Source organism: Aegilops tauschii, chromosome 4 (assembly GCF_002575655.3).
Source record: "Aegilops tauschii subsp. strangulata cultivar AL8/78 chromosome 4, Aet v6.0, whole genome shotgun sequence".
In the NCBI taxonomy this organism is placed as follows: domain Eukaryota; kingdom Viridiplantae; phylum Streptophyta; class Magnoliopsida; order Poales; family Poaceae; genus Aegilops; species Aegilops tauschii.
Genome location: NC_053038.3, coordinates 487,253,154 through 487,325,242, shown reverse-complemented (window position 1 = coordinate 487,325,242; position 72,089 = coordinate 487,253,154). Strand labels below are relative to the sequence as shown.

The 72,089-nt window shown below is 44.7% G+C and overlaps 2 protein-coding genes across 22 annotated transcripts; one reads left to right on the top strand and one right to left on the bottom strand.

Annotated features, from left to right (window-relative positions):
• Nucleotides 1-51,324: 51,324 nt before the first annotated feature.
• LOC109738149 (uncharacterized) lies at nt 51,325-58,292 on the bottom strand. 21 transcript variants are annotated; one of them, XM_073497107.1, is made up of 7 exons: nt 57,545-58,278; nt 54,845-55,632; nt 54,194-54,254; nt 52,918-52,994; nt 52,625-52,809; nt 51,945-52,170; nt 51,363-51,813 (listed from the first exon to the last, which is right to left on the bottom strand). In XM_073497107.1, the coding sequence occupies exons 5-7, from the start codon at nt 52,767-52,769 to the stop codon at nt 51,711-51,713; spliced, it is 474 nt and encodes a 157-aa protein (XP_073353208.1). In that variant the 5' UTR covers nt 52,770-52,809; nt 52,918-52,994; nt 54,194-54,254; nt 54,845-55,632; nt 57,545-58,278; the 3' UTR covers nt 51,363-51,710. The 21 variants fall into 21 exon arrangements, 18 of the variants coding, with proteins under 18 accessions (XP_073353208.1, XP_073353209.1, XP_073353212.1 ...); XM_073497108.1 differs by having other exon boundaries at nt 55,372-55,632; XM_073497111.1 differs by having other exon boundaries at nt 55,480-55,632.
• A 2,294-nt stretch (nt 58,293-60,586) lies between these two features.
• LOC109738150 (uncharacterized) lies at nt 60,587-65,885 on the top strand. Its single transcript, XM_020297247.4, has 6 exons — nt 60,587-61,835; nt 62,234-62,320; nt 62,442-63,464; nt 63,841-63,942; nt 64,220-64,510; nt 64,592-65,885. The coding sequence occupies exons 1-6, from the start codon at nt 61,050-61,052 to the stop codon at nt 64,889-64,891; spliced, it is 2,589 nt and encodes an 862-aa protein (XP_020152836.1). The 5' UTR covers nt 60,587-61,049; the 3' UTR covers nt 64,892-65,885.
• The last annotated feature ends 6,204 nt before the right edge of the window (nt 65,886-72,089 follow it).

Below are 72,089 nucleotides of genomic sequence, written 5' to 3'. Positions count from 1 at the left end.
GTATGCACCGTTGCGACAGTTCTTCGTGCTGAGACACCACGTGATGATCGAGTGTGTTAAAATCTACGTTCACATACAATGGGTGCAAGCCAGTTTTGCACATGCAGAATACTCGGGTTAAACTTGACGAGCCTAGCATATGCAGATATGGCCTCGGAACACTGAGACCGAAAGGTCGAGCGTGAATCATATAGTAGATATGATCAACATAGTGATGTTCACCATTGAAAACTTCTCCATCTCACGTGATGATCGGACATGGTTTATTTTATATGGATCACGTGATCACTTAGATGATTAGAGGGATGTCTATCTAAGTGGCAGTTCTTAAGTAATATGATTAATTGAACTTTAATTTATCATGAACTTAGTCCTGGTAGCATTTGGATAACTATGTTGTAGATCAATAGCTCGCGATATAGCTCCCCGTTTACTTTTGATATGTTCCTAGAGAAAAACTATGTTGAAAGATGATAGTAGCAATGATGCAGACTAGATCTGTGATCTGAGGATTATCCTCATTGCTGCACAGAAGAATTATGTCCTTGATGCACCGCTAGGTGACGGACCTATTGCAGGAGTAGATGCAGACGTTATGAACGTTTGGCAAGCTCGGTATGATAACTACTTGATAGTTTAGTGCGCCATGCTTTACGGCTTAGAACTGGGATTTCAAAAATGTTTTGAACGCCACAGAGCATATAAGGTGTCTAAGAGTTGAAATTGGTATTTCATACTCATGCCCGTGTCGAGAGGTACGATACCTCTGACAGTACTTTGCCTACAAGATGGAGGAGAATAGCTCAACCAGTGAGCATGTGCTCAGATTGTCTAGGTACTACAATTGCTTGAATCAAGTGGGAGTTGATCTTCCAGATAAGATAGTAATTGACAAAGTTCTCTAGTCACTATCACCAAGTTACTAGAACTTAGTGATGAACTATAATATGCAAGGGATGACGAAAGTAATTCCCAAGCTCTTCGCGATACTGAAATCGGTGAAGGTAGAAATCAAGAAATAGCATCAAGTGTTGATGGTTTACAAGACCACTAGTTTCAAGAAAAGGGCAAAGAAAAAGGGGAACTTCAAGAAGAATGGCAACCAAGTTGCCACTCCCATGAAGAAACCCAAAGCTAGACCCAAGCCTGAAACTGAGTGCTTCTACTGCAAAGGAAATGGTCGCTGGAAGTGGAACTACCCTAGGTACTTGGTGGATAAGAAGGATGGCAAAGTGAACAAAGCTATATTTGATATACATGTTATTGATGTGTACTTTACTAGTGTTTATAGCAACCCCTAGGTATTTGATACTGGTTCAGTTGCTAAGAGTAGTAACTCGAAACGGGAGTTGCAAAATAAACAGAGACTAGTTAAGGGCGAGGTGATATGTGTGTTGGAAGTGATTCCAAGGTTGATAAGATCACCATCGCAAACTCCCTTTACCTTCGGGATTAGTGTTGAACCTAAAATAAATATTTGGTGTTTGCGTTCAGCATGAATGTGATTGGATCATGTTTATTGCTATACGGTTATTCATAAAGTCAAAGAATAATTGTTGTTCTATTTACATGAATAAAACCTTCTATGGTCATACACTCAATATAAATGGTTTATTGAATCTCGATCGTAGTGATACACATATTGAAGCCAAAAGATGCAAAGTTAATAATGATAGTGCAATTTATTTGTGGCACTGCCGTTTAGGTCATATTGGTGTAAAGCGCATGAAGAAACTCCATGCTGATGGACTTTTGGAATCACTTGATTATGAATCACTTGATGCTTGCGAACCATGCCTCATGGGCAAGATGACTAAGACTCGGTTCTCTGGAACAATGGAGCGAGCAACTGAATTATTGGAAATAATACATACTGATGTATGCGGTCCGATGAGTGTTGAGGCTCGCGGCGGGTATCGTTATTTTCTGACCTTCATAGATGATTTGAGCATATATGGGTATAGCTACTTGATGAAACATAAGTCTGAAACATTTGAAAAGTTCAAAGAATTTCAGAGTGAAGTGGAGAATCATGGTAACGAGAAAATAAAGTTTCTACGATCTGATCGCGGAGGCGAATGTTTGAGTTATGAGTTTGGCCTTTAATTAAAACAATGTGGAATAGTTTCACAAACTCATGCCACCTGGAACACCACAGCGTAATGGTGTGTCCGAACGTCATAACAGTACTTTTATTAGGATATGGTACAATCTATGATGTCTCTTACCGATTTACCACTATCGTTTTGGGGTTATGCATTAGAGACAACTGCATTCACGTTAAATAGGGCACCATCAAAATCCATTGAGACGACACCGTATGAACTGTGGTTTGGCAAGAAACCTAAGCTGTCGTTTCTTAAAGTTTGGGGCTGCGATGCTTATGTGAAAAAACTTCAACTGATAAGCTCGAACCCAAATCGGAGAAATGTGTTTTCATAGGATACCCAAAGGAGACTGTTGGGTACACCTTCTATCACAAATCCGAAGGCAAGATATTCGTTGCTAAGAATGGATCCTTTCTAGAGAAGGAGTTTCTCTCGAAAGAAGTGAGTGGGAGGAAAGTAGAACTTGATGAGGTAATTGTACCTGCTCCCGAATTGGAAAGTAGTTCATTACAGAAATCAGTTCCAGTGATTCCTACACCAATTAGTGAGGAAGCTAATGATAGTGAACATGAAACTTCATATCAAGTTACTACTGAACCTCGTAGGTCTACCAGAGTAAGATCCGCACCAGAGTGGTACGGTAATCCTGTTCTGGATGTCATGTTACTAGACCATAACGAACCTACGAACTATAAGGAAGCGATGATGAGCCCAGATTCCGCGAAATGGCTTGAGGTCATGAAATCTGAGATGGGATCCATGTATGAGAACAAAGCGTGGACTTTGGTTGACTTGCCCATTGATCGGCAAGCCATCGAGAATAAATGGATCTTCAAGAAGAAGACTAACGCTGATGGTAATGTTACTGTTTACAAAGCTCGACTTGTTGCGAAAGGTTTTCGACAAGTTCAAGGAGTTGACTATGATGAGACTTTCTCGCCCGTAGCGATGCTTAAGTCTGTCCAAATCATGTTAGCAATTGCTGCATTTTATGATTATGAAATTTGGCAAATGGATGTCAAAACTGCATTCCTAAATGGATTTCTAGAAGAAGAGTTGTATATGATGCAACCAAAAGGTTTTGTTGATCCAAAGGATGCTAACAAAGTGTGCAAGCTCCAGCGATCCATTTATGGACTGGTGCAAGCCTCTCGGAGTTGGAATAAATGTTTTGATAGTGTGATCAAAGCATATGGTTTTATACAAACTTTTGGAGAAGCCTGTATTTACAAGAAAGTGAGTGGGAGCACTAGAGCCTTTCTGATAAGTATATGTGAATGACATATTGTTGATCATAAATAATGTAGAATTTTTCTGGAAAGCATAAACGAGTGTTTGAAAGGAGTTTTTCAAAGAAAGACCTTGGTAAAGCTGCTTACATATTGAGCACCAAGATCTATAGAGATAGATCAAGACGCTTGATAAGATTTTTTCAATGAGTACATACCTTGACAAGATTTTGAAGTAAGTTCAAAATGGAACAGTCAAAGAAGGAGTTCTTGCCTGTGTTGCAAGGTGTGAAGTTGAGTAAGACTCAAAACACGACCAAGGCAGAAAATAGAGAGAGAATGAAAAGTCATTCCCTATGCCTCAGTCATAGGTTCTATAAAGTATGCCATGTTGTGTACCAGACCTATTATGTACCTCGCCATGAGTTTGGCAAGAGGGTACAATAGTGATCCAGGAGTGGATCATTGGACAACGGTCAAAATTATCCTTAGTTGAATAAGGACATGTTTCTCGGTTATGGAAGTGATAAAGAGTTCGTCGCAAAGAGCTACGTCGATGCAAGCTTTGACACCTATCTGGATGACTCTGAGTCTCGATCTAGATACATATTGAAAGTGGGAGCAATTTGCTAGAGTAGCTCCATGCAGAGCATTGTAGACATAGAAATTTGCAAAATACATACGGGTCTGAATGTGGCAGACCCGTTGACTAAACTTCTCTCACAAGCAAAACACGATCACACCTTAGTACTCTTTGGGCGTTAATCACATGGCGATGTGATCTAGATTATTGACTCTAGTGCAAGTGGGAGACTGAAGGAAATATACCCTAGAGGCAATAATAAAGTTATTATTTATTTCCTCATTTCATGATAAATGTTTATTATTCATGCTAGAATTGTATTAACCGGAAACTTAGTACATGTGTGAATACATAGACAAAACAAAGTGTCCCTAGTATGCCTCTACTTGACTAGCTTGTTTATCAAAGATGGTTATGTTTCCTAACCATAGACATGTGTTGTCATTTGATGAATGGGATCACATCATTAGGAGAATGATGTGATGGACAAGACCCATTCGTTAGCTTAGCATTATGATCATTACAGTTTCATTGCTACTGCTTTCTTCATGACTTATACATGTTCCTCAGACTATGAGATTATGCAACTCCCAAATACCGGAGGAACACCTGGTGTGCTATCAAACGTCACAACGTAACTGGGTGATTATAAAGATGTTCTAAAGGTGTCTCCGAAGGTGTTTGTTGGGTTGGCATAGACCAAGATTAGGATTTGCCAATCCGTGTATCAGAGAGGTATCTCTGGGCCCTCTCGGTAATGCACATCACTATAAGCCTTGCAAGCAATGTGACTAATGAGTTAGTTGTGGGATGATGTGTTACGGAACGAGTAAAGAGACTTTTCGGTAATGAGATTGAACTAGGTATTGAGATACCGACGATCGAATCTCGCGCAAGTAACATACCGATGACAAAGGGAACAACGTATGTTGTTATGCGATTTTACCGATAAAGATCTTCGTAGAATATGTAGGAGCCAATATGAGCATCCAGGTTCCGCTATTGGTTATTGACCGGAGATGTGTCTCGGTCATGTCTACATAGTTCTCGAACCCGTAGGGTCCGCACGCTTAACGTTCGATGACGATCAGTATTATGAGTTTATGTGTTTTGATGTACCGAAGGTAGTTTGGAGTCCTGGATGTGATCACGGGCATGACGAGGAGTCTCGAAATGGTCGAGACATGAAGATTGATATATTGGACGACTATATTCGGACACCGGAAGTGTTCCGGGAGGTTTCGGATAAAACCGGAGTGCCGGAGGGTTACCGGAAACCCCCCGGGAAGTTATTGGGCCCTTAGTGGGCTTTAGGAGAGAGAGAGGGCAGCAGCCAGGAGGTGGCGCCCCCCCCCTCGAGGGAGGGGGGCGCGACCCCTCTTTCCCTCTCCCTCCCCCTCTCCTTCCTTCCCCCTCCTAGTAGGACTAGGAAAGGAGGAATCCTACTCCTACTAGGAGGAGGATTCCTCCCCTCCTTGCGCGCCTATAGGGCCGGCCGGCCTCCCCCTTGCTCCTTTATATACGGGGGCCAGGGGGCACCCTAGAACACACAAGCTGAAAATTGTTTTAACCGTGTGCGGTGCCCCCTCCACAGATTTCCACCTCGGTCATATCGTGGTAGTGCTTAGGCGAAGCCCTGCGCCGGTAACTTCATCATCACCGTCATCACGCCGTCGTGCTGACGAAACTCTCCCTCGACCTCAGCTGGATCTAGATTTTGTGGGACGTCACCGAGATAACGTGTGCAGATCACGGAGGTGCCGTACCTTCCGTGCTAGGATCGGTCGGATCGTGAAGACGTACGAGTACATCAACCGCGTTGTCATAACGCTTCCGCTTTCGGTCTAGGAGGGTACGTAGACAACACTCTCCCCTCTCGTTGCTATGCATCACCTAGATGGATCTTGCGTGTGCGTAGGAAAATTTTGAAATTACTGCGTTCCCGAACAGCCACCCCGATCCACTCCAAGCTGTTGAGACTACGTTCTAGCTCTGCTCTCTATCAAGTAAGCTGTCCCGCCGAGCATTAGTTTAGTAATGAAAACAAGATTAAATTGTTTATTTCCCTTGGCTAAATTAAGTCATTGTGATCTGCAAATGGCACAGTCGATCCTATAGTGTGCGCGGTGGGTGCTCTTTATCCACCCTACTTAAAAACCTAAAAGTGAGACCACACAACTTGAGTTTTGGGTGCATATAACTAACTATGTCCGTATTTTTTCAGCGGACCCCCTAAGCTTTTGGGGTATATTATTAAAAAATGATGGGAACATCCGTCAACAAGGTGTTAGATGAAATAACGAGTGGTACACACAACAAAAATTGAACTCTGGTCAAGACTTTGCCCACAAGCACTCGCTACAACGCGGCTTTTGAAGAGGCGGTGCATGCAACCGTAAATTGGAAAATGTCGCATCGATGTGTGGCAACACAGTGCTGAAGGATGGTTCTAGGCCATGACAACAACGGGCCATAGCGGCCAAGCCCAGGAGGGCCTCCCTCCCAGGTATGTTACATGTACTACTAGGGCCCATTGTGTAGTATCAAAAAATGAAGGCCCCCAAAAACCCGTACAAGCACAGACCCAAACGATATATATTGCCCATTACAACCATTAGTATCACGCCCTGACTTTCATGCCACAACACTTAAGCTAATAAATCGTGATAAAATATGGCTTGACAAAAACTTTTGAGTGTTTTGGACTTTACTTGATTGGATTTTTGTCTGCTGTTTGCAAGTGCTCTAAAAATCAAATAAATCCTCCAACTCTTATACTTCTTCTCCTTGCTCCAAAACCTTGCCCAATGAGCATTCCATGTGTATAGGACATAAAATATTTGCTTGCAAAAATTATTTGGTCAAAATTTATTTTCTAAATTAGGTTTTCCAAAACCCCCTGAATTGAGACTTGAACTACAAGTACTTAATCTAGGGTGTGAAAAATCTTCCAAAAGGTATATTTGACTCCTATTAGATATAGGACTTCCATAAACCACAAAAATATTATTTTAAAATTTATTTTGCTATTTTATTTAAAGGCTTTTTCTTAAGGCCAGAAATGGCCTTTAATAGGTTAAAACTATTTTAATGTTTCAAAAATATTTGAGAAAATTTAGGGAAACTCAATGGACATATAGTTTCCATATATATGAGTTTAAACACATGGTCATGTTCAAAATATTGGACAAAACCCTCCAAAACCATTTCTGCATAATTCAAGTATTTGAAATATTTCTATAAGAAATATTGTCAAATAAATCCAGGAAAATTTTAGAAAGTCACATCTGCCTAAAGTGATGATCTTGCAAAGTTTCATTCCAATCAAAATATTTTTGGTTCACAAAAGTACCCCAAAACCATTCCTGTCCAGATCCAAATTTGCGAACTCTACATTACCAACTGTCTCCTTTTGATCCCAAATTTTGTGGACATGCTCAAATCTCCAAATGATGACACTACACCAAGTGGTGCATCAAGGAGAATAGACTTGCATAGCTAGATATAGGAAAACCCATTTATGTTGATTTCTAGGGTTTGGAAAAGTTACATTGGAAACTTTCTCCAAATTATCTCAAAATTATACCTCATTGTCACATGATCATGGCCATCACCTTTATCAAGTGTAAGAAGAAGGAAATTAGTGCAACTATCCCTAATGACCATCAAACACCTTCTGTCATTTTTCCAAAATCACCATTTTGACCACTTACACTATTCTCTTTGAGCTCAAATTTTTAGCAGGGCTTCCCATAACCCTAACCTATCCCCAGTAGCTCCCACTCCTCCATAGCTCAATGATTGAGGGGTGAAAACCCTAATTTTCACCCCTGGACAACACTGTTTGTTCTCTCTTTCACCCCCCTCCTCACACCAGAGCCCCTCCAACGCATCCAAAGCTCCACCCCACTTGTTTACTCCTCCCTAGAGCCCCTAGAAGCGAGTGGGCTGATGCGGCTTGAACTACGTCGGTATTTCCCCAAAGAGGAAGGGATGATGCAGCACAACTACGTAGGTATTTCCCTCAATGATGAGACCAAGGTTATCGAACTAGTAGGAGTACCACGCAACACCACGTAAACGGCTCCTGCACACAAAGAACAAATACTTGCAACACGACGTAAGAGAGGGGTTGTCAATCCCTCATGGGTAAAAACATAGGTAAAATTGTAGTAGATTGGATAAATAGATCTCGCGGGAACACAAGATAAAATAAACAAATAAAAATTGCAGCAAGGTATTTTTGGGTTTTTGGATTAATAGATCTGAAAATAAAAGCAAATTAAAATAGATCGCAAAGGCAAATATAATAATGAAGAGACCCAGGGGCCGTAGATTTCACTAGTGGCTTCTCTCGAGAAAAATAGCATACGGCGGGTAAACAAATTACTGTTGGGCAATTGATAGAACTTAAAACAATCATGACGATATCCATGCAATGATCATTATATAGGCATCACGTCCAAGATTAGTAGACCGACTCCTGCCTGCATCTACTACTATTACTCCACAAATTGACCGCTATCCAGCATGCATCTAGTGTATAAATTCATGGAGAAACGGACTAATGCAATAAGGACGATCACATGATGTAGACAAGATTTTATGTATAAATAGACCCCATCTTGTTATCCTTAATAGCAATGATACATACATGTCGGTTCCCTTTCTGTCACTGGATCAAGCACCGTAAGATTAAACCCATCACAAAGCACCTCTTCCCATGGCAAGAAAAATCGATCTAGTTGGCCTACTAAACCAAAGATTCGAAGAAGAAATACGAGGCTATAAGTAATCACGCATCATCGGAGAGGCACCAATGAGGATGATGAACCCCTCCGTGATGGTGTCTAGATTGGGTCTGGTGGTTCTGGAACTTGCGGCGGCTGGAATTTATTTTCGTCGACTCCCTTAGGGTTTCTGGAATATTGGGGTATTTATAGAGCAAAGAGGCGGTGTGGGAGGCCACCGAGGTGGGCACCCACCAAGGCGCGCCTGGGCCCCCAGGCGCGCCCATGTGGGTTGTGCCCCGCTCGGGGTACCCTTCTGGTACTTCTTCGGCCCATCTTGTGTCTTCTGGTCCAGAAAAATTCTCCAAAAAGTTTCGCTGTATTTGGACTCCGTTTGGTATTGATTTTCTGTGAAGTAAAAAACAACAACTCGCACTGGACACTATGTTAATAGGTTATTCCCAATAAATGATATAAAGTTGCTATAAAATGACTGTAAAACATCCAAGAATGATAATATAACAACATGGAACAATCAAAAATTATAGATACGTACGTTGGAGATGTATCAGCATCCCCAAGCTTAATTCATGCTCGTCCTCGAGTAGGTAAATGATAAAAACAGAATTTTTGATGTGGAATGCTGCATAACATGTTCATCACACTTTTCTTTATAGCATGGACATTTGGACTTTTATATGATTCAAAGCAATAGTCTAGTTTTGACATAAAGACTTCAATACTCAAGCATATCAACAAGCAACCAAGTCTTTCCAAATATCAATACTAAAGCAAGTTATCCCTAGCCCATTATGCTCAACCATTGACCCATTCATGAAACACACTCACATATTAGCTACACCCAATGCTCAAGTACGATCATAGTGCCCCTTAGTTGGTGCTTTATAAGAAAAGATGGAGATTCAAAATACAAATTGCATAAAGTAAATAGAAAGGCCCTTCACGGAGGGAAGTAGGGATTTGTAGAGGTGCCAGAGCTCAAAGCGAAAAAGATAGAGATAAAAAAAATTTGGGTGGCATGCTTTTCCTATCAACGAAAACAATCGAGTAGTTCCCAATACTTTCCATGTTAGATGTATCATAGGCGATTCCCAAACAGAAAATAAAGTTTATTCCTTTTTCAACCATACTTTCACTTTCCATGGTAGCCGTATTCACGGGTGCCTTCCATACCAACACTTTCCAAGGAATTTATTATTTGACAACATAAAGTAAATTCATTTTACATTTCGGGAATGGGCATCCCTAATACGTTTGTCGTACTCTCATGCAATGACAAGTGATAAACACTCATCTTGAGAATAACACATCCAGCATGGAAAAATATCAGCCCCCCCTACCGTTTCATGAGCGGTACGAGCACACAAAAGAGAAATTTATTTTGAAAATTAGATATGACACATACAAATTTGCTTAGAACGGCAAAAGAATACCACATATAGGTACGTATAGTGGACTCATGTGCAAAACTAGTTTAAGGATTTTGGATGCACAAGTAGTGATCATACTTAGTGCAAATGAAGGCTAGCAAAAGATTGAGAAGCATCCAACCAAGAAACGAAAAATCTCATAAGCGAGCATTAAGCAAACTAACAGCGAATGATGCACCACAAGTAGGATGTAATTTCATTGCATAACTGTTGACTTTTGTGCTTGCATAGGGAATCACAAACCTTGACACCAATATTCTTAATAAAGCAAAATTACTCACCAACATGACTCACATATTATATCATCATATCGCAAACTATTACAAGGAATCAAGTTTATTTTGTCCAATGATCTTCATGAAAGTTTTGATTATATCCCTCTTGAATATCTATCACTTTGGAACTAGTTTCATATGTTGCTTTTGATAGCTCAAGCAAATATAAGTGAAGAACATGAGCATAAAATTTTTCTTCTCTCAAAATAATTTAAGTGAAGCGAGAGAGAATTTCTTAAAAAATTTACTAACTCTCAAATAAATCTAAGTGAAGTATGAGAGCATTTCTTCAAAAATACTAAAGCACACCGTGCTAAAAAATATATAAGTGAAGCACTAGAGCAATTCCATAGCTCAAGAAGATTTAATTGAAGCATAGAGAGCAATTCTAACAAGTCATAGCATAATTTTGGCTCTCTCAAATAGGTGTGTCCAGCAAGGATTCATGACACAAAATAAAAAGCAAAACAAGCAAAGACTCATATCATACAAGACGCTCCAAGCAAAACTCATGATATGTGACGAATAAAAATATAGCTCCAAGTAAAATACCGATGGTTGTTAGAAGAAAGAGGGGATGCCACTCGGGCATCCCCAAGTTTAGTTGCTTGCTTCTCTTTGGATAATAACTTGGGGTGCCATGGGCATCCCCAAGCTTAGGCTCTTCTTACTCCTTATTCCTTCATCCATCGTGATCTCACCCAAAACTTGAAAACTTCAATCACACAAAACTCAACAAAACCTTCGTGAGATCCGTTAGTATAACAAAGCAAATCACTACTCTAAGTACTGTTGCAAACCCATTCGTATTTTATTTTTGCATTATATCTACTGTATTCCAACTTTGTTATGGCTCAAACCCCTCAAAAGAGTCCATAGACCAATCAAAATAAGCACACAACGCAAACAAAACAAAATCTATCAAAAACAGAACAGTCTATAGCAATCTGAAAACTTCGTATACTTCTGTAACTCGAAAAAATCTAATAAATTAGGAAGATGTAGGCAACTTGTATATAAATCTTGTGCAAACAATTCAAAAGCATTTTTCAATTCTGTGATTTTATAAAATTGTTTTTCTGGACGCAAAAGTTTTTGTTTTCCAACATGATCAAATCAACTATCACCCAACATAATCCCAAAGGCTTTACTTGGCACAAAATTAAAACATAAAAACACAATCATAACAGTAGCATAATTGTGCAAACACTCAAGAACAGAAAGAAAAAGACAAAAATAAATTTTATTCATTGGGTTGCCTCCCAACAAGCTCTTTCTTTATAGCCATTAAGATAGGCTTGAGATTTCAATGATGCTCATATGAAAGATAGTAATTGGAATACGAAGAGAGCACCATGTACCATGTGAAAAACACATTTAAGTCTAACATATTTCCTATGCATAGGAATCTTATAATAAAACAAATTATCGAGATAAGAAACATCTAGCATATGCAAAGGAGAGGAATAAAACATTGACAATCTCAACATAACGAGAGGTAATTTAGTAACATGAAAATTTCTACAACCATATTTCCCTCTCTCATAATAATTACATGTGGGATCATATTCAAATTCAACAATATAACTATCACGTAAAATATTCTCTTCATGATCCACATGCATGCAAAGTTGACACTCTTCCAAAATAGTGGGATTATCATCAAATAAAGTCATGACCTCTCCGAACCCACTTTTGTCAAAAAATTCATAAGACTGAACACTCTCCAAATATGTGGGATTATTTTTACCTAGAGTTTACACTCTTCCAATCCCACTTTCAATATTATTGCAAACATTATTATCAATATCGTATTCATCATCAGGCTTAAATAAATTTTCAAGATCATAAGAAGAATCACCCCAATCATGATCGTTACAATAAGTAGTGGACATATCAAAATTAGCATCCTCAAGCTTGGGATTTGCATATAATTAACACAATTGACATTAATAGAATTTATAATAACATCATTGCAATCATGCTTTTCATTCAAGGAGGTATCATGAATCACTTTATAAATTTCTTCGTTTAACACTTCATCACAATTTTCAGATTCATAGATCTCAAGCAAATCTTCATAAAGATAATCTAGTGAACTCAATTCACTAGCAATTGGTTCATCATAATTGGATCTTTTGAAAAGATTAGCAAGTGGATGAAGATCCATATCAATAGATTATTAGCAAGTAAATAGAAGGCACATGGTAACACAAGTAGAGATAGCAAACAAGTGATCTGACGAGAAAAAGGCGAACGAGAAAGAGGGCGAATAAAACGACAATTTTTGTGAAGTGGGGGAGATGAAAACGAGAGGAAAATGGCAAATAATGTAAATTGCAAGGAGATGAGATTTGTGATTAGGAACCTGGTAGATGTTGATGATGTCTCCCCGGCAACGGCGCCAGAAATTCCTTTTGATGCGGCTTGAACTATGTCGGTATTTCCCCAAAGAGGAAGGGATGATGCAGCACAGCTACGGTAGGTATTTCTCTCAGTGATGAGACCAAGGTTATCGAACCAGTAGGAGAACCACGCAACACCACGTAAATGGCTCCTACACACAAAGAACAAATACTTGCAACCCGCCGTAAGAGAGGGGTTGTCAATCCCTCACGGGTAAAAAGATAGGTAAAATTGTAGTAGATTGGATAAATAGATCTCACGGGGACGCGAGATAAAATAAACAATTAAAAATTGCAACAAGGTATTTTTGGGTTTTTGGATTAATATATCTAAAAATAAAAGCAAATAAAAATATATCGCAAAGGCAAATATAATAAAGAAGAGACCCAGAGGACGTAGATTTCACTAGTGGCTTCTCTCGAAAAAAATAGCATACGGCGGGTAAACAAATTGCTGTTGGGCAATTCATAGAACTTCAAATAATCATGACGATATCCAGGCAATGATCATTATATAGGCATCACGTCCAAGATTAGTAGACCGACTCCTGCCTGCATCTACTACTATTACTCCACAGATCAACCGCTATCCAACATGCATCTAGTGTATTAAGTTCATGGAGAAACGGAGTAATGCAATAAGAATGATGACATGATGTAGATATATTTATGTAGAAATAGACCCCATCTTGTTATCCTTAATAGCAACTATACATATATGTCGGTTCCCTTTCTGTCACTGGGATCAAGCACCGTAAGATCGAACCCATCACAAAGCACCTCTTCCCATGGCAAGAAAAATCGATCTAGTTGGCCTAACAAAACCAAAGATTTGAAGAAGAAATATGAGGCTATAAGTAATCATGCATATAATAGATCAAAAGAAACTCAAACAACTTTCATGGATAAAAACATAGATCTGATCATAAACTCAAAGTTCATCGGATCCCAACAAACACACCGCAAAAAGAGTTACATCAAATAAATCCCCAAGAGACCATTGTATTGAGAATCAAAAGAGAGAGAGGAAGCCATCTAGCTACTAACTACGGACCCGTAGGTCTACAATGAACTACTCACGCATCATCGGAGAGGCACCAATGAGGATGATGAACCCGTCCGTGATGGTGTCTAGATTGGATCTGGTGGTTCTTGAACTTGCCGCGGTTGGAATTGATTTTTGTCGACTCCCCTAGGGTTTCTGGAATATTGGGGTATTTATAGAGCAAAGAGGCGGTGCGGGAGGCCACCGAGGTGGGTACAACCCACCAGGGCGCGCTTGGGCCCCCAGGCGCACCCAGGTGGGTTGTGCCCCCCTCGGGGCACCCCTCTCGTACTTCTTTGGCCCATCTTGTGTCTTCTGGTCCAGAAAAATTATCCAAAAAGTTTCGATGTGTTTGGACTCCGTTTGGTATTGATTTTCTGTGAAGTAAAAAACAAGCAAAAAACGGCAACTAGCACTGGGCACTATGTCAATAGGTTAGTCCCAAAAAATGATATAAAGTTGCTATAAAATGATTGTAAAACATCCAAGAATGATAATATAAGAGCGTGGAACAATAAAAAATTATAGATACGTTGGAGACGTATCGTGGGCACGCCCCTGCCCCTTAAACAATGCCAAGGCATGCCAATGGCATGCTCTGGAGCAAGCTACAGTGCACCAAGGAAATGTAGCCTCCCTCTGCCTGATGCGTCCGGCCACCTCGGACCTCCTTTGTGCGCCTGCCGAGGCCCCTCAGCGTCTGCAAGATGCTACATGGTCGGCCCCCTCCTTCCCCTCTCCCACCTACCTGTCCCACGCGTGAACAGAGCATCGCCCAGCTCCGCCACACCCCGTGCTCGCTCGGGCCCCGCCACTGTCTCGCTCCGCTCCTCCTCTCACTTCCCAGCACCATGCACAAGCCCTATGAGCGCCGCAGAGCCCTCCTTGCTCGCTCCCTTGGCCACCAAAGCCGTTCCCGTGGACGGCCGTGAGCTCCGTCCATGGTGCACCTCGGGCCCGGATATTTAAAGCCTCCCCGAGCCTCTCCATCGCCACCACTCGCTCCCTCTCCCTCCCAATCGACCACCCAGGCCAACCATTCGCCTCCAGGAGCTCCCGAGCTCGAGCTCCGCTGCCTCGGGTCGCCGTCGATCCTGATACGTCTCTGTCGTATCTATAATTTTTGATTGTTTCATGCTAATGTTTTACAACTTTCATATACTTTTGGCAACTATTTATATTATTTTTGGGACTAACATATTGATCCAGTGCCGAGTGCGAGTTCCTGTTTGTTGCATGTTTATTGTTTCGCAGAAAATCCATATCAAACAAAGTCCAAACGCGATAAAAACTTACAGAGATTTTTTTGGTATATATGTGATTTTTGGGAAGCGAAATCAACGCGAGATGATGCCTGAGGGGCCCACAAGGGCGCCCCCTACCCAGGACGCGCCTGGCAGGCTTGTGGCCACCCCGTAGGTCGGTTGGAGGTGTCCTTCGGCCGCAAGGAAGCTTATATCCAGATAAAAATCGTGTTAAAATTTCTGCCCAATCGGAGTTAAGGATCTCCGGGAATTTAAGAAACGGTGAAAGGCCAGAATCTAGGAACGCAAAACAGAAGAGAAACAGAGAGACAGATCCAATCTCGGAGGGGCTCTCGCCCCTCCGCCGCCATGGAGGCCATGGACCAGAGGGGAAACCCTCCTCCCATCTAGGGGGAGTTCAAGGAGGAATAAGGAGGGGGGTTCTGCCCCCCTCTCTCCCGGTGGCGCCGGAACACCGCCGGGGCAATCATCTTGTGATGGCGATCTACACCAACACCTCCGTCATCTTCCCCAACATCTTCATCACCTTCCCCCATCTATATTCAGCGGTCCACTCTACCGCAACTCGCTGTACCCTCTACTTGAACATGGTGCTTTATACTTCATATTATTATCCAATGATGTGTTGCCATCCTATGATGCTTGAGTGGATTTTTGTTGTCTTATCGGTGATTGGTGAATTGCTATGATTGGTTTAATTTGCTTGTGGTTATGTTGCTGTCCTTTGGTGCCATCATATGAGCGCGCGTGTGGATCACACCATAGGGTTAGTTTTATGTTGATAGGACTATGTATTGAAGGGCAAGGGTGACGGTAGCTTTAGCCTGGCATAGAAATTGATGCATACGGGATTTAAGGGGGACCAATATATCTTAATGCTATGGTTGGGTTTTACCTTAATGAATGCTAGTAGTTGCAGATGCTTGCTAATAGTTCCAACCATAAGTGCATAGAATTCCAACTAAGGGATGACATGCTAGCAGTGGCCTCTCCCACATAAAACTTGCTATCGGTCTAGTAATGTAGTCAATTGCTTAGGGACAATTCCGCAACTCCTACCACCACTTTTCCACAGTCGCTATACTAAGTTATTTTTTTACTTATCTAAACAGCTCCTAGTTTTTATTTACATGCTCTTTATTATCTTGCAACCCTATCCCACAACACCTAAGAAGAACTTCTAGTTTCATACTTGTTCTAGGTAAAGGGAACGTTAAACGTGCGTAGAGTTGTATCAGTGGTCTATAGAACTAGAGGGAATATTTGTTCTACCTTTAGCTCCTCGTTGGGTTTGACACTCTTACTTATCGAAAGAGGCTACAACTGATCCCCTATAATTGTGGGTTATCAAGACCTTTTTCTGGCGCCGTTGCCAGGGAGCAATAGCATGGGGTGAATATTCTCGTGTGTGCTTGTTTGCTTTATCACTAAGTAATTTTTGTTCTAAGTTGTTCTCTATCTTTAGTTATGGATATGGAACACGGAATACAAAAAAAATTAGGTGTAATTGCTACTCATGGAGATGGGGAACCTCCTAAAACCCTCGATGCTCGCTATGTAGGAAATATTAAACACTACTTTGATAATCCTGAGGAAACCCCATTCAACTTGATAATGGGAGACATGTTGGATCAATGTGAATACTTTAGGGATTATCGCTTGACTCTAAAACGGAAACTATTGCGGGATCAAATTCATATGTTGCATTGGTATGCTTGGAATTTATGTCGGAGATATGATTATACTTGTTGCTCTAGGATGAAGGCTCCACACCTTCCCTTTTCATGTAAATTTAATGATAATGAAACCTTGGCTTCTTATGCTAATGGTATATATGATTACTATGATGTGGAACGAATAGAAGAATTCATTGCTTAGGATGCTTATGAAATTGAATCTTTGTTTGAAAAGTGTGAAAATCTTGATGATGCTGTTTACAGACCTGAAAATTATGCTATACTTAAATACCGCTATGAGAATTATGAATATAATACCGATATTAATGAGTTTATTGATGACACTGTGTGCTCATTAGATGAAAAAGATGAGGAGGAGAGCGAAGAACAAACGGAGGAAGAGTGGATTGATCACCCGTGCCCAACTTCTAATGAGAGTAACTCTTTATCCCATGCATTGTTTAATTTCCCTTCATGCTTACCGAAGGATGATTGCTATGATAATTGCTAGGATCCCTTGGATTCGTTTGAATTATCCCTTTTTGATGAAATTGATGCTTGCTATGCTTGTGGCCATGATGCCAATATGAATTATGCTTATGGAGATGAACTTGCTATAGTTCCTTATGTTAAGAATGAAATTATTGCTATTGCACCCACACATGATAGTCCTATTATCTTTTTGAATTCTCCCAACTACACTATATCAGAGAAGTTTGTGCTTAATAAGGATTATATTGATGGGTTGTGTTATACCACTACACATGATGATTTTGATAGATATAATATGCATGTGCTTGCTGCTCCTACTTGCAATTATTATGAGAGAGGAACTACATCTCCAACTCTTTATGTTTTCAATATGATAAAATTGCAAGAAACTGTTTACGCAATGTGTCGGCCTTTACTATGTGTGCATGAATTATTCTTTTATGACATGCCGATGCATAGGAAGAGAGTTAGACTTCGTTGTTGCATGATATATGTTACTTTGTGCTCACTACTAAATCGCAAATCATTGTTAATTAAAATTGGCTTTGATATACCTTGGGATCTGGGTGGATCCATTACTTGAGCACTATATGCCTAGCTTAATGGCTTTAAAGAAAGCGCTGCTAGGGAGACAACCCGAAAGTTTTAGAGAATCATTTATTTCTGTTGAGTGCTTTTAAAAAGTTTTAAAATAAAAAATATAGCGGGGAACCTAAAACTTTTCAAAAGAAAAGTGAAAGTGAGAAAGACGAACACTGTTGAAGTGGGGGACGTCCTTGAACTTTGTTCAAGCCCATGGGAACTTTGTGAATCTCGATTACAGAAACTTTTCAACAAAAATAATTATCCCCTTGTATAAATCCATTATATTATAAAAATAATGTGCCAAGATTTGCCTTTAGGATGATTAGATTGCTTGTTTGGTGTGTGCAGTGCAAAAACGGAAACTTTGGCTGTAGTGCATGAATTTACATTTTTTACTGGAATTTCAAAAGTTTCTAAACTTTTTACATTGTATTGCTATGCAATTTTTTTATTTTTTTCCTATTTTCAGAATTTTGGAGTTACAGAAGTATGGTGAATGTTCAGATTGCTACAGACTGTTCTATTTTTGACAGATTCTGTTTTTGATGCATTGTTTTGCTTGTTTTGATGGAACTGTGGATTGTATCATTTGTATAAGCCATGGATAAGTTAGAGTACAGTAGTTATAAAGCAAAAATAAAATTTGAATGGGTTTACAATAGTACTTAAAGTGGTGATTTGCTTTATCATACTAACGGATCTAACGAGGGTTTTGTTAAGTTTTGTGTGATTGAAGTTTTCAAGTTTTGGGTGAGATCACGATGGATGAAGGAATAAGGAGTGGCAAGAGCATAAGCTTGGGGATGCCCGAGGCACCCCAAGGTAATATTTAAGGACTACCAAGCAACTAAGCTTGGGGATGCCCCGGAAGGCATCTCCTCTTTCTTCTAACGACCATCGGTAATTTTACTTGGAGCTATATTTTTATTCGTCACATGATATGTGTAAATCTTGGAGCGTCGTGTGCTTTTTATTTTTATTTTAATAATGCACCATGCTGGTATGAGATAGTCCTTGGTTGATTTATAGAATTCACTTTGCACTTCACTTATATCTTTTGAGTATGGATTTATAGAATGCTTCATGTGCTTCACTTATAACTTTTGAAGTTTGGATTGCTTGTTTCTCTACACATAGAAAACCACCATTTGTAGAATGCTCTTTTGCTTCACTTATATTTGTTAGAGCGTGGTCATATCTTTTGTAGAAAGAATTGAACTCTCATGCTTCACTTATATCTATTTAGAGAGTTGACAGGAATTGTCATTCACATGGTTAGTCATTAAATCCTACATAAAACTTGTAGATCACTGAATATGATATGCCTGATTCCTTGCAATAGTTTTGCGATATAGAGATGGTAATATGTGGGAGGTACTAGTGAATGATTGTAGTTTAGTAAGAATATTGGTGTTAAGGTTTGTGATTCCCGAAGCATGCACGTATGGTGAACCATTATGTGTGATGGAAGTCAGAGCATGATTTATTTTTTATTGTCTTCCTTATGAGTGGCAGTCGGGGATGAGCGATGGTCTTTTCCTACCAATCTACCCCCCTAGGAGCATGCGTATTAGTACTTTGCTTTGATGGCTAATAAATTTTTGCAATAAGTATGTGAGTTCTTTATGACTAATGTTGAGTCCATGGATTATACGCACTCTCACCCTTCCACCATTGCTAGTCTCTCTAGAACCGTGCAACTTTCTCCGGTGCATAAACTCTCCTTATACCTTCCTCAAAATAGCCACCATAGCCACCTATCATAGCATTTCCATAGCCATTCCGGGATATATTGCCATGCAACTTCCATCATCATCATATACATGACTTGAGCATTCATTGTCATGTTGCTTTGCATGATCGTAAGATAGCTAGCATGATATTTTCATGGCTTGTCCGTTTTTTGATATCTTTGCTATGCTATATTATTGCACATCCTGGTACACCGCCAGAGGCATTCATATAGAGTCATATTTTGTTCTAGTATCGAGTTGTAAGTAAATAAAAGTGTGATGATCATCATTATTAGAGCATTGTCCCATGTGAGGAAAGGATGATGGAGACTATGATTCCCCCACAAGTCGGGATGAGACTCCGGACTTAAAATAAAAAAGAGGCCAAAGAGCCCAAAATAAAAATAAATAAAAAAGAGAGGCCAAAGAGCCCAAAAAGAAAAAAAATAAAAAATAAAAAAAGAGAGAAAAAGAGAGCAGGGACAATGTTACTATCCTTTTCCACACTTGTGCTTCAAATTAGCACCATGTTCTTCATATAGAGAGTCTCTTGAGTTATCACTTTCAGATACTAGTGGGAATTTTTCATTATAGAACTTGGCTTGTATATTCCGATGACGGGCTTCCTCAAATGCCCGAGGTCTTCATGAGCAAGCAAGTTGGATGCACACCCACTTAGTTTTCAGTTTGAGCTTTCATACACTTATAGCTCTAGTGCATCCGTTGCATGGCAATCCCTACTCACTTGCATCGATATCGATTGATGGGCATCTCCATAGCCCATTAATTTGCCTAGTTGATGTGAGACTTTCTCCTTTTTTTGTCTCCTCCTCATAACCACCTTCTAGTCCACGTATAGTGCTATATCCATGGCTCGCATTCATGTATTGCGTGAAAATTGAAAAGGCTAACATTAAAAGTACGAAACAATTGCTTGGCTTGTCATCGGGGTTGTGCAAATATTCTGTGTGATGAAGATGAAGCATTGCCAGACTATATGATTTTGTAGGGATAACATTCTTTAGCATTGTTATTTTGAAAGACATGATTATTTGTTGGGATGCCTGGATATTGATGTCTTTATGTCAAATTATAGACTATTGCTTTGAATCACTCGTATCTTAATTTTCATGCCATGATTAGATTACATGATCAAGATTATGCTAGGTAGCACTACACATAAAAAATTATCTTTTTTAATCATTTACCTACTCGAGGACGAGCAGGAATTAAGCTTGGGAAGGCTGATACGTCTCCGTCGTATCTATGATTTTTGATTATTTCATGCCAATGTTTTACAACTTTCATATACTTTTGACAACTATTTATATTATTTTTGGGACTAACATATTGATCCAGTGCCTAGTGCCAGTTCCTGTTTGTTGCATGTTTTTTGTTTCGCAGAAAATCCATATCAAACGAAGTCCAAACGCGATAAAAATTTACGGAGATTTTTTTAGAATATATGTGATTTTTGGGAAGGGGAATCAATGCGAGACGATGCCCGAGGGCCCCACAAGCCCTAGGGGCGCACCCCCTACCCAGGGCGCGCCTGGCAGGCTTGTGGCCACCCCGTAGGTCGGTTGGAGGTGTCCTTCTACCACAAGGAAGCTTATATCCAGATAAAAATCGTGTTAAAATTCCAACCCAATCGGAGTTACGGAATTTAAGAAACGGTGAAAGGCCAGAATCTCGGAACTCGAAACAGAATAGAAACAAAGAGACATATCCAATCTCGGAAGGGCTCTCGCCCCTCCGCCACCATGGAGGCCATGGACCAGAGGGGAAACCCTCCTCCCATCTAGAGGGAGGTCAAGGAAGAAGAGGGAGGGGGATCTCTCCCCTCTCTCCCGGTGGCGCCGGAACGCCGACGGGGCAATCATCGTGTGACAGTGATCTACACCAACACCTCCGTCATCTTCCCCAACATCTTCATCACCTTCCCCCATCTATATTCAGCGGTCCACTCTCCCGCAACCCGCCGTACCCTCTACTTGAACATGGTGCTTTATACTTCATATTATTATCCAATGATGTGTTTCCATCCTATGATGCTTGAGTAGATTTTTGTTGTCCTATCGGTGATTGGTGAATTGCTATGATTGGTTTAATTTGCTTGTGGTTATGTTGTTGTCCTTTGGTGCCCATCATATGAGCGCGCGTGTGGATCACACCATAGGGTTAGTTGTATGTTGATAGGACTATGTATTGAAGGGCAAGGGTGATAGCAGCTTCAGCCTAGCATAGAAATTGATGCATACGGGATTGAAGGGGGACCAATATATCTTAATGCTATGGTTGGGTTTTACCTTAATGAACGTTAGTAGTTGCGGATGCTTGCTAATAGTTCCAATCATAAGTGCATAGAATTCCAAGTAAGGGATGACATGCTAGCAGTGGCCTCTCCCACATAAAACTTGCTATCGGTCTAGTAACGTAGTCAATTGCTTAGGGACAATTCCGCAACTCCTACCACCACTTTTCCACACTCGCTATACTAACTTATTTTTTACTTATCTAAACAGCTCCTAGTTTTTATTACGTGCTCTTTATTATCTTGTAAACCTATCCCACAACACCTATGATACGTCTCCAACGTATCTATATTTTTTTATTGTTCCATGCTGTTATATTATCATTCTTGGATGTTTTACAATCATTTTATAGCAAATTTATATCATTTTTTGGGACTAACCTATTGACATAGTGCCCAGTGCCAGTTGCTATTTTTTACTTCACAGGAAATCAATACCAAACGGAGTCCAAACACAACGAAACTTTTTGGTGATTTTTTCTGGACCAGAAGACACAACATTGGCCGAAGAAGTACCAGAGGGGTGCCCCGAGGGGGGCCCACCCCGCCTGGGCACGCCTGGGGGTCCAGGCGCGCCCTGGTGGGTTGTGCCCACCTCGGTGGCCTCCCGCACCGCCTCTTTGCTCTATAAATACCCCCAATATTCTAGAAACCCTAGGGGAGTCGACGAAAATCAATTCCAGCCACCGCAAGTTCCAAAACCACTAGATCCAATCTAGACACCATCATGGAGGGGTTCATCATCCTCATTGGTGCCTCTCCGATGATGCGTGAGTAGTTCATTGTAGACCTACGGGTCCGTAGTTAGTAGCTAGATGGCTTCCTCTCTCTCTTTTGATTCTCAATACAATAGTCTCTTAGAGATCTATTTGATGTAACTCTTTTTGCGGTGTGTTTGTTGGGATCCAATGAACTTTGAGTTTATGATCAGATCTATGTTTTTATCCATGAAAGTTATTTGAGTTTCTTTGATCTCTTATATGCATGATTACTTATAGCCTCGTATTTCTTCTTCGAATCTTTGGTTTTTCTTGCCATGGGAAGAGGTGCTTTGTGATGGGTTCGATCTTACGGTGCTTGATCCCAGTGACAGAAGGGGAACCGACATGTATGTATCATTGCTATTAAGGATAACAACATGGGGTCTATTTCTACATAAATAGATCTTGTCTACATCATGTCATCGTTCTTATTGCAATACTCCGTTTCTCCATGAACTTAATACACCAGATGCATGCTGGATAGCGGTCGATTTGTGGAGTAATAGTAGTAGATGCAGGCAGGAGTCGGTTTACTAATCTTGAACGTGATGCCTATATAATGATCATTGCCTGGATATCGTCATAATTGCCCAACAGTTATTTGTTTACCCACCGCATGCTATGTTTCTCGAGAGAAGACACCAGTGAAATCTACGGCCCCCAGGTCTCTTCTTTATTATATTTGCCTTCGTGATCTATTTTTGTTTGCTTTTATTTTCAGATCTATTAATCCAAAAACACAAAAATACCTTGCTGCAATTTTATTTATTTATTTTATCTTGCGTTCCCGCGAGATCTAGTTATCCAATCTACTACAATTTTACCTATCCTTTTACCCGTGAGGGATTGACAACCCCTCTCTTACGTTGGGTTGCAAGTATTTGTTCTTTGTGTGCAGGAGCTGTTTACATGGTGTTGCGTGGTTCTCCTACTGGTTTGATAACCTTGGTCTCATCACTGAGGAAAATACCTATCGTAGCTGTGCTGCATCATCCCTTCCTCTTTGGGGAAATACTGACGTAGTTCAAGCCGCATCAACCTACAAAGTACTTCTAGTTTCATACTTGTTCTAGGTAAAGCGAACGTTAAACGTACGTAGACTTGTATCGGTTGTCGATAGAACTTGAAGGAATATTTGTTCTACCTTTAGCTCCTTGTTGGGTTCGACACTCTTACTTATCGAAAGAGGCTACAACTGACCCCCTATACTTGTGGGTTATCAGATCCCGCGGTACAGGCCTCCCTCGGCCCTCTTTCTTATTCCTCCGAATCACCCGCAGCGTGCTGACCCTTTCATCCCTCTATCTCCCGCGTCTTTTGCAGCCTGGTGCGAGTGGATCAACCTCGAGCCGAAGCTCCGTCGCGCTGTTCCTCGTCGCTGGCGAACCGGGCCTTCCCGGCGACCAACTCCGGCACCCCCCGAACAACGACTCTCTCCTGAGTCTAACGGTCTCATCCACTCGCCTCGTCGTGGTCCACGTCGCCGCCAGTGAGCACGGGATGGTCGCACGCCGCCCCCCTGTTGCGAGGTTGGAGATGATAGGCGGGCCCCTCCTGTCATACTCACCTCTCTCTCACTCACTGACAGGTGGGATCCACCCGGTAGGTTTAAACATGCCCGCCGCGCGCGCATCGTGTCAACTGAAGGCGTATTTCTCCTTTACGCCTTCGACGTGGCAGCCGTGCAGGCTGGAACCCCCTCTGGGCATGTTGCACTGTGGCTGAATAGGCCCAGTTGCACAGTGTTGTTTCTTCTTTTTCTTTTTCCAGCAACTTACAAATATTCCACAGATCAAAATATATGTCCAAATGAAATAATTCGAACTCCTAAATTCCTCTAAAAATCCCACCTATTTAATGGTGTAACTTTCATACAAATCCGTCACTCTTTTCTGTACTGTTCAAAACTAAATTCAAATTTGAGCAATTAAAACCATCTCTGAAAATCCATCTCTTAGTTTTAACTCCATTATTTAACAGAAATGAGTGAACATTTTTAAGAGCACTTTTATATTTCGGTTTTGCTATTTGCCTTATTTTCCGTTATTCCTCTGCGACAATTAGATTATGTGTCTGACGAAGTTATTGGAGAGGAGTTGGAGAAGGACTTGAAGACTTTGACGATCAAGCCAACCAAGGCAAGCAACCTTTTGACCATGATACCCCTCTCTTGTTCATCGGTATCTTTCCGTATGCATGATGATGATGTTGATGATGAGCTTGTTATGACCGTTGCATTGATGCATACCTATTGACACTTGCATGCTCGTAGCTCTACCTTGTGCTCAGAGATACGATGACAAAATACACGATATTGACGCATGATGTTGCATCTATGCCATGATCATCTCTCGTTTACAATCATTCGAAAACCCCATTGGGTGCCCCAAATGCCCCTGGGAAATGATAATGAGCTAGGTCACTACTTGTTGGAGAATTAGTGTACCGAGGCATGATGAATGTGTTGTTTCCAGAAATGGATTAGATTTAAGATTTGTCGACCATCCCAACCATACATGTGCAACTACTCTACCCCTTATGGAACGGGGCGCTATTGATTACCTAGTCCGATACTAGCATGGTGCCCACATTACTAGTGACGGGTGTGATGTGTGTTCACTCTCGGGACGGGGTCGTGCTTGGATAGGCGGCCATGACTGTGTTTACAGGGCACCGGACACACAGTTGGTCCCTTCGTGTAAATGTGACGTTGAAATGGACCAAGTCCCAAGATCTCTTATGATAATGACACAAAGGTTGTGTACCAACGAGTGGACTCGATGTTAGTGTCGCCTAGGGAAAGATAGTGACTGGGTGCTTACCTCGGGTACATCATGTACGGCGAGTTGTGGATGACACAAAATCTCCCCGGATCTTGTGGGTAAAGTGTACAACCTCTGCAGAGTGTAAAACTATTCGAATAGTCGTGTCCACAGTCAAGGACAGTTGGGTGGTGCTGCTTAGACTAAGTTCATATGTTTCTGAAAAACAACACGATATGAAAATGATGATGTAAATCGTGGGGAGGTCACGATAAGTTGGACATTGAGTTGCGTAAAACTACTTCTCAATGTTGACATCTGTAACCTCTTGACACATATGCTTGAGTATTGATCATACTTGCATAATAAAATCTTTCTTACCACAGATATACCAACATAGTGATATTGTCATGCATACTTTACTCTGTTCCATTCATGGGTTGCTTGCGAGTACATTCAAACATATTCACTGGCTTGTCCCTGGCTATTTACTTGGCCAGACATGGAAGAGCGTGAATACAAAGAAGAGTTCTTTGGTGACGACCATGTGAACTAGGATGCTTTTCCAGTCAGAATGCATGTAGGGTTAAGGCAGATGGCATGGGTTCACGCTATCATTGAAGATTTCCACTGCGAGTTTATGAAGGCATGGCCATAAAGGTCATATTTGAGTAAAACGGTATGTACAAGATGTAAGACTCTTGTTATTCAGTTTCTGTGTGTTCAGTGAGCATTGATCTCTGGGATCACTGTACACGTGCATTCGGTGATCACGACTTATGAGTCGACGTCCTCACAATTAGCCTAGCGGTCGCTTACAGATTTCTCATCCGGGTCGGCCAGTTAGTAGCGGGAGCACGACAAAAATTGTTTTTATTTTGAGGAAGTGATATGCTTCGACAGGAACCACCCACTAGCGCTATCTCTTCGGACAGACCCATAAGCGGAGGCCGTCGTTCGCTAGGAGGAGTTTTAGCCAGTTCTTAGAGGCTTCTAGAACCTTCTACACGGTTTTGCAAAGGTTGCGAAAGTTTTTTTGACAGCTTCCTTATTTTATTTCTGTATTTCTATTTTCCTTTTCCCTTTTTAATTTATTTGTAATTCATGGACCTTTTTAAAATTCATGAACACTTTTATTTTTTAATTTGCAAATAATTATAAAATATTGTGAACATTTTTTCAGTTCACGAACATTTTCTGAATACCAAAAGAAAAATCTTTGATGTAATATAAAACGGACCAACATAAGAAAACAAGGTGAAAACATTGAAAAAAGAGAGTAGGCGCTTCTCGGAGACGTGCGATCGCACTCGGCCTGGCCCTTTAGGCCTCCTTTGGTTCATATGATAGGAATGTTATAGAGAATAGAGAAATCATAGGAAGTAAAATGACATGCATCTCAATTCCTATAGAGAAAGAGATGTCATTTGATGCATATAATAGGAATGTTTCCATTGAGTCTGAGCTAATGTTTTTTTCTTCCAAAATGTGAAGGATTGATTTCTATCATACATAGGAATAGGAATTCATTCCTACAAACCAAAGGGTTTCAAAGGAATTTTTCCTCTGCGAATCCTATCCTATAGACTTCCTATAAAATTCCTACAAACCAAAGGATGCCTTATAGTGCTCATGAGCGATTAGGGATGGAACGATCGCTACAAAAGTGATATATATCACCTCCCCGTGCACCACTGCAATTCCATTTGATGCATTCTGCGTAAAACAGAGTGACAAAATTATGGGCTGGCCTAATACCACTAGGTATGGATAGGAATGTTATTTTACGAATCATCAACAAGGTTCTGATCTATTGTTTTTATTTTCTTTATGGATTTTGCTTTTTAGATTTATTTATAATTAATTTTTTTGGAATTTTAAAAAATGTTCACATTTTGAAAAAAATGGACTTTAGAAGAAAAATTATTAAAGTCAGATATTTTCCAAAAATGTTTGGAATTTTCAAAATATTGGTCTCAAAATTCGAAGAATGCTCACAATTTTCAAAAACATTTGGATATTGAAGAATTCAAAACATATTCGTAATTTCGTAAATGTATAGATTTTTAAAAATGTTTTGAAAACAAAAAAATGTTCACTTTTCAAAAAACCATAAAAAACATCGGAAAATGTTTGTCTTTAAAAAAATGGAAATTAAGAAAAATTTCGGCAATTGCGAAAAAGTTAATAGATTTTGGAAATAAATAAGCACTACAAAAATTATGGCGTTGAAGAAATCTCGCTGGCTACGGCTTGCTGCGGTATTTTGTGAAGGCGCCGGCCCAGCAGCGCACACCCTGTGCGTTTCCCCTCCCTATTTTGCGCATTGAGCGTCAAATAGGAGATCTCGTGCACTACTCATGCATTGTCCCCCAAAAATGAAGGAAAACGTAAACACACCTCCCCATACCACTGGACCATGTTAGCTCCCTGGTTGACTTGTACAGGGCTAGACACCTAGAGTTGGAGAGGCGTCTTTGATCGACTCGTCAGCTTGTTTCGACGCCATGTCCGTGAGCTCCTATTGAGCGCATTGAGCGTCAAGTCGTTGGGCCTGAGATAGTGGGCGCCCCAATCAGACCGGCTCATTGGCCACACACCGAATCGATCAGGCGCTGTAGCGAGTGGGAGAAACGACATTGTATCGGACACACTATAGCGGGGACAAGCAAAATGAAGAAATCATACTATAGCGGACCAAGGCACTATAGTGTACTGTACTATAGCAAACATTTCTTTTTACAATTTTGATATTATTTTTAAAATAAGAAATATTTTATGAAAAATGTGATTTGTTTCGGATCTTTTGAACATTTTTTGAAATGCACAAACTAATTTAAATTTGTGATTTTTTTTGAAACACAAACATTTTAAAAATTTGTGAACAAATTTTGAAATGAAACATTTGTTCAATTTCTGGAAAAATTATGAAAAGTTTTTTTTTGAAATTTTTTAGTTGAAAAGAAACCAAAAATGGAAAATAATGAAAAGAACACAAAAAACCTAAAAAATGGTAAAGAAAACAACAAAAAGATAGAAAACCAATTCAGGAACCTTCTAGAAAGTTTCCAAAACAGGCGAGGACCCTTCTAGAAGGCTTGCAAAACTGGGTACTGTAGTCAACTGTGCTAGCTACAAATGGGCCGGAGCATTTAATCCTTAATTTTGTTACGTGTGTATTTCGCCGACAGTTTGCCGCATTGAGCGGCAAATAGGAGTCACCGCTAAGTCACCATACAGGTTCAAAAAAAAAATTAGGAGTCGCCGCTAAGTCCGTCGTCTTTTTGTCTGGCAGTCTCCCTGACTCCTGTCCTCTCCCTCCACTAGATCGGGATCGCGCCTTGGCGCGAAGGTGCCGGTCACAACGTTTTGATCAAGCGGGTAATGCGAAGTCAGTAGTATTCCATGTACAGCATATACATTCATACATGATAACAATACAATGAAGAAGAAACATTCAATTGTGATGGAAGCGAGACATAGTGATACTCATTATCGGCGTCACATTATAAGGCATGATCAATTTTAATGCGTTCATAAGACCACAAAACATAGCCACTCGACAGGAAGTTTGAAACCAAAAGCACAGCCACTCGACATGAACTTCGGTACCAAAAGCGCTATAATAGGAGAGGGGGTAATAAGCGCCGGATAGGAGAGACAACTACCGAGTCATAGCTACTAAGCATACTAATAAGTGTCTTCATTCAACTGCCTTTAGTGACATGTTTCAAGCCATCAAAAGGAAAGCTTTGTACAAACTAAATGTGACCAAAGTAATACAACCTTACGGTGCCATCAACAAAAGGAAATTTTGGTTTCGATGCGGCAATTTCCTTCAAAAAAGTTGAGCAAAACATGGTTAACAAATAGCCCAACACATCTCTTGATACATCAGTCATCGACTAAACCAAGTCGATTTAGAGCAAAAGTGCATATGCAGCATAGCCTCGATGTAAAATGTATCAAACCAAGTGATGCACCTGCCTAAATAGGGCGAGATTTGTAGTGACCATCAAAAGCAGTAAATAACGATCACAGTAATCAAAACAGGGCAATTGCTATGGAACAATTCACATTGATTAAATACAAAATTCAAGACACACAAAAAATGAAAACATGGAAGGGCATAAGACTCACCTCAGGTACCCTACCTTTCTCTCCGGACTTTAGGTACACAAAAAAAACCTCACCGTAAGAGTTTACCCCCATTGCCGCAGCATGGTAAATTTCCATACCGCAACAACAAACATGCAGTTTCATAGCCTACTGTTGGGGAACGTAGTAATTTCAAAAAATTTCCTACGCACACGCAAGATCATGGTGATGCATAACAACGAGAGGGGAGAGTGTTGTCCACGTACCCTCGTAGACCGACAGCGGAAGCGTTATCACAACGTGGTTGATGTAGTCATACGTCTTCACGATCCGACCGATCAAGTACCGAACGCACGGCACCTCCGAGTTCTACACACGTTCAGCTCAATGACGTCCCTCGAACTCCGATCCAGCCGAGTGTTGAGGGAGAGTTTCGTCAGCACGACGGCGTGGTGACGATGATGATGTTCCACCGACGCAGGGCTTCGCCTAAGCTCCGCAACGGTATTATCAAGGTGTAATATGGTGGAGGGGGGCACCGCACACGGCTAAGAGATCTCAAGGATCAATTGTTGTGTCTCTGGAGTGCCCCCTTGCCCCCGTATATAAAGGAGCAAGGGGGAGGCAGCCGGCCAAGGGGAGAGGCGCGCCATAGGGGGGAGTAGGACTCCTCCTTTCCTTGTGGGAGTAGGAGAAGGGAAGGGGGAAGGAGAAAGAAGGAAGGGTGCGCCCCCCTTCCCTAGTCCAATTCGGACCAGACCATGGGGAGGGGTGCGGCCACCTTTTGAGGCCTTTCTCTCCTTTCCCGTATGGCCCATTAAGGCCCAATACGAATTCGCGTAACTCTCCGGTACTCCGAAAAATACCTGAATCACTCGGAACCTTTCCGAAGTCCGAATATAGTCGTCCAATATATCGATTTTTACGTCTCGACCATTTCGAGACTCCTCATCATAACCCCGATCTCATCCGGGACTCCGAACTCCTTCGGTACATCAAAACTCAATAAAACTGTCATCGTAACGTTAAGTGTGCGGACCCTTCGGGTTCGAGAACTATGTAGACATGACCGAGACACTTCTCCGGTCAATAACCAATAGCGGGACCTGGATGCCCATATTGGTTCCCACATATTCTACGAAGATCTTTATCGGTCAGACCGCATAACAACATACGTTGTTCCCTTTGTCATCGGTATGTTACTTGCCTGAGATTCGATCGTCGGTATCTCGATACCTAGTTCAATTTCGTTACCGGCAAGTCTCTTTACTCGTTCCGTAACACATCATCCCGCAACTAACTCATTAGTCACAATGCTTGCAAGTCTTATAGTGATGTGCATTACCGAGTGGGCCCAGAGATACCTCTCCGACAATCGGAGTGACAAATCCTAATCTCGAAATACGCCAACCCAACAAGTACCTTTGGAGACACCTGTAGAGCACCTTTATAATCACCCATTTACGTTGTGACGTTTGGTAGCACACAAAGTGTTCCTCCGGTAAACGGGAGTTGCATAATCTCATAGTCATAGGAACATGTATAAGTCATGAAGAAAGCAATAGCAACATACTAAACGATCGAGTGCTAAGCTAACGGAATGGGTCAAGTCAATCACGTCATTCTCCTAATGAGGTGATCTCGTTAATCAAATGACAACTTATGTCTATGGCTAGGAAACATAACCATCTTTGATTAACGAGCTAGTCAAGTAGAGGCATACTAGTGACACTCTGTTTGTCTATATATTCACACATGTATTATGTTTCCGGTTATACAATTCTAGCATGAATAATAAACATTTATCATGATACAAGGAAATAAATAATACTTTATTATTGCCTCTAGGGCATATTTCATTCAGTCTCCCACTTGCACTACAGTCAATAATCTAGATTACACAGTAATGATTCTTACACCCATGGAGCCTTGGTGCTGATCATGTTTTGCTCGTGGAAGAGGCTTAGTCAACGGGTCTGCAACATTCAGATCCGTATGTATCTTGCAAATTTCTATCTCTCCCACCTGGACTAAATCCCGGATGGAATTGAAGCGTCTTTTGATGTGCTCGGTTCTCTTGTGAAATCTGGATTCCTTTGCCAAGGCAATTGCATCAGTATTGTCACAAAAGATTTTCATAGGACCCGATGCACTAGGTATGACACCTAGATCGGATATGAACTCCTTCATCCAGACTCCTTCATTTGCTGCTTCCGAAGCAGCTATGTACTCCGCTTCACATGTAGATCCCGCCACGACGCTTTGCTTAGAACTGCACCAACTGACAGCTCCACCGTTCAATGTAAATACGTATCCGGTTTGCGATTTAGAATCGTCCGGATCAGTGTCAAAGCTTGCATCAACGTAACCATTTACGATGAGCTCTTTGTCACCTCCATATACGAGAAACATATCCTTAGTCCTTTTCAGGTATTTCAGGATGTTCTTGACCGCTGTCCAGTGATCCACTCCTGGATTACTTTGGTACCTTCCTGCTAGACTTATAGCAAGGCATACATCAGGTCTGGTACACAGCATTGCATACATGATAGAGCCTATGGCTGAAGCATAGGGGACATCTTTCATCTTCTCTCTATCTTCTGCAGTGGTCGGGCATTGAGTCTTACTCAACTTCACACCTTGCAACACAGGCAAGAATCCTTTCTTTGCTTGATCCATTTTGAACTTCTTCAAAACTTTGTCAAGGTATGTGCTTTGTGAAAGTCCAATTAAGCGTCTTGATCTATCTCTATAGATCTTGATGCCCAATATATACGCAGCTTCACCGAGGTCTTTCATTGAAAAACTCTTATTCAAGTATCCCTTTATGCTATCTAGAAATTCTATATCATTTCCAATCAGTAATATGTCATCCACATATAATATCAGAAATGCTACAGAGCTCCCACTCACTTTCTTGTAAATACAGGCTTCTCCAAAAGTCTGTATAAAATCAAATGCTTTGATCACACTATCAAAGCGTTTATTCCAACTCCGAGAGGCTTGCACCAGTCCATAAATGGATCGCTGGAGCTTGCACACTTTGTTAGCTCCCTTTGGGTCGACAAAACCTTCTGGTTGCATCATATACAACTCTTCTTCCAGAAATCCATTCAGGAATGCAGTTTTGACATCCAGTTGCCAAATTTCATAATCATAAAATGCGGCAATTGCTAACATGATTCGGACAGACTTAAGCATCGCTACGGGTGAGAAGGTCTCATCGTAGTCAATCCCTTGAACTTGTCGAAAACCTTTCGCAACAAGTCGAGCTTTATAGACAGTAACATTACCATCAGCGTCAGTCTTCTTCTTGAAGATCCATTTATTTTCAATGGCTTGCCGATCATCGGGCAAGTCAACCAAAGTCCATACTTTGTTCTCATACATGGATCCCATCTCGGATTTCATGGCCTCAAGCCATTTTGTGGAATCTAGGCTCACCATCGCTTCTTCATAGTTCGTAGGTTCGTCATGGTCTAGTAACATAACTTCCAGAACAGGATTACCGTACCACTCTGGTGTGGATCTTACTCTGGTTGATCTACGAGGTTCAGTAATAACTTGATCTGAAGTTTCATGATCATCATCATTAACTTCCTCACTAATTGGTGTAGGTGTCTCAGAAACTGGTTTCTGTGATGAACTACTTTCCAATAAGGGAGCAGGTATAGTTACCTCATCAAGTTCTACTTTCCTCCCACTCACTTCTTTCGAGAGAAACTCCTTCTCTAGAAAATTTCCGAATTTAGCAACAAAAGTTTTGCCTTCGGATCTGTGATAGAAGGTATACCCAACAGTCTCCTTTGGGTATCCTATGAAGACACATTTCTCCGATTTGGGTTCGAGCTTATCAGGTTGAAGTTTCTTCACATAAGCATCGCAGCCCCAAACTTTAAGAAACGACAACTTTGGTTTCTTGCCAAACCACAGTTCATAAGGCGTCGTCTCAACGGATTTTGATGGTGCCCTATTTAACGTGAATGCAGCCGTCTCTAAAGCATAACCCCAAAACGATAGCGGTAAATCAGTAAGAGACATCATAGATCGCACCATATCTAGTAAAGTGCGATTACGACGTTCGGACACACCATTACGCTGTGGTGTTCCGGGTGGCGTGAGTTGCGAAACTATTCCGCATTATTTCAAATGTAGACCAAACTCGTAACTCAAATATTCTCCTCCATGATCTGATCGTATAAACTTTATTTTCTTGTTACGATGATTTTCAACTTCACTCTGAAATTCTTTGAACTTTTCAAATGTTTCAGACTTATGTTTCATTAAGTAGATATACCCATATCTGCTTAAATCATCTGTGAAGGTGAGAAAATAACGATATCCGCCACGAGCCTCAACATTCATCGGACCACATACATCTGTATGTATGATTTCCAACAAATCTGTTGCTCTCTCCATAGTTTCGGAGAACGGTGTTTTAGTCATCTTGCCCATGAGGCACGGTTCGCAAGTACCAAGTGATTCATAATCAAGTGGTTCCAAAAGTCCATCAGTATGGAGTTTTTTCATGCGCTTTACACCGATATGACCTAAACGGCAGTGCCACAAATAAGTTGCACTATCATTATCAACTCTGCATCTTTTGGCTTCAATATTATGAATATGTGTATCACTACTATCGAGATTCAACAAGAACAGACCACTCTTCAAGGGTGCATGACCATATAAGATATTACTCATATAAATAGAACAACCATTATTCTCTGATTTAAATGAATAACCGTCTCGCATCAAACAAGATCCAGATATAATGTTCATGCTCAACGCTGGCACCAAATAACAATTATTTAGGTCTAAAACTAATCCCGAAGGTAGATGTAGAGGTAGCGTGCCGACCGCGATCACATCGACTTTGGAACCATTTCCCACGCGCATCGTCACCTCGTCCTTAGCTAATCTTCACTTAATCCGTAGCCCCTGTTTCGAGTTGCAAATATTAGCAACAGAACCAGTATCAAATACCCAGGTGCTACTGCGAGCATTAGTAAGGTACACATCAATAACATGTATATCACATATACCTTTGTTCACCTTGCCATCCTTCTTATCCGCCAAATACTTTGGGCAGTTCCGCTTCCAGTGACCAGTTTGCTTGCAGTAGAAGCACTCAGTTTCAGGCTTAGGTCCAGACTTGGGTTTCTTCTCCTGAGCAGCAACTTGTTTGCTGTTCTTCTTGAAGTTCCCTTTCTTCTTCCCTTTACCGTTTTTCTTGAAACTGGTGGTCTTATTGACCATCAACACTTGATGCTCCTTTTTGATTTCTACCTCCGCAGCCTTTAGCATTGCGAAGAGCTCGAGAATTGTCTTACTCATCCCTTGCATATTATAGTTCATCACGAAGCTCTTGTAGCTTGGTGGCAGTGATTGAAGAATTCTGTCAATAACGCTATCATCCGGAAGATTAACTCCCAGTTGAATCAAGTGATTGTTATAGCCAGACATTTTGAGTATATGCTCACTGACAGAACTATTCTCTTCCATCTTGCAGCTGAAGAACTTATTGGAGACTTCATATCTCTCAATCCGGGCATTTGCTTGAAATATTAACTTCAACTCCTGGAACATCTCATATGCTCCATGACGTTCAAAACGTCGTTGAAGACCCGGTTCTAAGTCGTAAAGCATGGCACACTGAACTATCGAGTAGTCATCAGCTTTGCTCTGCCAGACGTTCATAACATCTGGTGTTGCTCCTGCAGCAGGCCTGGCACCCAGCGGTGCTTCCAGGACGTAATTCTTCTGTGCAGCAATGAGGATAATTCTCAAGTTACGGACCCAGTCCGTGTAATTGCTACCATCATCTTTCAACTTTGCTTTCTCAAGAAACGCATTAAATTCAACGGAACAACAGCACGGGCCATCTATCTACAATTAACATAGACAAGCAAAATACTATCAGGTACTAAGTTCATGATAAATTCAAGTTCAATTAATCATATTACTTAAGAACTCCCACTTAGATAGACATCCCTCTAATCCTCTAAGTGATCACGTGATCCATATCAACTAAACCATGTCCGATCATCACGTGAGATGGAGTAGTTTCAACGGTGAACATCACTATGTTGATCATATCTACTATATGATTCACGCTCGACCTTTCGGTCTCCGTGTTCCGAGGCCATATCTGTTATATGCTAGGCTCGTCAAGTTTAACCTGAGTATTCCGCGTGTGCAACTGTTTTGCACCCGTTGTATTTGAACGTAGAGCCTATCACACCCGATCATCACGTGGTGTCTCAGCACGAAGAACTTTCGCAACGGTGCATACTCAGGGAGAACACTTATACTTTGATAATTTAGTGAAGGATCATCTCATAATGCTACCGTCAAACAAAGCAAGATAAGATGCATAAAGGATTAACATCACATGCAATCAATATAAGTGATATGATATGGCCATCATCATCTTGTGCTTGTGATCTCCATATCCGAAGCACCGTGCTTGTGATCTCCATCTCCGAAGCACCATCATGATCACCATCGTCACCGGCACGACACCTTGATCTCCATCGTAGTATTGTTGTTGTCTCGCCAACTAATTGCTTTTACGACTATCGCTACCGCTTAGTGATAAAGTAAAACTATTACATGGTGATTGCATCTCATACAATAAAGCGACAACCATATGGCTCCTGCCAGTTGCCGATAACTCGGTTACAAAACATGATCATCTCATACAACAAATTATATCACATCATGTCTTGACCATATCACATCACAACATGCCCTGCAAAAACAAGTTAGACGTCCTCTACTTTGTTGTTGCAAGTTTTACGTGGCTGCTACGGGTTTAGCAAGAACCGTTCTTACCTACGCATCAAAACCACAACGATAGTTTGTCAAGTTGGTGTTGTTTTGACCTTCGCAAGGACCGGGCGTAGCCACACTCGGTTCAACTAAAGTGAGAGAGACAGACACCCGCCAGTCACCTTTAAGCAACGAGTGCTCGCAACGGTGAAACCAGTCTCGCGTAAGCGTACGCGTAATGTCGGTCCGGGCCGCTTCATCTCACAATACCGCTGAACCAAAGTATGACATGCTGGTAAGCAGTATGACTTATATCGCCCACAACTCACTTGTGTTCTACTCGTGCATAGCATCAACGCATAAAACCAGGCTCGGATGCCACTGTTGGGGAACGTAGTAATTTAAAAAATTTCCTACGCACACGCAAGATCATGGTGATGCATAACAACGAGAGGGGAGAGTGTTGTCCACGTACCCTCGTAGACCGACAGCGGAAGCGTTATCACAACGCGGTTGATGTAGTCGTACGTCTTCACGATCCGATCGATCAAGTACCGAACGCACGACACCTCCGAGTTCTACACACGTTCAGCTCGATGACGTCCCTCGAACTCCGATCCAGCCGAGTGTTGAGGGAGAGTTTTGTCAGCACGACGGCGTGGTGACGATAATGATGTTCCACCGACGCAGGGCTTCGCCTAAGCTCCGCAACGGTATTATCGAGGTGTAATATGGTGGAGGGGGCACCGCACACGGCTAAGAGATCTCAAGGATCAATTGTTGTGTCTCTGGGGTGCCCCCCTGCCCCCGTATATAAAGGAGCAAGGGGGAGGCAGCCGGCCAAGGGGAGAGGCGCGCCATAGGGGGGAGTCCTACTCCCACCGGGAGTAGGACTCCTCCTTTCCTTGTGGGAGTAGGAGAAGGGAAGGGGGAAGGAGAAAGAAGGAAGGGTGCGCCCCCCTTCCCTAGTCCAATTCGGACCAAACCATGGGGAGGGGTGCGGCCACCTTTTGAGGCCTTTCTCTCCTTTCCCGTATGGCCCATTAAGGCCCAATACGAATTCCCGTAACTCTCCGGTACTCTGAAAAATACCCGAATCACTCAGAACCTTTCCGAAGTCCAAATATAGTCGTCCAATATATCGATTTTTACGTCTCAACCATTTCGAGACTCCTCGTCATATCCCCGATCTCATCCGGGACTCCGAACTCCTTCGGTACATCAAAACTCAATAAAACTGTCATCGTAACGTTAAGCGTGCGGACCCTTCGGGTTCGAGAACTATGTAGACATGACCGAGACACTTCTCCGATCAATAACCAATAGCGGGACCTGGATGCCCATATTGGCTCCTACATGTTCTACGAAGATCTTTATCGGTCAGACCGCATAACAACATACGTTGTTCCCTTTGTCATCGGTATGTTACTTGCCCGAGATTCGATCGTCGGTATCTCGATACCTAGTTCAATCTCGTTACTGGCAAGTCTCTTTACTCGTTCCGTAACACATCATCCCACAACTAACTCATTAGTCACAATGCTTGCAAGGCTTATAGTGATGTGCATTACCGAGTGGGCCCAGAGATACCTCTCCGACAATCGGAGTGACAAATCCTAATCTCGAAATACGCCAACCCAACAAGTACCTTTGGAGACACCTGTAGAGCACCTTTATAATCACCCATTTAAGTTGTGACGTTTGGTAGCACACAAAGTGTTTCTCCGGTAAACGGGAGTTGCATAATCTCATAGTCATAGGAACATGTATAAGTCATGAAGAAAGCAATAGCAACATACTAAACGATCGAGTGCTAAGCTAACGGAATGGGTCAAGTCAATCACGTCATTCTCCTAATGAGGTGATCTCGTTAATCAAATGACAACTTATGTCTATGGCTAGGAAACATAACCATCTTTAATTAACGAGCTAGTCAAGTAGAGGCATACTAGTGACACTCTGTTTGTCTATATATTCACACATGTATTATGTTTCCGGTTAATACAATTCTAGCATGAATAATAAACATTTATCATGATACAAGGAAATAAATAATACTTTATTATTGCCTCTAGGACATATTTCCTTCACCTACAAGATTGACACTGCTGCTATGCATTATTGCTTTTGCTAATTTTGAATGTACTATACTCATGATCAAAGCATGAATTGAATATTCAAATAGACTGCACCCCCCGTCCACAAATCACACACTCGAGTGTAAACATGACCATTATCTGAAACGGAGAAATAGGAAAGAGATTCATAAACCGCATGAAACATGGAATAAGTTGTTTTTTTAATTCTCGGCAGAAAAGCACCACCAGTGTTACGCCCCCGATTTGACCGTACACTAATCATGCACGCAAATGTGTACGACCAAGATCAGGGACTCACGGGAAGATATCACAACACAACTCTACAACATAAATAAGTCATACAAGCATCATAATACAAGCCAGGGGCCTCGAGGGCTCGAATACAAGTGCTCGATCATAGACGAGTCAGCGGAAGCAACAATATCTGAGTACAGACATAAGTTAAACAAGTTTTGCCTTAAGAAGGCTAGCACAAAAGTAGCAACGATCGAAAAGGCAAGGCCTCCTGCCTGGGACCTCCTAACTACTCCTGGTCGTCGTCAGCGGCCTGCACGTAGTAGTAGGCACCTCCAGTGCCGTGGGAGTCGTCGTCGACGGTGGCGTCTGGCTCCTGAACTCCAGCATCTGGTTGCGACAATCCGGTATAGAAAGGGGAAAAGAGGGAGAAAAGCAACCGTGAGTACTCATCCAAAGTACTCGCAAGCAAGGAGCTACACTACATATGCATGAGTATATGTGTAAAGGGGAATATCAGTGGACTGAACTGCAGATTGCCAGATTAAGAGGGGGATAGCTAGTCCTGTCGAAGACTACGCTTCTGGACATCTCCATCTTGCAGCATGTAGAAGAGAATAGATTGAATTCCTCCAAGTAGCATCGTATAGCATAATCCTACCCGGCGATCCCCTCCTCGTCGCCCTGTTAGAGAGCGATCACCGGGTTGTATCTGGCACTTGGAAGGGTGTATTTTACTCAGTATCCAGTTCTAGTTGTCATAAGCTCAAGGTACAACTCCGGGTCGTCCTTTTACCGAGGGACACGGCTATTCGAATAGATAAACTTCCCTGCAGGGGTGCACCACATAACCCAACACGCTCGATCCCAATTGGCCGGACACACTTTCCTAGGTCATGCCCGGCCTCGTAAGATCAACACGTCGCAGCCCCACCTAAGCACAACAGAGAGGTCAGCACGCCGGTCTAACCCTATGCGCGCAGGGGTCTGGGCCCATCGCCCTATGCACACCTGCACGTTGCGTACGCGGCCGGAAGCAGACCTAGCCTAGTGGCGTTCCAGTCCAATCCGGCGCGCGCCACTCAGTCGCTGACGTCAAGAAGGCTTCGGCTGATACTACGACGCCGGGATACCCATAACTACTCCCGCGTAGATGGTTAGTGCGTATAGACCAAATGGCCAGACTCAGATCAAATACCAAGATCTCGTTAAGCGTGTTAAGTATCCGCGAACGCCGACCAGGGCCAGGCCCACCTCTCACCTAGGCGGTCTCAACCTGCCCTGTCGCTCCGCCACAAAGATCCACTTGCGGGTACTCCTACGAGCCGACCCGACTTTAGTCATCACATGTGTCATGTATGTAGTATATAAATATATACCCGTGATCACCGCCCAGGTGATCACGGCCCGATAGTATAGCACAGCAGACGGACAAGAATGTAGGGCCACTGATGGAAATCTAGCATCCTATACTAAGCATGTAGGATTGCAGGTAAAGGTATCAACAGTAGTAGCAAGGATAGGCTATGCATCAGGATAGAATATCGAAAAGCAGTAACATGCTAAACTACTCTAATGCAAGCAGTATAGAGAATAGAGTAGGCGATATCTGGTGATCAAGGGGGGGGGGCTTGCCTGGTTGCTCTGGCAAGTAGGAGGGGTCGTCGACTCCGTAGTCGAACTGGGCAGCAGCAGTGTCGGTCTCGTAGTCTACCGGAGAGAAGAGGGGGAAGAAACAGTAAATACAAAGCAAACATAAGCATGACGATGCGTGACATGTCAATGAGCGATGCTAGGGGTGTCCTAACGCGACAGTAGGTGGTACCGGTGAAGGGGGGGAACACCCGGGAGGTATTCCCGATGTTTCACGTTTTCGGACAGACGGACCGGAGGGGGAAAGTTGCTAGTTCGATAGGTTAGGGAGGTGTGGTGGACGAACGGACTGCGTATTCGGATTCGTCTCGTCGTTCTGAGCAACTTTCATATAGAAAACATTTTCAACCGAGTTACAGTTTAAAAGATATGAATTTTCAAAGTTTATTTGAATTTCTGGAATTATTTATATTCAGAAAAATGAATTATGACGTCAGCATGAGGTAATGCTGACGTCAGCAGGTCAACTGGTCGGCTGACCAGTCAAACCAGACAGGTGGGTCCAGTGGGACCCACATGTCAGCCTCTGTTAGTCTAACATTTAGTTAAACTAAACTAACAGTATAATTAGAGGGATGGGCCCCACATGTCAGTGACTAATTAGTTAATCTAATTACTTTTAATTATAAAATCATTTTAATTATTTATTTTAAGGGGCGGGGCCCGCACGTCAGTGGCTGGGGCCGCCCAGTCAGCCCAGTTGACCAGGTCAACTGGTCAACAGGTGACCAGGGGGCCCACTGGCAGTGACCCAGGGGGTGGCCCCCAGGTGTGCCAGGTCGGACGCCGGCGGGAGGGCACTCCGGCGAGCCCGTACACGGCGACGAGCCTCGGCCGTGGCCGGATTTCGGCCACAGGGGTCCGTTTCACGCGCGCTTGGTCGCGTTCGAACGGCCAAGACGATCCGCGCCGGATGGTGGTAGTGGTTCGTCCGGAGATGGCCGGAAACGGCACCGGCGGTGAGCTTAGCGGCGGCCGGAGTTCGGGGTTGTACGGGCACGGCGATGGGAGGCACGGGAAGGCCAGGCGTGGGGCTCTACGGGGTCCTGGGAGTGCCAGGGGCACGCGGGGACCATCGGTGCGGGCGGAGGAGCTCGGGGTGCGCGAGGACGAGGGGGGGGGCAGGCGGGGCGTGGCCGACGCGGGCGCGCGGTCGGGGCGCGCGCGGGCGAAGGCCGTGCGGGCGCGCGTGCGTGGGCTGGCGCGGCGGGGCGCGTCTGGGCGCGCCGGAGCGCGAGCGGGGCGGCGGTGACCGAGAGGAGAGGGGCGGGCGACGGAGGCCGGTGGCCTCACCGAGGGATGCAGGGTCACGGCAGTGGGGTCGAGGGGGAGACGGGGGCGACGGCGATGCGGTGTCGAGGCGCAGGCCGGCGAGGAGGAGGAGGCAGGCCGGCGAGGCAGCGCTCCGGCGAGGCGAGGGCGCGGGGTCGAGCGCGACGGCGTCGGTCTCCTCCTCGATCCAGACCGGGGGGGTGAGATATTTCGGGGGGGGGGGGAAGCGAGGCTGTCGGTGGGGGGGGGCAGGGGATAAGGTGAGGGGGGTTGGGCCGGCCGGCTGGGCCTGGGGTGGCCCAGTTGGGCCAGGTCCAGTGGGGGGGGCTTTTGTTCCTTTTTTTTTTCTTTGTTCTGTTTTCTGTTTTCTCTTTTTTGTTTATTTCCTTTTCTGTTTTATTTCATTTAAAAGTATTTAGACATTTTATAAAAATGTGTTTCCTCCACCATAATTATCAGTGTATTATTTAGAACCCACTGAACATTTCTGTTTGAATTTTTGAAAACTTTTATTTTCCACTTTGATTATATTTGAAGTTTGAACTAGGAGTTTGACAAGGGTGTGGTTCAAATGTGATCAAGCCCTGTTTAGCAACATGATTAGCTTAATCACAGGGGGTTACTGTAGCATGATTCCCAGGGTGTTACAAATCTCCTCCACTACAAGAAATCTCGTCCCGAGATTTAGGAGGTAGAAGGAAACAGTGCGGGGTATTCTTCGCGCAGACGATCCTCTCGTTCCCAAGTGGCCTCATCTTCAGAATGGTGCGACCACTGGACTTTGAGAAACTTGATCGCCTTCTGACGTGTGCGGCGTTCAGCTTGGTCGAGAATGCGGACCGGATGCTCCTTATAGGAGAGGTCTTGCTGCAATTCGAGCACTTCATGATCCACAGCTCGGATTGGATCCTTGAAGCATCGGCGGAGCTGTGACACATGGAACACATCGTGAACCTGAGAAAGGTTCGGCGGTAGTTCCAGTTGGTATGCCACTTTTCCACGCCTTTCGAGAATAGTGAATGGGCCAATATAGCGAGGAGCTAGTTTGCCCTTGATCCCGAATCGGTGAGCACCCTTCATAGGTGTGACTCGAAGATAAGCCTTTTCGCCAGGTTGATAGACCATGTCTTTATGATGACGGTCATACTGACTCTTCTGACGTGACTGAGCAGTCTTGAGATTCTCGCGAATAATGCGGACTTGTTCTTCGGCATCTTGGATAATATCCGGACCGAAGAGTGGACGTTCCCCAGTTTCTGACCAGTTCAGAGGGGTTCGGCACTTTCGTCCATATAACACCTCGAAGGGGGCCATCTTCAGACTAGCTTGATAGCTATTATTATAGGAGAACTCAGCATACGGGAGAGATTCCTCCCATTTCTTGCCGAAGGAAATAACGCAAGCTCGAAGCATGTCTTCGAGGATTTGATTGACGCGTTCAACTTGTCCTTGCGATTGAGGATGAAACGCGGTACTAAATGACAGATGAGTTCCCATTGCTTCTTGGAAACTTGCCCAGAATCTTGAAGTGAATATGCTACCACGGTCTGAACTGATAACCAATGGAATACCATGGAGTGAAACAATCCTGGACATATAGAGCGTTGCCAACTGGCTAGCAGTGATCGTTTCTTTGACTGCCAGGAAATGTGCAACTTTGGAAAGCCGGTCAATGACGACAAGAATAGCATCATTACCTTTCTGCGATTTGGGAAATCCAGTGACGAAGTCCATCTCAACATGGTCCCATTTCCATTCAGGAATAGAGATAGGTTGCAGAGTTCCAGCAGGCCTTTGATGTTCTGCTTTGATGCGACGGCAAACGTCACACTCAGCAACATAACGAGCAATGTCTTGCTTCATATTAGTCCACCAGAATCTCTGACGGATATCTTGGTACATCTTTGTACTACCCGGATGGATACACAGAGGCGTATCATGAGCTTCTTTCATAACTTCCTGTGTCATATCCAGGTTTTTCTCTGCACATGGCACCACTAGGCGGCCCTTGAAGTATAGGGTGCCATCTTCAGAAATGGTGAAGAATGAGGGCTTTCCTTCTGCGAGGTAGCGCTTAATCTTGTGGGCTTCAGAGTCATACCCCTGTATTCTCTTGATGGAGTCCAGGAGATCTGGTTCGACGATCAGGGTATTGAGGGAACCCTGGGGAACAACACGGAGGTTCATCTTGCGGAACTCCTTAGGAGGGGGAGCGAGTGCACCCGGAGGAACAATATGGAGGTTCAGCTTCCTGAATTCTTCAACAAGTGAGGGCTGAACTTTATGAACTTGGAGGTGGTTGCAGTAAGACTTGCGGCTCAAGGCATCAGCCATTACATTAGCCTTGCCTGGAGTATAGGAAATACCCAAGTCAAAGTCTGCAACGAGCTCCATCCATCTCTGTTGACGGAGGTTCAGATCTGGCTGAGTAAACAGATACTTCAGACTTTGGTGGTCAGTGAAGATCTCGCAACGATTACCGAGAAGGTAATGTCGCCACTGCTTCAGCGCATGAATGACAGCAGCAAGTTCGAGGTCGTGAACTGGGTAGTTCTCTTCGTGAGGGCGCAATTGTCGAGAGGCATAAGCAATCACTTTGCGGTCTTGCATTAGGACACAGCCTAATCCTTGACGGGAAGCGTCGCAGTAAATGACAAAGTCCTTCTTAGTATCAGGTGGAGCTAGAACTGGAGCAGAAGTCAACTTGTCTTTGAGTGCTTGGAAACTTTCCTGACATTTGTCTGTCCATTGGAACTTGACGCCCTTATGCAGCAGGTTAGTCAGAGGCCTGGCGATCTTAGAGAAGTTCTCGACGAATCGACGGCAATAGCTGGCGAGACCGAGAAAACTTCTGACTTGCTTAACGTTCTTGGGAGGAGTCCAATCAAGAATAGCCTGAACTCGCTCGGGGTTGACGGCAATACCATCCTTAGAGATGACATGCCCCAGATAGGTTACTTCGGGTAGCCAGAATTCACATTTAGAGAACTTGGCATATAGTTGATGTTCTCGTAGTTTTTCCAGCACAAGTCGAAGATGCTCAGCATGTTCCTCTTCGTTCTTGGAAAATATCAGGATATCATCCAGATAAACCACGACGAACTTGTCGAGGTAATCCATGAATATGTAGTTCATCAGACGAGAGAAGGTGGCTGGAGCATTGGTTAAACCGAAAGACATGACGGTGTACTCGTATGAACCATAGCGAGTCACGAAGGCGGTCTTTGGGATATCCTCTTCGCGAACACGGATCTGGTGGTAGCCCAACCTCAAGTCGAGCTTAGAGAACACTGACGAACCCGCCAGTTGATCATACAGATCATTGATCCGAGGAAGAGGGTATTTATTCTGAATGGTAGCTTGGTTTATAGGACGGTAGTCTTGAACTAACCGGTTTGTCCCATCCTTCTTCTTGACATAGAGAGAAGGTGCTCCCCAAGGAGAGCAACTTGGGCGAATGAATCCTTTGCGAAGAGACTTGTCGATTTCCTCCTTAAGCTCAAGGAGTTCATGCGGCGGCATTTTGTAGGGTCGCTTGGCTATAGGAGTGGTGCCTGGTTTCAAGTCGATGATGAATTCGACAGCTCTAGCAGGGGGAATCCCTGGAAGCTCTTCAGGGAAGACGTCGAGGAATTCACGCACGACGGGAATATTTTCAATGCCCTCGAGTGGTGCAGCGTTCAATGCATTCAATGCATAGAGCCTTGCCTCGGCATTTTGCACCAGATTAGCTTGGTAAGCAACTATTTCATCTGAAGGGTGTAGCAGATGGACGGTTTTAGTGGCGCAAACTATAGAAGCAGTATGCGCTTTCAACCAATCCATACCCAAAATGAGGTCGATGTTAGACGACTTCAGGATAATGGGAGAGGCATAGAATTCCAGCCCTTCGATTTCCACGGGGACATCGATGCCAACCAAGGAGGTTTGACACTGTCCCACGGGGGTTTTGACCAATACAGAGGTGTTCATCTCCTCACATTTAACGTCGTGCTTGTATGCAAAATCTTCTGACATGAATGAATGCGATGCACCTGTATCAAATAAAACGGATGCTGGTACTGAATTTACGAGGAGTGTACCCATCACAGTAGCAGGCTGGTCTTGAGCTTCGTTGAGATCAACGTGGTTGGCATGAGCACGACCATAAGACTTAGCATTGTTGTTGCGGGGCTGATTGTTACCACGGCCAGTTGCTGGAAGGGCCAGTTGATTCTGGTTCTGGTTGCATTCTTTAGCACGGTGCCCTGGCTGACCACACCTGAAGCACAAGCCATTATTCGGAGTGGGAACAGGAGCTTGGGATGGTGGAGCCGGAAGTCTTGACTGCCTAGTTGGTGGTGGAGGCAGACGAGGTGCAGCATAGGTCTGCCTTGGGGCAGATGCATTTGGACGGTACATGCTGTTCGGGATCCATATCTTACGCTTCTGTGAGGGCGGGCCCGAAGATGAGCCCGTGTCACGGTTGCGTCTGTGAGAGCTCTGGTATTCCTGCAGACCAGTTTCGACATTGATGGCCTTGTTCACCAAGGTGGCGAAATCAGCAAAGTCATGCACTAGAAGTGCGAGCTTGATGTCAGCTTGAAGGCCATCACGGAACTTCTCCTGTCTGCGTGCATCAGTTGCAATGTCTTCTTCAGCATAGCGGGACAAGTCCAGAAACTCCCGCTGATAAGCTTCGACAGTTTTGTTGCCTTGGGTGAGGTTGCGGAACTCACGCTTCTTCCGGTCCATGACTCCTTGAGGAATGAAGCGGGCACGGAAAGCAGCTTGGAAGTCTGGCCATGTGATGATTGTTCCAGCTGGCAGAGTACGCCTGTGGCTGTCCCACCATTGAGCTGCGGGTCCCTTCAAGAAGAAGGAAGCAAAGGTGACATAGCTGGCAGGGGCTACATCAGCAGACTCCATCTCATAGGTGATGTCACGGAGCCAGTCATCAGCATCCAGAGGCTGAGTTGAGCTGCGGTAGATGGTTGGGTTGAGGCGTATGAAATCTTGAAGAGTCACTTGGGCTGGCTGCTGGTTCATATTGGGGCGAGGAAACTGAGCCATCATATTTTCCATGAATTGGCGGTTCAGTTCGAACTGTTGGATCATACCAGCCATGTACTCAGGTGGTGGTGGGGCATCGCCACCACGGCCACGACCACCTGGTCTAACCATCCTGCTAATATATAACAGGGGTAGTTCAGCATTTAGAAAATTTGCAATGACAAGAATCATTCATGATGAAACATGCATAATGAAAGGAGCACGATAGCTACTACTCAGTAGTCGGCATAGCTTACAAAAGGGGTCATGCATAGAGTTCAGTACACAGGGTTCAGTACATAGACTAAAACATCATAGGCGGCACACAGGCTCGCGGCGAATGCCGTTAACACTACAAACAAGCCTACATCAGTCCCAAGAGGTACTGTGGAGGTAATCGTAGCCCGACAGCTGGTAGTGAGGCAACAGATAGCCCTCCACGTCAGCAGACTGGGGGCCGCGGATACTCAGGTGTAGAGCCCGACGCTCAGGTGGCAGAAGAGGACCAAGTGCGGGAGAGTAACCTCCCACCTCTGGCCAACCGACACCGTGGGGCATCACGGTCCTGGCTGGGTAGATCGCAGAACGCGGTACCTGTCCAGACCGGACAAAGGGGTGTAGCAGCGTCAGAGCACGGTAAAGGTGCTGACGGGTGGTGTACATCTCGTGGCGAAGAGCTCGGTTAGCTCGATCCAGCCCATCAGCATGCAGAACCAGGTGCTGATGGTAGAAGGGCTCTCGGGTGACAGTGGAGTAGGCAGCAGTATAGTATCCCTCTGCACCAACATCAGAGGCGGTAGCAATGTGCCTGAAAGGGGAGGTGTCCAACTCCCGATACTCTCCACGAAGACGTGTCAGAGCAGCATAGGCTGCATCGTGGACAACCATATCGATGGTCACACCAACACCATGTGCGGTGTGCAGCACAGTAGTGGAGTCGTACTCCCGAGAGTAGAGGTGGACGATGGCACGGTACTGCTCCTGGTTAAAGTCCTGGTACTCCTCGTAGACGGTGTACTCAGGGTGCCAGCGATAACCCAGATAGGTCATCATCTCAGCTAGCACCGCAGGTGATCCCGAGGCACCAATGGCCATCGTGTGGCGAACAACCTGCCTCGTGGTTTCCATCTGAAAGCAAAGACGTTTCAAAGGAGTCAAATGACAGTGTGTGAATTGTTCAAAATACTATTCTAAGAAACAACTATGGCTTATCCATCTTAGGGGTGAACGCGGTCACGGGATCCTAGTGTTAGAGTTAGCAAATTCGTTTAACCCGAGTAGAAGAGAGTTCAGAGTCCCAGAGTAAAGGTCGAGGAGTAAAAGATCCTAGTACCACCCAATGGCGACGTGGGCCCGTAAGCCGCACATCCATGTTAGTAAAAGTTTTGCAATGTCTAGACTCGACTTCGGCCAAGGAGTGTGGAAGGGGGGTTCCTACAGGCAGTCGGCTCTGATACCAACTTGTTACGCCCCCGATTTGACCGTACACTAATCATGCACGCAAATGTGTACGACCAAGATCAGGGACTCACGGGAAGATATCACAACACAACTCTACAACATAAATAAGTCATACAAGCATCATAATACAAGCCAGGGGCCTCGAGGGCTCGAATACAAGTGCTCGATCATAGACGAGTCAGCGGAAGCAACAATATCTGAGTACAGACATAAGTTAAACAAGTTTTGCCTTAAGAAGGCTAGCACAAAAGTAGCAACGATCGAAAAGGCAAGGCCTCCTGCCTGGGACCTCCTAACTACTCCTGGTCGTCGTCAGCGGCCTGCACGTAGTAGTAGGCACCTCCAGTGCCGTGGGAGTCGTCGTCGACGGTGGCGTCTGGCTCCTGAACTCCAGCATCTGGTTGCGACAATCCGGTATAGAAAGGGGAAAAGAGGGAGAAAAGCAACCGTGAGTACTCATCCAAAGTACTCGCAAGCAAGGAGCTACACTACATATGCATGAGTATATGTGTAAAGGGGAATATCAGTGGACTGAACTGCAGATTGCCAGATTAAGAGGGGGATAGCTAGTCCTGTCGAAGACTACGCTTCTGGACATCTCCATCTTGCAGCATGTAGAAGAGAATAGATTGAATTCCTCCAAGTAGCATCGTATAGCATAATCCTACCCGGCGATCCCCTCCTCGTCGCCCTGTTAGAGAGCGATCACCGGGTTGTATCTGGCACTTGGAAGGGTGTATTTTACTCAGTATCCAGTTCTAGTTGTCATAAGCTCAAGGTACAACTCCGGGTCGTCCTTTTACCGAGGGACACGGCTATTCGAATAGATAAACTTCCCTGCAGGGGTGCACCACATAACCCAACACGCTCGATCCCAATTGGCCGGACACACTTTCCTAGGTCATGCCCGGCCTCGTAAGATCAACACGTCGCAGCCCCACCTAAGCACAACAGAGAGGTCAGCACGCCGGTCTAACCCTATGCGCGCAGGGGTCTGGGCCCATCGCCCTATGCACACCTGCACGTTGCGTACGCGGCCGGAAGCAGACCTAGCCTAGTGGCGTTCCAGTCCAATCCGGCGCGCGCCACTCAGTCGCTGACGTCAAGAAGGCTTCGGCTGATACTACGACGCCGGGATACCCATAACTACTCCCGCGTAGATGGTTAGTGCGTATAGACCAAATGGCCAGACTCAGATCAAATACCAAGATCTCGTTAAGCGTGTTAAGTATCCGCGAACGCCGACCAGGGCCAGGCCCACCTCTCACCTAGGCGGTCTCAACCTGCCCTGTCGCTCCGCCACAAAGATCCACTTGCGGGTACTCCTACGAGCCGACCCGACTTTAGTCATCACATGTGTCATGTATGTAGTATATAAATATATACCCGTGATCACCGCCCAGGTGATCACGGCCCGATAGTATAGCACAGCAGACGGACAAGAATGTAGGGCCACTGATGGAAATCTAGCATCCTATACTAAGCATGTAGGATTGCAGGTAAAGGTATCAACAGTAGTAGCAAGGATAGGCTATGCATCAGGATAGAATATCGAAAAGCAGTAACATGCTAAACTACTCTAATGCAAGCAGTATAGAGAATAGAGTAGGCGATATCTGGTGATCAAGGGGGGGGGGGCTTGCCTGGTTGCTCTGGCAAGTAGGAGGGGTCGTCGACTCCGTAGTCGAACTGGGCAGCAGCAGTGTCGGTCTCGTAGTCTACCGGAGAGAAGAGGGGGAAGAAACAGTAAATACAAAGCAAACATAAGCATGACGATGCGTGACATGTCAATGAGCGATGCTAGGGGTGTCCTAACGCGACAGTAGGTGGTACCGGTGAAGGGGGGGGAACACCCGGGAGGTATTCCCGATGTTTCACGTTTTCGGACAGACGGACCGGAGGGGGAAAGTTGCTAGTTCGATAGGTTAGGGAGGTGTGGTGGACGAACGGACTGCGTATTCGGATTCGTCTCGTCGTTCTGAGCAACTTTCATATAGAAAACATTTTCAACCGAGTTACGGTTTAAAAGATATGAATTTTCAAAGTTTATTTGAATTTCTGGAATTATTTATATTCAGAAAAATGAATTATGACGTCAGCATGAGGTAATGCTGACGTCAGCAGGTCAACTGGTCGGCTGACCAGTCAAACCAGACAGGTGGGTCCAGTGGGACCCACATGTCAGCCTCTGTTAGTCTAACATTTAGTTAAACTAAACTAACAGTATAATTAGAGGGATGGGCCCCACATGTCAGTGACTAATTAGTTAATCTAATTACTTTTAATTATAAAATCATTTTAATTATTTATTTTAAGGGGCGGGGCCCGCACGTCAGTGGCTGGGGCCGCCCAGTCAGCCCAGTTGACCAGGTCAACTGGTCAACAGGTGACCAGGGGGCCCACTGGCAGTGACCCAGGGGGTGGCCCCCAGGTGTGCCAGGTCGGACGCCGGCGGGAGGGCACTCCGGCGAGCCCGTACACGGCGACGAGCCTCGGCCGTGGCCGGATTTCGGCCACAGGGGTCCGTTTCACGCGCGCTTGGTCGCGTTCGAACGGCCAAGACGATCCGCGCCGGATGGTGGTAGTGGTTCGTCCGGAGATGGCCGGAAACGGCACCGGCGGTGAGCTTAGCGGCGGCCGGAGTTCGGGGTTGTACGGGCACGGCGATGGGAGGCACGGGAAGGCCAGGCGTGGGGCTCTACGGGGTCCTGGGAGTGCCAGGGGCACGCGGGGACCATCGGTGCGGGCGGAGGAGCTCGGGGTGCGCGAGGACGAGGGGGGGGGGCAGGCGGGGCGTGGCCGACGCGGGCGCGCGGTCGGGGCGCGCGCGGGCGAAGGCCGTGCGGGCGCGCGTGCGTGGGCTGGCGCGGCGGGGCGCGTCTGGGCGCGCCGGAGCGCGAGCGGGGCGGCGGTGACCGAGAGGAGAGGGGCGGGCGACGGAGGCCGGTGGCCTCACCGAGGGATGCAGGGTCACGGCAGTGGGGTCGAGGGGGAGACGGGGGCGACGGCGATGCGGTGTCGAGGCGCAGGCCGGCGAGGAGGAGGAGGCAGGCCGGCGAGGCAGCGCTCCGGCGAGGCGAGGGCGCGGGGTCGAGCGCGACGGCGTCGGTCTCCTCCTCGATCCAGACCGGGGGGGTGAGATATTTCGGGGGGGGGGGGGGGGGAAGCGAGGCTGTCGGTGGGGGGGGGGGCAGGGGATAAGGTGAGGGGGGTTGGGCCGGCCGGCTGGGCCTGGGGTGGCCCAGTTGGGCCAGGTCCAGTGGGGGGGGCTTTTGTTCCTTTTTTTTTTCTTTGTTCTGTTTTCTGTTTTCTCTTTTTTGTTTATTTCCTTTTCTGTTTTATTTCATTTAAAAGTATTTAGACATTTTATAAAAATGTGTTTCCTCCACCATAATTATCAGTGTATTATTTAGAACCCACTGAACATTTCTGTTTGAATTTTTGAAAACTTTTATTTTCCACTTTGATTATATTTGAAGTTTGAACTAGGAGTTTGACAAGGGTGTGGTTCAAATGTGATCAAGCCCTGTTTAGCAACATGATTAGCTTAATCACAGGGGGTTACTGTAGCATGATTCCCAGGGTGTTACAACCAGCGACCCATCAGCAATGAAGGAGCTAGTAAACTTAACAAACGCTAACCACACTATGAATCACAGCTGCCAAGGTATCATGCGTCATGAACTCAGCAACGAGCAGCCGCTCGCCACCCTCGTAGCATCATCCGATGAGGTTGGACAAGCGAACGCTCTGCAGCAGCCCAACTGCCCTAGCCTCCTCCTGTGCATCCAAAAAAAATGACAGCCAAATTCAGTTCAGACTCCGTTGCAGAGGCCAGTCGAACACTGGTGCATACGAGGTGACGATCCACCCCCCGCGAAGCAAAACAAACCAAAGCAAGGGGCACGAACCATGAATTGGCGTGCTTCAGGCCAGGCGGAGCGGTAGAAGAGCTTGATGGCGACGGTGGTGCCAGAGCTGAAGAGGGCCCGTGGTAGATGGCGTTAGGCTCCTTCTCGTAGTGCTCGAAGACGATGTGGTCCGTTGCGAAGCCGTCGGTGGAGGCGCGGAGCTCGTCGAGGTTGTACTCCGCGAACACGGGCACGCCGCTGCCGTCCTCCCAGGTGACGCCATTCTCTGCAGGGGCACGGAGACTGGATGAGCAGCGGATCGAGCCCCGGACCAATCAGCAAAATGAGCCCAATGCAAGGTAAGCAAGGCATAGTCAATCCACAGGATAATTGATTTCCATGGTCACAACAAAAGCAAGAAGGGGATCGGTATTGAACTGGACACTAAAACTGAACATTTTTATGATATTCTAAAAGCTTTCATACACATAAATGATGCATTTCACAAGGACTGAAACATACCAGCACATGGTTTACATGATTAAACTGAAAAAACCTCGAAAGGACCACTTAAATCTAGAGTTAATCCAGCCAATTATCTGAGCGCACCTTCTCTGAACATATTTCTACCACATAAATTTAGAATTATCTAAATAGTATCTACAATATCAAGTTTGAGGCAACCGAACACAAAATAGAGAAGGGGGGAGGAGGAGCGAGCTGTGGTGGGCTAGCTGTACCTACTTGAGCTGGCCCTCCTCCTCTTAGAGAGGACAACGATCTGGTAGTTAAGCGTCTTCCAGGCGCCATCCTTGAAGGAGAGCTCGACGATGTCCTTCCTAGTGCTGGCCACATCGCCAGCCAGGCAACACTGCTTCTCCGCATTTAGGAGTTACTCGATTGCCATGTCGACGCTGTTGCCCTCCTGCCTCACCACAAACGACCATCGTCACACGTGCGGTAATAGCACATCAATCGGAAACCCTAGGCACGGGGACGATAACATGTGAAGCAAAGCAGATCCGCGTGCTACCTTGTGTAAAGGTTCTGTCACACATGGATTTCTTTATACAATTGAAACTCTTGTTTTTTAGGTGCCGTGGAAATTCTCTGAAAAGATCCATTATACAAAAAGTTAGATATTTCAATGTGAGGTTACAAAAATAAAAGGAATACAGTGGGTCCCAGTACGCCTAAGTATCTACATACATCTAAATAAATTCATATACCCGGTGAAGTGTGTAAGGCTGAACCAAAATGTAGAACAAAGGAGCTGCTCGATCGAGTATTTTCCAAACCCAATTCATACCAACAATGTTTAATGGGGTTTTAAAGTTCTAAAATTGGTCACGACCATCTTCAATCAGGAGAAGCACCAAAATTAATTAAAGAAAATTGCACATGTATTAGTACTATGAGTAACTCTACTGATCGCTAGCAACCTCTGAGATTATCCTAACAAAATCTCACCCAAGCAATTCGTTTAACTCGCATGGAGAAGAACCGCCGTTTCAATGATGCTACTGGCTGGGAAACTAATACAGAATTCAGTTTGCATGCATTTACTAATCAACATCTCTACGTATCTACACGAAATGCGCCATGGAGAAAAGCAGCTATAGCTACACATGTATAGATCAACCGAAGGTTCCAAAGAGTAAGCCAGTAGTATTACCAGCTCCCAGGAAACAGCAGGCTCTTCGATTAGTAATATAGTTAATTAATCAGTGTCTGAGATTAGAGCTAATGTATTGTCCGTCTACAGTTTGTACAAGTAGGGAATGCAAGATGAAACATGTGCTTCACCAGATAATCTAATGTGTTAGCATAAAGTTAAATAAAGGATAATTAAGCATTAATTTCTCACCCAGCTGTTAGAAGTGTTGGCACTCCAATTACGATCTAGAGATATACTACCTTCACTAATTATCAGGTGGCAAAGAATTCCAAGTGCATGAGCCCAGCGGTAGTATAATAGACAACAGATGAAGATGATTAATTACAGTTTACAGCCCTAGAAATCACAAACAAAGACCTGGCGAGTGATAAAACATTTAAATTCAGATTGAATAAGCATCTAAATTCAATTAAACATGACATACACATCCCAGTCATTTAGCCAAAACTACATATTCAATTACGATCTAGAGATATACTGACATACATATTCAGATCATGGTAAGTCAAAACTACATGGATCATCAACCAACTTATCAAGGTCCTGAACCTTGGTACGAGTAACAAAAACAACATGCCATGTTTCAGTAAAAATACAGCTGAGCAGAGTATCGATTCTCAGTATAACCCACTGAATTTAGTTTGTCAATTAGGATAGCTTCAATTACTTCAAAGAAGATCCCAGTACCTAAGCTACAAAATTGAAAACAAAGAACCTGTCATACACCCATTTCACTATATACACAAAGAATTGTAGACTTATGCATGCATTAAGTAGGCGAAAGTATGAGCAGCAGAGGTCACTTGTGAGAGATTAAGCAGGAAAGGCGAAGCAAATGAGGCATACAACGAGTCTGTGTATAGCATTTGTTCAAGAATACTATCTTGTTTATTCCATTAGACAGGAATATCATGATGTTTAACAGACCATAGGACAACACATGAATGCTCCCTAGAAGTCAAAGCGCCTGATGGATTTCAATCTGCATCTTAAAGTCAAATTTTGTTTTCCCCCGGCAATTTTTTGTACAGCTTGTTGAATAGGATAGTGCGAAACTATTGAGCAATAAGTTTTTTTAAATTTCTGCACAATTAATAAGGGCCCAACTCTTTATCCTGAGACTGGTATAATCCTATCAGGGAATATCTACAATTCTGCTCAATAACACTCCTCTCCAAACTGCGGCGGATCAAGATGGCGTGCCACGTGGGCACACCGGCACACCCCAAAATTGTGAAGCTCGGTCTGATTTAACAAATCGCTAGGTGAAACAACCCCATACCTCGAAACCCAATCGCCTGGGACGGGGGTGGAGACAGCGGGAACGCGATGTCCCGGCGAGGGAGGACGGGGAAGGCGATGGCGGCGGCGCGCGCGAGAGGCGAGAGGCGGGGGTGGGGGCGGGGTTGAGGCGGCTGGGGAGGAAGAAGAGCGCATTGATGGCTCAGTTAACCTATTAGAATTATGGCCAGATAAAGAAGAAAGAATCACTGATTATTTCCATACATCAGAATTATGGCTAAAAAATGTAATTAGAGTTATGACTCTTGAACAAAGCTAATACCCATGAAACACACACTTTGAAACCACGAGTGCTACTAATTTATCTATGCAAACCTACAACAAAATTATGGCTGAAATGACATGCCATGAAACTGGAGGGGTAGTGCATGTTTCGGAAAAATGATCGAGGTTCCCTAATCCTAGTAATGTGAGCATGAACCCCTGTGTGACAACCTACCTTCAGCGGCAGAGCTATAAACTACCGAATGGACCAAAATGAAGCTACAGATAAAATCAGTCATTTACCTAGCTGGAGAAACCAAACAGGAAGTAAAATCACAGGAGGAGGCTTTTCATATCTACAGATAATCAATATCTGTCAACAGAGCCAACAGAGCGTAGGTAGAGAGAAACCTCACCCGCTGACATCACCAAGAGTAGCTCAAGTGGGCCTTGGAACTGCACACACCACCATGGAAGTTTTGTGCACTGGGGATCAGTCCCAGAGGTGTTGTCACTTCAGCCTTTTACCTCGCTAACACACTCGTACCCCTCATTCAGGAGCCGCTGGAGGAAGAAGGCGAACGTCAATGACCAAAAATTGTTTGCTATAAAATGTAGAAATTTCCAATGAACACTAAATAACAAATATTAGACTAACATGTGTTTTATTGTAAAATGTAAAATAGAGCAGAAACACCTTAAAACTATTTGATCCCGGTCATCACATTCTTCCAAACAAATGCTTAGAATTGAATGTCAAAATATAACAGGCGAAGTCTAATACTTACGTGTGCAACATAAATTGATTCACACTAACTATGACAAGTGAGGATTAGATCCAATTTTTGCTATTTCATAGCTCAATTTGTATATAGCTTCAGCCCACATGATAACACGAAATTAAGCACGTGCAAATGGAATTTTCTTCAGGAAGAATTAAGGAAGCAATAATGGCAACTCCGTGAACAATAATTATAGCAAAATAGGAACAAAGCAAAACAAGAAAAAGAGGCATGCAAGAGCAGCACCTAGCATTCGGGGTGACATGGAAGTGCTCACTCAGTTCCTTTACCTGAAAAACAACCTAGAATGTAAACATATGTGAAGTTTCCTCTAAATGTTAATATATCTAAAATTTCCAAAAATGAGTATTATAGCACACAAGCTCTCCAAAAGTTCCAGCGTGATATTGTAAAGAGGTGTTATTCACAAATCAATTTAAAGGGTGGATCTGGTACCTAGGACTGTTAAATCTTCATTCTGATCAAATGCTCCATTACTTTGAGATATTCAATTGCATTTTGTGCCTGGAACAAATACATTGGAATAATTTATCAGGTCATCTGAACAAACGAAGGATAAAATGTGTGATTGTGGAAACAAAGAGTGAAAAGAAAGGTACCGATAGAGACTCAGTTACTGCAAGGTCGAGATAAAAATTCTGAGATGCTCCCAAGCCGCAAGCTTTTTATTTGCAAACATGGGTTGGAGAGGGGTTCTCAGAAGTTCCAGTATCTGGTAGTCAGCGAACAAATTATATACATGATCTGGATAGAGATGGAAGCATTACCCTGATTGAAACTAAGATGGATAATAAAGAGAAATTAAGATGAGCAATTAATGGCCACCTGACACTTCTTTAATCTGTATTATAGAAACCTTGCAGCAAATTTTTAGAACTGGACCAACAAGCACATGTGGACGGGAGAAAGAAATGTTGAAAGTGTCATCCACTTGTCATACTTGCATACCAGCCGATTTACTCCAAGGCCATGCTAATTGATCTTGAGACATCAATTTCTTTCAAATCACAGAGAACTGCATCAAATAAAGATTGATCTGGTTAGAGGATGCACAAATCTGCATACGACAAAGTGTATTGATGCAAAATAATGTAATGAAAGCTCTAATTGATGCACATGCAGCCAATTGAGCTATTACCGTTCGACTCCATAGAAGTACTAAACTTGATGATAAACAAAGAGTATACATGGATTAGCCAATTGAGCTATTCCCACAGCCATTGCTAAGCGTCTTATCTGCAGAGAAACTTCTGGATACGTTCTCGTCGCACTAACCTGTCAAAGTAGATTTTATCAACGGTGCAAATCATTGAACTATCTAAAGAGCTAGTCAGCAACTTAATTGAACAGATGGTGAGTAAAAACCGTATTGAAGCTAGGTTATGAATAGCCCATAAGGCACCCTCCTACCAATGCGGCTGCAGGCCATTGGAATATTCAGAGTTTATGTGATTACTCCGCTAATCAATATTTCAGCCACTGAACACTGAATCATTGCAGCTTGTAAGTCAACTACTAATGAACAGTCCTCCCCCTATGGATCCTGCCACAGACAGCAGAACCATCCCAGATCAGAAGCCCGCACACCACTAAACGAATCTAATACTCTGAAATTGAACTGGGCACATGATAAACTCATACTGTGTAGAAGAGAGTAAAAGGAGAGGAGCTACCTTCAAGCAAACTTGACCCAAAATCAGAACCCACGCTCGGGGCCTGGGCTCTCCCTCTCCCTCTGGCGCATGGTGGTGGAGAGGTGGACGGGCGTGGTGCGTGTTTCTGCCAGAGAGCTCATCCCGGCGTGCCCATCATCGGCAGCTCGCTGTGTACCTCCTTGTCCACAACGGCCGCTGCTCTCCACGAACAGAGCCCAAGGAGGGGGGAGCGGTAGCGAGACCATGGGGAGCAGGAGGCACACGCCCGGGCTCGAGCTCGTCCATGGCCGCCACCTCGCCCGGATCCGGATCCGGAGCACCCTTCGACCCCTCGGTGCTCAGCAAAAGGAGCTCTGCTCGCCGCCGGGCCTCACGGGACTGGTCGCCGCCCCGCCGTCTTCGGATCTTGACCCGCCACTCCCCCTGCGCACACTCCTCCTATGGCGGCGAGAGAGCGAGCGAATGAGACCTCTGTCGTCTCTGCAGCCAACACACCTCCAGCTGGGCCGTGAGGTACGGCGATGGCGCCACAGGCAACTCGACCACCTCGTCATCTCCGTGGCTCGCACCGCTCCTCCTCTGCCTGGTCCCGACGGGGAGGAAAACAGAGGCGCACAGGAGAGGTCGTGGCTTGCGCTGTAGAAAGGGAGGATGAAGGAGGAAAAAGGCGGGATGGAGATGGCGCTCCTCACGTCGACGGCGGCGCGGAGAGATGTGAGGGAGAGAGAGAGACGTGAAAGGAGAGAGAGGTGACCTAGGTCTCACCCGATTGGGGATGAAGCAATGAATCGAGGGAAACCGCGTGGCAAGGGGTAGGTGAAATTCCAATAATGCCCTCGGCGGGGCACTGAATTTACTGACGGTGGTAGCAGATATTTACCACGGGAGGTAACTATTCATTGCAACAGGGCTTCGGTTATGATCCGGCGGCCCAGATCATTCGGGCGCTCGATCCGACGGCCGAAAACGCATCAAGAAATCGATCGAACGGCCAGAATGATCTAAACTCTGAGAACGCTCGGGAGCTCCCAACTAACACAGTAGTCTGATTGTGTCTGTGTGTGTGTTCTCTTTTGACAAACATGAACCATCCAAAGAAGGGCTCCCCTTAATATCTACTATCTCTATTACTTTTTATAATTATTAACTTATTTTATATCCATCGCGCTGAAGCAAAAGATTTGACCCTCGGGAAAGAGAATAGGTCTGATCCGTCCCTCTGTCGTGTTGGAGATGAGGTGGAGGGGGGAGAGGAAGAGTTCTTGATCCATCACGCCCCCGTCGACCTGGGTTAAGGAAGCCATACAAATCCGCTACAACGGTCAACACGCATAGATCCCTACCTGACATGTCAACTGTCGGTGTTTTGTGACCCGTAATACCGTCGAGGACGATATATTTTTAGGAGAGGCATGCGAGCAATGGATCGAGATGGAAGGCATGAACCAACGAGTTTACCCACGTCGGGGCCCTTCGGCAGGAGGTAAGACCATACTCATACATTTGCTTATGTATTGCTCGACATTTGATTATTTAGCAAATCAACATCTCATAAAAGTATAATTGCTAAAATTTAGCAACCTTTTATGAGTTTGATATAAGAGAAGTTGGTAATCAACCAATTACTAGCCAATAGCCAATATTTAGGGGCCGTTCGAAGGCCCTCCGCTCCCGGAGCGGACGGAGCTGCGGCTAGAAAATTCAGAGCGGCCGAAACGGTGCTCCCCAGCTCCGCGTATTTTGAGGAGCTGGTGGATCCTCGAACGGGCCCTTAGAGCAACTCTAGCGGACCCCACAAAAATTCGACCTGCAAAACGCGTTTGCGGTTTCACGAAAATCGCGTTTGCGGGTCGAAAACATGCGCGGCCGATCAGATACTGTATCTAAACCTGCATAATGTGAAAAAAACACTTTCGCGGGAGAAATTACACAAACATAGTTCATCACATCACATACTACAGAGTTCATACATACTACATGATCAACAAATTAAGCATAGATCATACTACATGCTACGTTAACTAGTAGTAGAGGGGGTCGGATCTGACGGCGGCGAGGTCGCGGCAAAATGGACGACGCCGTGGAGGTCGAGCGACGCTCAATCCTCCTCGCCGGAGCTGCACAGGTCGACGTACTTCGCCGTCTGCTCCGCGCGGATGCGGCGCCACTCGTCAGACTTCTCGTTGGCGGCGAAGTTGTCGGCGACCGCCTGCCGCCACTCGAGGGCTTCGAGTTCCTCAGCGTGGCGCCGGCGCTTCGCCTCCTCGCGCACGCTCCGCTCGGCGATGGCGGCAGCAACAGCGTCGAAGTCCGCGACGTAGTCCTCGGGCCCGACGACCGCGGCGGCCGAGCGGAGCGGGCTCCTCGGGCTCCTCCTTCACCGGGACGAAGGCGAACGGCGCCGGCTCCTCCTCGTCGTCCGACCACTCCCTCTTCACGGGGAGAAAGCCCGCGCCGGAGGACGGGGAGGATCCGGCGTAGGAAGACCTGGCGGAGGAGAAGGACGCGCGCCGGCGGTCGTACTCCTCCGTCTCGCGGCGGTTGAAGCTAGCCGGCGCGACATCCCGTGGTTCGTCCACTTCCGGGCGCCGCGCTTCCTCGCGCCGTCCGACCGGACGCGCCGCTCGCGCTCCGGGTCCCTCTCACGGCCGGATCTGCTGCCGGAGCCGCGTCCGGAGCTCCACATTCGGCCCCACATGGCGGCTGGAGGCAGGGCGGGTGGTTGCCGGCGGCGAGAAATATGGAGAGGGAAAGGGGAATCGGGTGGCTCGCGGCGGCGGGGGATAGGGTTTGGACCCGCAAAAGGGTCGCGGAATCGCAGTTATAGTGCTCGGGGCGTGCGGTTTGCGGGCTGCGGCAAAAATTTTTGCGGGCCGGGCAAGTATGCGTGCTCTGTTCTGGCTAGAAAATTGGGCCGAGGCCGCATATTCGCCGGAATTTTTGCGAGACGGGCGTTTTACTAGATCTGCTAGAGTTGCTCTTAGCATACATGTGGCATCAAACCAAATCAATCATAGGAGCACCTATACGGCATTTACCTGAATTTTTTTATTCAAAGTTCAGTCACTTTCCCCTGTGTCCTCCTTCCGTGGCCTTCGTCCTCCTCCTCTCTGCGGCGTCACTTCCGACGCTGGCCCAACCGCCGTTCCCCGCCACCCGTGACCGGTGCTGCCGCCACGCTGTCACCTCCACTGAGCCGCCGCTCATCCCTCTAAACCCCCAGCTCCTTTTCCGGCGAGCTGCTGCTCTGTCTTCCATTAATCGACTGAACAAATCTTCTTTTTTTCAATCGAACGAGGGACAGCAAATGCGTTGCTCAGTACAGTACTCCGTTTACAATCTTACCGGGAGTCAGTCTACTAGAGACGGTGCTGGCCATGGTGGCGCCGCAGGCTGAGCTCCTCGCCCCCCAATCGCCGTCGAATTCCCGTCGGTAAGAAGCCATTGAGCAACCCCGACGGGCTGGGCGTGCGTGGTCCCGGAGGCGTTCCCTGGTAGCGCGGCCTTTGGGGGCTCCGGATCCATGGCGGGCGGCGACAGCTTGGGCTGCTGCGGCGGCCTTCTTCAGGGTTTCTGCGGCCTCGCTCAGGTTTTCCTGGCTCCCCGGGGGCGTCCGTCTGCTGGAATCCTCGCCAGGAGGCCCGGCGATCTGTGCTCGAGTTCTTCTCAGGCTGGGAGAACGGGGTCGCCGCGGGATGCGGAGATCATCTCCGACATGGAGTACTCTCCCCAAGTGGCCAGGGAGCTGCTATTCTCTTATTATCAGGAGGAGGACCTGCCCCGCGTGGCCAGGAACCCGCCGGCGGTGGCGGGCGATCTGTGCACGAGTTCTTCTCAGCTTTGGAGAACGGGGTCGCCGCGGGATGTGGGGGTCAGCTCCGGCATGGAGGAGTCTCCCCCAGTGGACAGGGAGCTGCGTTTTGATGACCAGGAGGAGGACCTGTCCCCCGTGGCCAGGAACTCGCCGGCGGCGGCGGGCGATCTGTGCTCGAGTTCTTCTATGGTTGGGAGCACGGGGTCGTCTCGGGATGTGGCGGGCGATCCGTGCTCGTGTTCTTCTATGGTTGGGTGGACATCGTGGGATATGGAGATCATGATGGACATGGAGTATTCTCTCCCGGTGGCCAGGAATTCGCCGGCGGTGGCGCCACCGCAGCAGAAGGGCATGGCCGGTGGCGCTGAAGACGACGACGACGACGATGATGACTGCGTGATTCTAGACAGTGATCCTTTCGCCGCGGTCGCCGTGAATGATGAGAAGGATGGCTGCTCGGATGAGGAGTTGCAGATAGTCGCGGAGAAAGGCAAGGTATTGGCTTCCTTGCATTTTGATCTCCGGAATTGCAATTTGATTTTGTGGATACAATAGAAGCATTACCTCCTTGTTATATTTCAGGGCATTTTTGGTAGAGATATGACATGATCGATTTGCAAAGTGATTTGGAGAGCACACCGTAATTTGAATTTGGTGATAAGCATAACTGAATTTATTGCAAGTTATTAAAGATGCATTATTCAACTTGTAACATAATTCTTCCATGCTTATCTGCTCGTATTAATTGTCTATGAATATCTGTGGTATGTTTTAGTTGACAACAAAGTTGACAAAAGACATTTCAGAGTTTAGGAGCTTCTATGTAGAACCTATGCTACTTCTGTCTACCTGCAATATCATATTTTCATTATTGGTTATATATGCTTCTGCAGGTAGCATGCCGTGACTTCCCTCACTCGCGCCATTTATGTTCCAATATGCCCTTCGGCGCTACCTCTCACGAGAAGCATTGTGCCATGGTGAGTTATGAACAATCCACTCCCTGATGCTTCTGGGGATGTGATACATAATGATTATATCAAGCAGAGTAGAGAGTATGTTTGTTTTAAATGGCATTTCATTGCCTATTTCCAAATGCAGTGCTACTGTTTTGTGTGCGACGCCCCAGCTCCATGCAGTTATTGGGGTAACGGTCTCTCGGTTGGCGATCATTGTCATGCTATGGATAAGGAAACCAAATGGAAAATGCTGAGGGAGGCATTCAGGTGCAAAAATCTTCCAGCGCCTCATCCAGAAACAGAAACTGCTGTGCACCCAGCAATGGTGTCACTCGACCGCCTTTTTCTTAGCAATCAGATTTCTCTTCAGGATGTTGTGACCCAAAACCAACACACACATACTTCAGTTAGAGCCTCACTGAGTGTAGCACCGACTGTCAATGCGCCAAGAGAGGGAAGTGGTACAAGCAGTGCTCACACTGCTCAAGTTACTCGCCTAGGAGAGCCAACTGTCAGTGCACCAAGGGCACACCCTGTGGCAGGAGCTGGAAGAGGTACAAGCAACGCTCACACTGCTCAAGTTTCTGCGCCAAGAGCATCCTCTGCAACAGGAGTTGGAAGAAGTGGTACCAGCAATGCCCACAGTGCTCAAGTTACTCGCCTAGTACAGCCGACTGTCAGTGCACCAAGGCCACAGCCTGCAGCAGGAGCTGGAAGAGGTACAAGCAGCACTCACACTGCTCAAATTACTCACCCAGTAGAGCCAACTGTCAGTGCAGCAAGAGCATACTCTGCAGCAAGAACTGGAAGAGGTACTAGCAGTGCTCAGTCTGCTCAAATTACTCACCCAGTAGAGCCAACTGTCAGTGCAGCAAGAGCATACTCTGCAGCAAGAACTGGAAGAGGTACTAGCAGTGCTCAGTCTGCTCAAATTACTCGCCCCGTGGAGCAAACTGTCAGTGCACCAAGAGTATACCCTGCGGCAGGAGCTTCAAGCAATGCTCGCTCTGCTCAAATTACTTACCCCACCACTCCAGGTGGCTACCTGCCGGAGCCCAATGTGCCGGAGGGGGCCACGGTGTACGTCGGGAACCTACCCTACCACATTGACAATGAGAGACTCAAGCTAAGCTTCCAACGTGCTGGGGCCGTCCTGTTCTCAAAGGTGAGCTTTTTAGCTCTTCATTGTCTGTCCACACAACTATACGTGAAAAAATGCCTCAGATCGCTCACCACCAGCATGACTAGACTTATGCATAGTTGAAGCTCAAGGGGTGAAGCTGCTGGAGTCTAATTGGCTGCTTTGTAACGTTCCTGTATGATATCTTTAGATTACACTCTGCTGCTCGATGGTGTTATTTTAATTTTCAAAGGATGCTTGTGCTGGGTGGAGAGGTTGCTGATTACAAGCTGTGTGGATCATTACTCATCTATTTGTTAGGCAATCTGTTCCATCGGCTTCTTCATCATTACTGTTGGGACGCAGCTTGTTGGTTATGTTTTTTTCTCTCTTTTTGTTCTAAAATGCATGAAATGTGCAGGTCATTTACGACAGAGAAACAGGCCAGAGCCGTGGATTTGGGTTTGTCACCATGAATACTGTTCAGGAGGCTGAGAAGGCTGTGACGATCTATCATGGCTCTGTGAGTATACTGTGCAACTTGATGCCTTGATGGGGCTAGTTTATTTTATAACTTTTAATTCAAGCCAGCTTAATCATCCTTTTCTCATTCTGTTAGTCTTGTATACTAGCTCATTCATTCGTAGGTGCTATGCAGCATGTACATGCGAGTGTTCTTTAATCTATATTATTTTTTTGAGCCTGTAGAAATGTGTCATGCGTTGTTCAGTTCATATGCTAAACACTAGAAATATTATGCATTGAGCTTCGCTGATTAACCTTTCGTGCGGACATTACAGGGGATGTATGGCAGGCCTCTGACTGTAAAAATCGCAGCTCCTAGAGGGGACGCCCGGGTGGACGCCCCTCGCCGTCAACCTGGTTCCCCACTCAGAATATTCGTATGCAATCTACCGAGTCAGGTGGACAACCCTCGGCTGGAGGAGCTGTTCAGCAAGCATGGCAAAGTGGTTGATGCAAGAGTTGTCTACGAGCGCCGAGAAGGGGCCTCGTGTTCGAGGGGATTTGGTTTTGTCACAATGGCGACCGGCGAGGAGTCGTACAAGGCGATACGTGCCCTCAACAAGCAGGTCAGTGTAACAGTTGGTCGGTTTTCAGTGTCAGCTTGAGTTTCCGTCCGGGAATCTGGTTCTCACTCTGCATTTCTGCAGATTCTGGAGGGAAATGCCCTTGGAGTGAAGGTTGCAAGGGAGCGGCCGAACCAAGGCTGCCTCTCTCTTGGCAACCAGATTCCTCCTGAGAATACTGCCAGTCAAAACCAACATGCACATACTTTGGTTGGAGCCTCACTGAATGTAGTGCCAACTATCAGTGCGCCAAGAGCATACCGTGCAACAGGAGCTAGAAGTAGTACAAGCAATGTTTCCACTGCTCAAGTTACTCGCCGACTAGATCCAACTGTCAGTTCACCAAGATCGGGTGAATATAGGATGCTCGGTCCCTCTAGTTGATTGACCTTTGGTCTTTTACCCAATGCCTATACATAATCTCTATATACGCACACAGGATTCTAATGGTCATGGACCAGGACATGCCACTTTCCTCCCCTTGAAACTCCGTTGACCCTCAAGCACCATACTCCCTTGCCAGTGTCTGGTTCAGCTACATCGTCAGAAGCCAGTATATTTGTCCTCAGTTTCCTGTTGTTCTCACGGAAACGTGAATGGTCAAAACAAATCAGTCTTCTCTGTATTGCTCAGCTGAACATATACAAGGATATACATGGGCCTTGATCCTGCCTGGATTATTGAGTTTGAGAACATGAAGCCTATGCTGTTCTCGGGTTTGAGCCTTGGTAAAGAAGGATGCAACTTGTGATGGAACATATTGGAGAAAATTGTTGATTGCTGGCAGTAAGAACGTTTTAAAGAAGCAGCCACACAAATGTGCTTGGTTAGCTCATGCCTCACATTTTCACAGGATCAATGGCAATCTAAATAGCAGCAGTACTATCAATGGCGCGCCCTGCAAGGAAATGCCCAAGTACACACTCCCATCTGTCAAGCTTGCTGGTAAGCAATTTCACAATTCTATTGATGTTCACATAGAGAATTTAGGAGTGCCTGTCAAGAAGCTTGGTATCTGAATCTCAAATCTGCGCTGACACAACAGTAGTCCTGTGCCCAACCAGTTCCATACTAATGCACATTCATGTTGAACCTTGAACTATCTGTATCTCTTCGTGCAAATAGGGCTGAATGTAGTCTAGGAAAGGAACATGTGGTGCACCATTTTCTAGTTTTACCATAATGAATGGTGCAATGTCAGAGATCCCCTCTAGTGGGATCCTCGTACACTCGAGGCACATAAGCCAAAATTTGAAAGCTTTGATTTGTGGTGAATTAAGGTTCTTAACTAATCTTGATTCGATAAGCATACTTGTGTGCTCCTTGTGAGCTATTCTGAGAACAGTATGTGGTTATTACTACAGAAGCTCAAACTGAACCTGCAGAAGGTCATGAAACTTAAATACTCTTACCTCGGCCTCGAACTTGCTTGGATGCAGAACAACTTAGGTGTATATGTTGAAGTGAATCAAGTGTTTGATCTTTTTTAGCGAATCAAGTGATAGTTAATTAACCTATCTAGTGTCACAATTTCATCTTAAGAAAAGTTCATTACTTCACGACCTGTTTAAGGCTTATCTAAAGAACAGCCTACGAACATAGCCGGTTTAAAACCTGCATGACATAGATGCAATAAAGTACCAAAACTAATATAAATTTGAAACTATCGTATGAATTAAGACTAAGGATCATAAGAAGGCATTACGGCAAAGTTTCAGTGTAATGCTGCAACAGTGACTATATATTATTGAATGGATGAAGCATTTGTCCTTGCATACAAATTGAAACATCACCTCCTGCAGTAGGTCAATAAGATAATACTGTAGTTTCCTAGCTGGTGATCGCATCTTGGGTATCCGATGCTTTTGTATTGCATGATATTTTCAGAAATACTCACTCCGTTCCTAAATATAAGTCTTTGGAGAGATTTCACTATGGACCACATACGGAGCAAAATGAGTGAATCTATACTCTAAAATGCATCTAGATTCATCTGTATGTGGTCCATAGTGAAATCTCTACAAAGACTTATATTTAGAAAAGGAGGGAGTAGATCCTCGAGTCTTGTTCTAACTAGATAATGTTAGGTTGACCTCTCTCCCGTTCGAACCCAACGGGTCGAACGGGCCCCTGACTCGCGCTCTGATCGGGGGCGCCCAACCAAACCATGGTTGGTGGGCCCTTGTGACCCGCGCTATATAAACAGAGGTGGGGTCGGGGCACGACTCACGAGGTTAATCGCTGCCACAATCCCCACCTACAATCCCTATCGATCTAGGGTTAGCGCGGTGCTCACGGGAAGCTCCACCACCTCGCCCACTCTCTGCCATCACCGGCCACCGTCACCATGGCCGGCACCGGGAGTTCCTCGACTGGACAAGCAGAAGGTAGGTTCACCGGATCTAATCCTACCCTACACGATCCCATGGATCTATCAGATAATTTATATTGAAGCTGTCATGATGGCTGGATGTATGTCGAGGAAGATTTTGTTTAATGAGGTGAAAAGCTGGAACCATTTTAAAGAAAAGCATGATGGCTGTTGTGGATGAGCAATACTTGGAAAGAAGAATATACTGCTCACCCTATACACCAAGTCGTTTGCAGATACTATATGCTTTATCCGATTATCCCCCTAATAAAAAGTACACGTTCTCTATTCTGTTAATCTAGAAAGTCCGGTCAGGTGTTGCCTTTGTTAAGCAATGTATCTACCACGACAGAGTTGACGCATGGGTTCGACCAAGAGTCCACGTCAACCGAAGCTGTAGACTAGGGTAGTTGTGATTCTCTCTTATCTATTGTAACTATCTCTATCTCTCTAGTCTATCCCTTGGGTCTCAAGTCAGGATCCCAACGATGTAATCAACCTCTGTACGCTGTGCGGGAGTTGCGCCCCGACCCTATATAACACGAAGCCGTCGCCCTAGGCAGGGTATGACGTTCTCTCACATGGTAATCAGAGCCTACCTCTTTCATCTCATCTAGTTTCTCCATTGCCAGAAACCTCCCACCATGGCCTCCTCTGGCTCCTCCAACTCAACCTCTCCGGCCAGATCACCGAGCGCCTCACTGATACGTCTCCAACGTATCTATAATTTTTGATTGTTCAATGCTATATTATATTCTGTTTTGGACATTAATGAGCTTTATTATACACTTCTATACTATTTTTGGGACTAACCTATTAACCGGAGGCCCAGCCTAGAATTGCTGTTTTTTGACTATTTCAGAGTTTCGCAGAAAAAGAATATCAAACGGAGTCCAAACGGAATGAAACCTTTGGGAACGTGATTTTTGGAACGAACGTGATCCAGAGGACTTGGACCATACGTCAAGACATCAACCAGGAAGGCACGAGGTAGGGAGGCGCGCCCTCCACCCTCGTGGGCCCCACGTTACTCCACCGACATACTTCTTCCTCCTATATATACCTACGTACCCCCAAACTACCAGATACGGAGCCAAAAACTTAATTCCATCGCCGCAACCTTCTGTACCCGTGAGATCCCATCTTGGGACCTTTTTCGGAGCTCCACCGGAGGGGGCATCGATCACGGAGGGCTTCTACATCAACACCATAGCCTCTCCGATGATGTGTGAGTAGTTTACCTCGGACCTTTGGGTCCATAGTTATTAGCTAGATGGCTTCTTCTCTCTTTTTGGATCTCAATACAATGTTCTCCCCCTCTCTTGTGGAGATCTATTCAATGTAATCTTCTTTTGCGGTGTGTTTGTTGAGACCGATGAATTGTGGGTTTATGATCAAGTTTATCTATGAACAATATTTGAATCTTCTCTGAATTCTTTTATGTATGATTGGTTATCTTTGCAAGTCTCTTCGAATTATCAGTTTGGTTTGGCCTACTAGATTGATCTTTCTTGCAATGGGAGAAGTGCTTAGCTTTGGGTTCAATCTTGCGGTGTCCTTTCCCAGTGACAGTAGGGGCAGCAAGGCACGTATTGTATTGTTGCCATCGAGGATAACAAGATGGGGTTTATGTCATATTGCATGAGTTTATCCCTTTACATCATGCCATCTTACTTAAGGCGTTACTCTGTTCTTTTGAACTTAATACTCTAGATGCATACTGGATAGCGGTCGATGTGTGGAGTAATAGCAGTAGATGCAGGCAGGAGTCGGTCTACTTGTCACGGACGTGATGCCTATATACATGATCATACCTAGATCTCATAACTATGCTCAGTTCTGTCAATTGCTCAACAGTAATTTGTTTACCCATCGTAATACTTATGCTCTCGAGAGAAGCCACTAGTGAAACCTATGGCCCCCGGGTCTATTTTTCATCATATTTAATCTCCCGACAACAAGCTATTTCTGTCGCCGTTTTTATTTTGCTTTCTTTACTTTGCATCTTTATCATAAAAATACCAAAAATATTATCTTATCATATCTATCAGATCTCACTCTCGTAAGTGACCGTGAAGGGATTGACAACCCTTTTATTGTGTTGGTTGCGAGGATTTATTTGTTTGTGTAGGTGCGAGGGACTCGTGCGTGGCCTCCTACTGGATTGATACCTTGGTTCTCAAAAACTGAGGGAAATACTTATGCTACTTTACTGCATCACCCTTTCCTCTTCAAGAGAAAACCAACGCAGTGCTCAAGAGGTAGCAAGAAGGATTTCTGGCGCCGTTGCCGGGGAGTCTACGCAAAAGTCAACATACCAAGTACCCATCACAAACCCTTATCTCCCGCATTACATTATTTGCCATTTGCCTCTCGTTTTCCTCTCCCCCACTTCACCCTTACCGTTTTATTCGCCCTCTCTTTTCCGTTCGCCTCTTTTTTCCCTTGCTTCTTGTTTGCTCGTGTGTTGGATTGCTTGCTTGTCACGATGGCTTAAGATAATACCAAATTGTGTGACTTTACCAATACCAACAACAATGATTTTCTTAGCACTCCGATTGCTACTCTTACCGATACTGAATCTTGTGAAATTAATGCCGCTTTGTTGAATCTTGTCATGAAAGATGCCGCTACCCATCTAAATAGCTTCGTTGATTTGTGTGATATGCAAAAGAAGAAAGATGTGGACAATGATATTGTTAAATTGAAGATATTTTCTTTTTCGCTTAGAGGTCGTGCTAAAGCTTGGTTTTTGTCTTTGCCTAAAAATAGTATTGATTCTTGGAATAAGTGTAAAGATGCTTTTATCTCTAAGTATTTTCCTCCCGCTAAGATCATCTCTCTTAGAAACGATATTATGAATTTAAGCAACTTGATCATGAACATGTTGCACAAGCTTGGGAGAGGATGAAATTAATGATACGTAATTGCCCTACACATGGTTTGAATTTATGGATGATTATACAAATTTTTTATGCCGGATTGAATTTTGCTTCTCGAAATTTTTTAGATTCGGCCGCGGGAGGCACTTTTATGGAAATCACTTTAGGAGAAGCTATTAAACTCCTAGATAATATTATGGTTAATTATTCTTAATGGCACACCGAAAGATCCACTAATAAAAAAGTGCAGGCGATAGAAGAAATTAATGTTTTGAGTGGAAAGATGGATGAACTTATGAAATTATTTGCTAATAAAAGTGTTTCTTCTTATCCTAATGATATGCCTTTGTCTACCTTGATTGAGAATAATAATGAATCTATGGATGTGAATTTTTTTTGTAGGAATAATTTTGGTAACAACGCGTATAGAGGAAACTCTAATCCTAGGCAGTATCCTAGTAATTCCTCTAATAATTATGGTAATTCCTACAACAGTTCTTATGGAAATTTTAATAAGATGCCTTCTGAATTTGAGACTAGTGTTAAGGAGTTTATGAATTCGCAAAAGAATTTCAATGCTTTGCTTGAAGAAAAATTGCTTAAAGTTGATGAATTGGCTAGGAACGTTGATAGAATTTCTCTTGATGTTGATTCTTTGAAACTTAGATCTATTCCACCTAAGCATGATATCAATGAGTCTCTCAAAGCCATGAGAATTTCCATTGATGAGTGCAAAGAAAGAACCGCTAGGATGCGTGCTAAGAAAGATTTTGTGAAAGCGTGTTCTTCTAGTTTCTATGAAAATAAAGATGAAGACCTAAAAGTTATTGATGTGTCCCCTATTAAATCTTTGTTTTGCAATATGAATCTTGATAATGATGGGACTGAATATGATCCACCTTTACCTAGAAGGCGTTCCAAAAATTCGGAGTCTTTAGATCTTGATGCAAAAATTGGTAAAAGTGGGATTGAAGAGATCAAAACTCTAGATATTAATGAACACACTATTTTGGATTTCAAAAAATTTAATTATGATAATTGCTCTTTGATAGATTGTATTTCCTTGTTGCAATCCGTGCTAAATTCTCCACATGCTTATAGTCAACATAAAGCTTTTACTAAACATATCGTTGATGCTTTAATGCAATCTTATGAAGAAAAACTTGTGTTGGAAGTTTCTATCCCTAGAAAACTTTATGATGAATGGGAACCTACTATTAAAATTAAAATTAAAAATCATGAATGCTATGCTTTGTGTAATTTGGGTGCTAGTGTTTCCACGATTCCAAAAACTTTGTGTGATTTGCTAGGTTTCCGTGATTTTGATGATTGCTCTCTAAACTTGCACCTTGCGGATTCCACCATTAAGAAACCTATGGGAAGAATTAATGATGTTCTTATTATTGCAAATAGGAATTATGTGCCTATAGATTTTATTGTTCTTGATATAGATTGCAATCCTTCATGTCCTATTATTCTTGGTAGACCTTTCCTTAGAACGATTGGTGCAATTATTGATATGAAGGAAGGGAATATTAGATTCCAATTTCCGTTAAGGAAAGGCATGGAACACTTCCCTAGAAAGAAGATAAAATTACCTTATGAATCTATTATGAGAGCCATGTCGTGGAATTGTCACGGCAGATGTCCTCGAGCTAGGACTTAGTCGTGGAGCCATCGCTACTAGGAAGCTTGAAGGGGTTAAGTGGGACAAGGAATACGAGGGTTTATACTGGTTCGGCCCCTTACGGTGAAGGTAAAAGCCTACGTCCAGTTTGCGGTGGTATTGATTAGGGTTTCGATGACCAGGGAGCTTAACTGCTATGCCTGGCTTTCGTCGAGGTCGTTCTTGTCCCTAAACCGCTACCGGGTCGTCCCTTTATATAGGGAGGCTGACGCCCAGCAGTTCTCAGAGTCCCGGCCGGCTCATAAGAGTGTCCGGCTCGGACTCTTAACTATTCTTGCCTTACACTACAAGTTCTACCATAATAAGCATTGTAACTACGGGCCTTAAGCCATATCCGGGTCTTAAGCCGATCTCTGGCCCATCGTCTTCAAGCTTGGCTCCGGGCTTCTGGCAACGACCATATGAGTAACCCGGCCCCTCCTGGCGGGTGACTCTAAGGTCCATATCCTCAACATTAGGCCCCAGATTGATTTGAGCCGACTCATGTCAATCTTCAATCCCTTCGACAGAAAATCGCCGACTTACAATTGTGTGAAGACCATAACCCGGCGTGACGTCATCCTTTGGACTCCGGATAATCCGCCGTGACGTCATCTTCCATTAAGCCCGTTTTTTACTCTGCCAGATCCGCAACGGATCTTT

What these genes read in the sequence shown, in the direction of transcription:
- LOC109738150 (XM_020297247.4), top strand. Translation starts at nt 61,050, where the DNA reads ATGGCGGGCGGCGACAGCTTGGGCTGCTGCGGCGGCCTTCTTCAGGGT. An exon ending in ACGAGAAGCATTGTGCCATG is followed by an intron (nt 62,321 to 62,441) that starts GTGAGTTATGAA and finishes TTCCAAATGCAG; the next exon opens with TGCTACTGTTTTGTGTGCGA. An exon ending in TGACGATCTATCATGGCTCT is followed by an intron (nt 63,943 to 64,219) that starts GTGAGTATACTG and finishes CGGACATTACAG; the next exon opens with GGGATGTATGGCAGGCCTCT.
- LOC109738149 (XM_073497098.1), bottom strand. Translation starts at nt 52,769, where the DNA reads ATGCGGAGAAGCAGTGTTGCCTGGCTGGCGATGTGGCCAGCACTAGGA. An exon ending in AGGAGGGCCAGCTCAAGTAG is followed by an intron (nt 52,171 to 52,624) that starts GTACAGCTAGCC and finishes GTGCCCCTGCAG; the next exon opens with AGAATGGCGTCACCTGGGAG. An exon ending in CTGAAGCACGCCAATTCATG is followed by an intron (nt 51,814 to 51,944) that starts GTTCGTGCCCCT and finishes TTGGATGCACAG; the next exon opens with GAGGAGGCTAGGGCAGTTGG.